Below are 71,640 nucleotides of genomic sequence, written 5' to 3'. Positions count from 1 at the left end.
CTACAGCCTCTCAGGGTGAACTAGATGAGGCGAGTTCAAGCAGCTAAGAGTGTTTATGGCTTTATAGACTCCTAATGGAGTACTATAGTGCTGGGTGGACCCTAGTGGTAAGGAGACGAGAGAACAATCTCTGACCCTGCGTGGACTACAGTGCCAGTGCTGCAGATAGCTACGCAGCATCAACTCAAAGGCCCTCTGGTCAATCATTAACCACCCTGTCATAATTATGCATAAAGGATAAATAAAATAAGACGATTTCAGATGCAATGCAATTTTGAATATATAATTCAATAAGACCTCTTGAAAAAAATGTACATTCCATGCCAAAGATTTTGACCATGGTCACATTTCAACATGTTACATTGTAAATGATCGCGCTGTAATCTCAGTTTTAATCCATCCAAATATATTTTTGATTAGAGTGTGGGTGGAGGACCAATCCAAGCAGGGTAAAGGTTGTGCCACAGAATGTGGGATTCCTTAAGTCATATGGAAAAAATGAATTGTATCAGTATCCATGGTTAATAAATGACTGGATGAATTGTAAAACAAAGTCACATAAAAACGATTCTGTAGTATTTGAGGTTACATGTTCGTCATGAACCCTGTGTAAAGTGACGTGTATTATAGGGTAGCAGACACTCAACCTCCCCTCCCTTCACCTTTAACACACTTATCTCCATTGTGGGTGTATTTGTAGGTCATTGAAGTTGAAATAATGTGTGCACTCAGAATAGGTCAAGGACATCTATCATGGGACCGTATACAGACATTTGTATACATTGTCTGGAGGAATGAAAATGAGAGGGCACAAAAATAATCCCTCCCTAGATATACACATTGCCACTTGATTTTAAAGATTTAATTGTACTATAATCCAACTAAGAGGCTAATCCTTGACACGGTGTGTAATCAAAAACATTTGCATACCCCTTTTTCGTGATATCCAATTGGTAGTTACAGTCTTGTCCCATCGCTGCAACTCCCCTATGGACTCAGGAGAGGCGAAGGTTGAGAGCCATGCGTCCTCCGAAACACGACCCTGCCAAGCCGCACTGCTCGCTTAACCTTGAAGCCAGTAGCACCAATGTGGCGGAGGAAACACTGTCCAGCTGGCAACCGATGTCAGCTTGCAGGTGCCCGGCCTGCCACAAGGAGTCGCTAAAGCACAATGGGACAAGGAAATCCCGGCCGGCCAAACCCTCTCCTAACCTGGACAACGCTGGGCTAATTGTGCACCGCCTCATGGGTCTCCCAGTCACGGCCAGCTGTGTCACAGCCTGGGATCAAACCCGGGTCTGTAGTGACGCCTCAAGCACTGCGGTGCAGTGCCTTAGACCGCTGTGCCACTCGGGAGGCCGAACACTAGCTTTTGAGACAACATAATCTGGCATTGGATAAGTCTGACGGTACCAGCCCTGAAAATAAAAAGGTGCCTTTAAAAAAGATACTGACAAAGTTAAAGTCTTTTTTTATTATTATTATTATTATTATTATTATTATTAATTTTAAAAAAAAAATGGGGGGGGGGGGTGGATCAGCTTAATATTGCAGATAGATTGTATCTTCTATCAATGTAATTGTCTGCATCACTTCCAATCCCCCATGTTTTTTATATATATACTCCTTTCCCTACTTGGAGTAAATTAGTGAACAACAATGCCCAGGCCTCTAATTCCGGTCTATACTTACTATCGACACCTTATGGACACAGTTAATTTTACAATAATTCTATTATATATTTATACATATATTTTTTTTTGCTCCTGAACTTCTTCTACTCTCAACCTCTCCGATCATTTTCATGATGTCCATCCGGTTTGCTTCTATATGCCATATCTTTCTAACTGTGCTCTTTCCCAAAAGCTCCCAACATACAACCTATATACTTATTATGGACACAGTATACTTACATTATTAGCTATCTTTGTTATTATTTGCTGTTATTTGTTATTAGTCCCATCCTTCAACTCTATTCAATACCTCCCATCTATCTCTTAACACCATCCATATAGGATTTCTATTTGCCATATATATTTCAACCGTACTGTGATGTTTTACAAAAGTTCTGAACCTTTCTATTCTCATTGCTTCTACAGATTGTGAATTAAAAATAAACATTTTTGCTAAAAGTATTATTATATTATTTATCGATTGACTATGACTTTTCAGATCACCCAGTAATGCTATCTGCAAGGTTAGCTCCAGGTAAATATTGCAATCCTTTAGCCATTCCTGGACCTGTGTCCAAAAACAAGCTACAAATGGACAGAACCAAAACAAATGATCTAATGATTCTGTCTCTTCACAGCAAAATCTGCAGAGCTGGGAAGATTGTATCCCCCATATAAATAACATTCTATTGGTAGCAAGAATTTTATATAATAATTTAAATTGAAAGATTCTAATTTTTTGAATCCGGTGTCGTTTTGCGTGTCAGTTCATAAACACTATGCCATGGGATCGGTACGTCAAAGATCTCTTCCCAACTATTTTGCAATCTATATGGGACGGCTGTCAATCCTTTGGTCCTTAAGTGAAACTGATATACTTTTTTATTTATCACAGTTTTCCTTAACCAATTATGTTCTTTAATGCAAGGCCGACAGACAAGTTCCTTACTTTCTCCCCCTTCCACTTTCCTCTTCCACTTTTGCGGTAAGGCTGCAATTATTTGGTTGTAATTTTGGGTAGAGCAGACATTTCCATATGTTTTTGTTAGCTGCATGTGCGACATAACTCCACCAATCCTACCGATGATATCATTTACGAAGATTATACCTTTTTTAAACATTCTGTCTAAAAAAAATGTCTCATATAATTTAAAAAACGGTTCGCTAGGCGTAGGCAAGACCATAAGCAAATAGGTAAACTGGGATAATACTAAAGAGTTAATCAGGGTGATTTTTCCACAAATTGACAGGTATTTTCCTTTCCATGGTAGTAAGATCTCATCTATTTTTGCTAACTTTCTATTAAAATTAATTGAAGTGAGATCATTTATTTCCTTTGGGATATGTATTCCGAGTATATCCACATCACCATCAGACCATTTTATTGGTAAACTACATGGTAATGTAAAAATTGTATTTTTTAGTGATCCAATACGTAATATAGTACATTTGTCATAATTTGGTTGTAATCCAGAGAGGTTAGAAAATGTATCTAGATCCTCTATGAGGCTGTGGAGTTAAGTTAAAGTCTTACTGATTGAGACATTTGAAACTTCATTCTAATCAAGTTCAAAGATAACTGTCACACTTATTAGGCCTATCTGGTTATTATTCCACACACTGGAGCAAACATATGAGATGAATGCCCCATAACTAGGGCCATGCGTTTTGGTTGGTTTTTGTGGGGGTTTTCTTTGACCGGTATTTCCAGCATTATCCACTGGGTTTGCTGCAGGCAGAAAATCCTAGGAAATGCTCTTTAATTGACGCAAGCTGTCTCCAATCAATCATTCAATGTTTGGTTGTGTGTGAGTGTTTGGTGGGGGGGATCGCCTAAGCCAGGGGAGGCATAGCTCTACAAACTGTAATTGTACAAAGCCTATTATTTGGCAGGGAATACTATTTGTAGCTCAGTGTTTCTACACTTTGCTCAAGCTGATCCTTTCCAACAGACACAATCCCTGATCATCAGAGGTTATAAAAATATGGTCATTAGGACAGTTAAAGGGGAGAGACCATGAATCCAGACAGAATCAGATTATCACTTGACAAAAGAGTGTGCCAATACCCCGTTCTTTGCAGATGAAAACAATATATTCTGTAAAACCTGCAATTTAGCATTAGATTATAAATGGAAATGCAGACTACACAGCAAAGGAGGCTGGTGGGAGGAGCTATAGGAGGACGGGCTCATTGCAATGGCTGGAAGGGAATCAATGGAACAGTGTCAAACATATGGATACCACATATTTGACTCCGTTCCATTTATTCCATTCCAGCCATTAAAGTTAGCCCCTCCTCATATAGCTCCTCCCACCAGCCTCCTCTGATACACATCCATCTGAAATAAAAGAAACACATTATACTGTCTAGGAAGAATGCTAGACAGTTTAGATAGCTGGCAGGTCATGCCGTGGAGGATATAGCGAAATAGTCTCATCCTTACATAAGACAACATCAATCAACAAAAATATTTGTCTGTTCTTAACATATGGGTATGATAGGCATTTTTATATCAGAAAATGTAGAGGGGGGAATGTAGACTATTTTCAGAACATATAAATGGCTAGCCTATTTTCATTTGCTATAGAAATAACAATCCAACGACTTCTCCAACGCTGTTACAGTTTTTCTCAATTGCTAAAACACTAAAACCCATTGGCTGAACAAAGTTCTCAGTTGCCTGGACTCATTTAGCTAATTATGCAGTCTGTTGTCAATACCTTAAACCATTAAACCATTTCACATGGTAAAACACAATTTGCAGATCTCACTTAGACTTTTCAGCAAAACTCTAAACACATTCTCATTCTCAAAACACATTCTGCACTCTAATGCACAATGTCATCCATACTGGTAAACACAAGTGGCAACAATCAAATACAAATAGAGAACACATGTCATTGATTGAACACAACCACTCAAAATTGATTTAACCTGTTTCAAATGATGTGACACAACCAATATAAGCCAGTTCAGAGAGCAAACAGGTTGTTGAAGGTGGGAAGGAGAAAGTCTGAGAATGGATAGAAGAAACAATGTGAGAGGACGAGTGCGTATGCGAGGTGGGCGATGAGGAGGGCAAGAAAGAGGAAGAGGAGGACGAAGAGGAAGAAGAAGAGGAAGACAAAGAGTGGAAATATCTGATGAAATTCGAACAACAGTCATAGACCATGTTCTTGTCCATGGACTGACAATGAGGGAAGCAGGACTTAGAGTGCAAGCCAATTTGAGCCGATTTTCTGTGTCCACCATAGTAAGGACATTCAGTGAAGAGAACAGGTACAGTATACTACTGTATTTTTGTAATTGCAAATTTACTGTACTACACTATATGCAGCTGTTTCAATAGACATTTGTAAAGTTAATCACTATGTATTGTACTGCATGAATATGTTTTGTAACTGCACAACTACTTTTTGTAGAATTGCAAGGCTGCCACATGCAGGTGGAAGGACAGCTATATTCACTCGGGAGCAAGAGGCCGTTATAGTTGGCATGGTCCTTCAAGATAATGCAATACGACTCAGAGAAATCCAGGAACGAGTGATACAAGACAACACACACTTCCAGGGAATCAACAGTGTGAGCATTTCCACAATTGACCGTGTCCTCCATCGTAACAGGATGCGAATGAAACAAGTATACAGAGTACCTTTTGAGCGCAACTCACCAAGGGTGAAAGAACTGCGAGCTCAGTACGTGCAAGTAAGTGTACATTCAGAAACATCAATGGGAAGTTTATTAACTTGTTCCTCCCTCCATACTCGCCTTTCCTGAATCCGATTGAGGAGTTTTTCTCCTTTTGGAGATGGAAAGTGTATGATAGACAACCCTACACCAGAGTAAATCTGCTGCAAACCATGGATTTAGCCTGTGGTGATATACAGTGAGGGAAAAAAGTATTTGATCCCCTGCTGATTTTGTACGTTTGCCCACTGACAAAGAAATGATCAGTATATAATTTTAATGGTAGGTTTATTTGAACAGTGAGAGACAGAATAACAACAAATAAATCCAGAAAAACGCATGTCAAAAATGTTATAAATTGATTTGCATTTTAATGAGGGAAATAAGTATTTTACCCCCTCTCAATCAGAAAGATTTCTGGCTCCCAGGTGTCTTTTATACAGGTAACGAGCTGAGATTAGGAGCACACTCTTAAAGGGAGTGCTCCTAATCTCAGCTTGTTACCTGTATAAAAGACACCTGTCCACAGAAGCAATCAATCAATCAGATTCCAAACTCTCCACCATGGCCAAGACCAAAGAGCTTTCCAAGGATGTCAGGGACAAGATTGTAGACCTACACAAGGCTGGAATGGGCTACAAGACCATCGGAAGAAACACAGAAGAACTGTCAATCTCCCTCAGCCTGGGGCTCCATGCAAGATCTCACCTCGTGGAGTTGCAATTATCATGAGAACGGTGAGGAATCAGCCCAGAACTACACGGGAGGATCTTGACAACGATCTCAAGGCAGCTGGGACCATAGTCACCAAGAAAGCAATTGGTAACACACTACGCCGTGAAGGACTGAAATCCTGCAGCGCCCACAAGGTCCCCCTGCTCAAGAAAGCACAAATACAGGCCCATCTGAAGTTTGCCAATGAACATCTGAATGATTCAGAGGAGAACTGGGTGAAAGTGTTGTGGTCAGATGAGACCAAAATAGAGCTCTTTGGCATCAACTCAACTCGCCGTGTTTGGAGGAGGAGGAATGCTGCCTATGACCCCAAGAACACCATCCCCACCGTCAAACATGGAGGTGGAAACATTATTCTTTGGGGGTGTTTTTCTGCTAAGGGGACAGGACAACTTCACCATATCAAAGGGACGATGGACGGGGCCATGTACCGTCATCTTGGGTGAGATCCTCCTTCCCTCAGCCAGGGCATTGCAAATGGGTCGTGGATGGGTATTCCAGCATGACAATGACCCAAAACACACGGCCAAGGCAACAAAGGAGTGGCTCAAGAAGAAGCACATTAAGGTCCTGGAGTGGCCTAGCCAGTCTCCAGACCTTAATCCCATAGAAAATCTGTGGAGGGAGCTGAAGGTTCGAGTTGCCAAACGTCATCCTCGAAACCTTAATGACTTGGAGAAGATCTGCAAAGAGGAGTGGGACAAAATCCCTCCTGAGATGTGTGCAAACCTGGTGGCCAACTACAAGAAACGTCTGACCTCTGTGATTGCCAACAAGGGTTTTTGCCACCAAGAACTAAGTCATGTTTTGCAGAGGGGTCAAATACTTATTTCCCTCATTAAAATGCAAATCAATTCATAACATTTTTTACATGCGTTTTTCTGGATTTTTGTTGTTATTCTGTCGCTCACTGTTCAAATAAACCTACCATTAAAATTATAGACTGATCATGTCTTTGTCAGTGGGCAAACGTACAAAATCAGCAGGGGATCAAATACTTTTTTCCCTCACTGTAGGTGAGGAATCATGTCAGGGCTGGATACAGCTTCTTCCCCCGTTGCCTCAGGAGGGACAATATTGCTTGTGATGTCGACAAAGTGCTCTGGCCTGACCCAGCCCAAAGACAAGAAGAAGCACATTGATCACATTTTACTCCTTTGATTTTTGTCCCTTTTAGTATTGTATACTGTAGTACAGTGCATTGTAGGCTGTATACTGTACAATGTACACATTGTATGGCTCTGAACATTGTGCTTTCCATTTGTTAACAGTACTGACTGCTCAATAGATTTTGACTGGTTGCAGGTTCATATCAACAAAGAACAATAATTACAGTATCACAGAGACAAAGAACAAGTTTGTGAGATGCAGGGTACAGTACTGTAAAAATAGGGGTACAAGGAGGAGGAAGAACAAAAAACAAAAGAGCAAAGCAGAGTAGTAATTTCTGATCAATTTTGAGCTACTATGATAGAACATGTTTTCGTTCATCAAAAGACAATTACGGAAAAATCTGAAATTTGTTTTGAGATTTAAAATGTACTACTCCCTGAGAACTGTATGTTTTGAACAATGTGTTTTCTATTTTTCAGTGTATTGTTTACTGACTGCTTGAGAGTGTATATCATTTTAATCACTTTGTTTATGATTTGAGAGCAGTGTTTGATTTTGAACACAGGCAAAACTGTTTTGAGGCGAATGTTTCATTTTGCGAGAGGAGTCAGAGGTTTTGTAAATAGTGCTTGAAGATGAGGTTTTGTGTTTAATGTTTTCAGGAAATGGAGCAAGGTTTCAGAAATTGCGTTTTAGCAATTGATGTCTTACAATTAACTGTAAGACCTCAGTATTTGGAGAGATAGCTTCTCAGCCTTCACAAAGTGCGCGTAAAAGCGCAGGTACTCGGGAATTATATGCTGGCGTTGTTGAATTGTTCACTGCCTGTAAATACACTGTATTAGCCAAAAAAAATAACAGCTCTCCTACAAAATATGAAGAACATATTGGTCTTGCGTGTCAGTGGATTTGTCCTTCATTATGGAGATGCTTTCAGTTTTTTTAACCAGATTGTGACTACATTCTTTACGTGTGTGTGCGCGGATTTTGGGATGGTCAACTTTATCGAGAGGGATGTTGGCGCTTGCAAAAGCCATATCCTCAACATTTACGTTTTTACATGGATTTCTATAGCAAATTAAAATGGCTACTTTGTTCGGAAATAGGCTAGCTACATTTTCTTAGATCAAATGCCCATTATTCCCATATAATGTTGATAACAGACAATAAATTAAATATTTATGTTGATAATGTCTTTAAGATAGGCTAATGATTTGGTTTATTAGCTCAAGTTAGGCTGCTGATGAGAATAATTGTCTGCAAACATTTCATTTGAAGTCAATCCACATTGTTGGGAATTTATTTTGGACTAATTGGATTATTATGTTAGATGATCATGGTATGCAAACGTGACAATTAATTCACACTTGCTGTGAGAAGGTGCTATATAGGCCTCTTGAGGTCGGATGATCGAAATGAGGGGTCGAAAAAAACAACCAAAACGCCTAGTCCTACCCATAACACTAATCACCTGTAATCGAAGATTAACTACAGTGGGGAAAAAAAGTATTTAGTCAGCCACCAATTGTGCAAGTTCTCCCACTTAAAAAGATGAGAGAGGCCTGTAATTTTCATCAAAGGTACACGTCAACTATGACAGGCAAAATGAGATTTTTTTTCTCCAGAAAATCACATTGTAGGATTGTTAATGAATTTCTTTGCAAATTATGGTGGAAAATAAGTATTTGGTCAATAACAAAAGTTTCTCAATACTTTGTTATATACCCTTTGTTGGCAATGACACAGGTCAAATGTTTTCTGTAAGTCTTCACAAGGTTTTCACACACTGTTGCTGGTATTTTGGCCCATTCCTCCATGCTGATCTCCTCTAGAGCAGTGATGTTTTGGGGCTGTCGCTGGGCAACACGGACTTTCAACTCCCTCCAAAGATTTTCTATGGGGTTGAGATCTGGAGACTGGCTAGGCCACTCCAGGACCTTGAAATGCGTCTTACGAAGCCACTCCTTCGTTGCCCGGGCGGTGTGTTTGGGATCATTGTCATGCTGAAAGACCCAGCCACGTTTCATCTTCAATGCCCTTGCTGATGGAAGGAGGTTTTCACTCAAAATCTCACGATACATGGCCCCATTCATTCTTTCTTTTACACGGATCAGTCGTCCTGGTCCCTTTGCAGAAAAACAGCCCCAAAGCATGATGTTTCCACCCCCATGCTTCACAGTAGGTATGGTGTTCTTTGTATGCAACTCAGCATTCTTTGTCCTCCAAACACGACGAGTTGAGTTTTTACCAAAAAAGTTATATTTTGGTTTCATCTGACCATATGACATTCTCCCAATCCTCTTCTGCACTCTAGCAAACTTCAGACGGGCCTGGACATGTACTGGCTTAAGCATGGGGACACGTCTGGCACTGCAGGATTTGAGTCCCTGGCGGCGTAGTGTGTTACTGATGGTAGGCTTTGTTACTTTGGTCCCAGCTCTCTGCAGGTCATTCACTAGCTCCCCCCGTGTGGTTCTGGGATTTTTGCTCACCGTTCTTGTGATCATTTTGACCCCACGGGGTGAGATCTTGCGTGGAGCCCCAGATCGAGGGAGATTATCAGTGGTCTTGTATGTCTTCCATTTACTAATAATTGCTCCCACAGTTGATTTCTTCAAACCAAGCTGCTTACCTATTGCAGATTCAGTCTTCCCAGCCTGGTGCAGGTCTACAATTTTGTTTCTGGTGTCCTTTGACAGCTCTTTGGTCTTGGCCATAGTGGAGTTTGGAGTGTGACTGTTTGAGGATGTGGACAGGTGTCTTTTATACTGATAACAAGTTCAAACAGGTGCCATTAATACAGGTAACAAGTGGAGGACAGAGGAGCCTCTTAAAGAAGAAGTTACAGGTCTGTGAGAGCCAGAAATCTTGCTTGTTTGTAGGTGACCAAATACTTATTTTCCACCATAATTTGCAAATAAATTCATTAAAAATCCTACAATGTGATTTTCTGGGAAAAAAAATCTCAATTTGTCTGTCATAGTTGACGTGTACCTATGATGAAAATTACAGGCCTCTCATCTTTTTAAGTGGGAGAACTTGCACAATTGGTGGCTGACTAAATACTTTTTTTCCCCACTGTATATAGCCCACCAGGGGCAATAATCAATCACACCCGTATCTGTATCTTTATTATTGTATTGCAGTAGTAATAGTAATCATCTGTTAGTCAGTGATTTTGTTCTTGTGCTAAACTTATTTATGCCGTTCTTACCAGTGGGCAATGTGTCACGGTTTCGGCCGAGGCGGCTCCTTCTCCTTGTTCGGGCAGGCTTCGGCGGTCGTCGTCTCCGGAGTACTAGCTGCCACCGTTCGATGTTTCATGTTAGATTGGTTTTGTCTGTTTGTTACACCTGTTCATTGTTAAGTGTTCATTAGGCACCCTATTTAGTTCTCTTGTGTTTGGTCAGGTGTTGTGTGTAATTGTTCGATGTCACGTGTTGTTGTTGGTCCGCTGTTCTGTGCTCTCTGTATTTCGTTTCTGTAAGAGAGTCCTGCACGTTGTGCGCATTTACTTTGGACATTCCAGTGTGCGTATGTTTCGCCTGTGGCCTGTTGCCGTGTTGGCTTGTACTGTCGGACTTCACTAAAGACATCTGGTTTTTGAATCTCTGTGTCCTGCGTGTGATTCCACGTTCCCTCTACACTCAACCCTGACAGAATTACACACCATCTATATGGAATCAGCAGGAGCACCCGCACCCACCGAGATCATGGAGGAGCGCCTTCGTGGTCAGGAGGACAGAATCAACCAAATCGGGCACGCCCTGGACCGAGTGATGAACACCCTCCATCGATGGGAGACCAGCGGGGTACCCACACCCCCACCTACCGCACCATCACCATCGGTCAGCCCGCCCGTCCAACTCCCGGAACCCAGTGGGATTCGGCTCTCGCTCCCGAGGGCGTACGACGGCACCGCTGCCGGGTGTCAGGGGTTCCTGTTACAAGTTGAACTCTACCTCGCCACCGTACACCCGGCGCCCTCGGGACACGAGAGCGTTTCCGCCCTCATCTCCTGTCTCACCGGCAAGGCGTTGGAGTGGGCCAACGCCGAATGGAGGAGAATAGACGCCGCTACTATCACCTATGCGGAGTTCTCCCGCCGCTTCCGTGCAGTGTTCGACCATCCACCAGAGGGGAAGGCGGCGGGGGAGCGTCTATTCTACCTCCGGCAGGGGATGAGGAGCGCTCAGGAGTTTGCACTGGAGTTCCGGACTCTAGCGGCAGATGCAGGGTGGAATGAGCGGGCACTCATAGACCACTTCCGCTGCAGCCTCCGGGAGGACATCCGCAGAGAGTTGGCGTGCAGGGATACTACGCTCTCATTTGACCAGTTGGTTGACATGGCCATTCGGCTGGACACCCTGCTCGCTACCCGCGAACGTCCCAGGTGGGGGTCGCCCATTCCACCCTCCAGCACCTCCGAGCCGAGCCCGATGGAGCTCGGAGGTGCCTGCACCAACTGTGGCCGTGGAGGGCACACCGCGGCTAGGTGCTGGGGAGGGTCCCCTGGTGGAGGAGAAGGCAGGTCACACATTGGGGAGTCCTCCCAGGTGAGTAGGCGCCCCACTTATCCAGAGCTTTCTGTCGTACACATAACCATACCTGTTTGTTTTCCACAGGTTGCACCTCGTTCCCAGCATAAGGCGCTAGTAGATTCAGGCGCAGCTGGGAATTTTGTAGATCGCAAATTCTGTGTAGAGTTAGGGGATTCCCCTCCTTCCGGTTAATAATCCTTTCCCTGTACATGCCCTAGATAGTCGTCCGTTAGGATCCGGGTTGATTAGGGAGGTCACAGCGCCACTTAGGATGGAGACGCAGGGGGGTCATGAGGAGACTATTCAGCTCTATCTGATCGACTCTCCTGCGTATCCGGTGGTACTGGGGCTTCCTGGTTGATTACCCATGATCCTACTATTTCGTGGCGAGAGAAGGCTCTTAAAGGGTGGTCTGCTCAGTGTGAGGGGCTATGTCTGGGTGTTTCCGTAGGGGGCGACCTCGGTGGAGAGTCCGAACCAGATGCCCGCATTGCACATTCCCCGAGTATGAGGATTTGGCACTCGTGTTTAGCAAGACAAGAGCGGCACGGTTGCCGCCTCATAGACAGGGGGATTGTGCGATAGACCTCCAGGCAGGAGCTGCGCCTCCGCGGGAGCCATGTGTATCCGTTGTCACAGGAAGAGAAGAGGGCAATGGAGACATACATTGCCGAGTCTCTGAGACAGGGATACATACGGCCCTCCACTTCACCCCGCGTCCTCGAGCTTCTTTTTGTGAAGAAAAAGGATGGAGGTTTGCGCCCGTGTATTGATTACCGCGGTCTAAATCAGGTTACTGTGAAATATAGTTATCCACTTCCGCTGATTGCGACTATGACGGAGTCATTACACGGGGCACGGTTCTTCACAAAATTGGACCTCAGGAGCGCATATAACTTGGTGCGCATTAGAGAGGGCGATGAATGGAAGACAGCATTTAGTACTACCTCTGGTCATTACGAGTATCTCGTCATGCCATATGGGTTAATGAATGCTCCATCAGTCTTCCAATCCTTTGTAGATGAGATTTTCCGGGACATGCAGGCGCAGGGAGTAGTGGTGTACATAGACAATATTCTGGTGTACAGTTCTACCCGGGCCGAACATGTAGCCCTGGTGCGCAGAGTATTGAGGAGATTGTTGGAGCATGACCTGTATGTCAAAGCCGAGAAATGTCTGTTCTTCCAGGAGTCGGTCTCCTTTTTGGGTTATCAGTTGTCTGCGTCAGGGGTGAGGATGGAGGTTGACCGTGTGTCAGCCGTGCGTAATTGGCAAACCCCAACCACGGTTAAAGAGGTGCAGCAGTTCTTGGGTTTTGCGAATTACTACCGGAGGTTTATCCGGGGTTTTTGGACAGGTTGCAGCTCCCATAACGTCCCTTCTGAAGGGGGGTCCGGTGCGCTTGCGGTGGTCAGCTGAGGCGGACAGGGCTTTTGGGAAACTGAAGGACCTGTTTACCTCGGCTCCAGTGCTGGCGCACCCGGATCCCACTTTACCATTCCAAGTGGAGGTGGACGCGTCTGAAGCCGGTATCGGGGCTGTTCTCTCACAACGGTCCGGCACACCACCTAAACTCCGCCCCTGTGCCTTTTATTCGAAAAAGCTCAGTCCGGCGGAGCGTAATTATGACGTAGGGGACAGGGAGCTGTTAGCCGTGGTACAGGCCCTAAAGGTGTGGAGGCATTGGCTTGAGGGGGCTCAACACCCTTTTCTCATTCTGACTGACCACCGTAACCTGGAATACATTCGGGCAGCTAGGAGACTGAATCCTCGCCAGGCTCGGTGGACTATGTTTCTAGCCCGGTTCGTGTTTAAGATCACTTACATCCCTGGGTCCCAGAACGGGAAGGCAGATGCCCTGTCTCGGCGGTATGACACGGAGGAGAGGTGCGTGGAGCCCACTCCCATACTACCTAAGTCTTGTCTGGTTGCACCGGTGGTATGGGAGGTCGATGCGGAGATCGAGCGGGCATTACGCACCGACCCCTAGCCCTCCACAGTGTCCGGTGGGTCGGACGTACGTCCCGCTCGAGGTCCGGGGATCGGCTTATTTATTGGGCTCACACGTCACCCTCCTCTGGGCATCCAGGTATTGGCCGGACGGTGCACTGCCTTAGTATAAAGTACTGGTGGCCAACGTTAGCCAGGGATGTGAGGATTTATGTCTCCTCCTGCTCAGTGTGTGCCCAGTGTAAGGCGCCCAGACACTTGCCCAGGGGTAAGTTACAACCCCTGCCCGTTCCACAACGACCCTGGTCTCACCTCTCGGTGGATTTTGTTACCGACCTTCCCTCCTCACAGGGGAATACCACCATCCTGGTCGTTGTGGATCGGTTCTCGAAGGCCTGTCGTCTCCTTCCCATGCCGGGTCTTCCTACTGCCCTACAGACCGCTGAGGCTCTATTTACTCACGTCTTCCGGCATTACGGGGTACCCGAGGATATAGTGTCTGATCGAGGCCCCCCAGTTTACCTCCAGAGTCTGGAGAGCGTTTATGGAACGGTTGGGGGTTTCGGTGAGCCTTACCTCGGGTTACCACCCGGAGAGTAATGGGCAGGTCGAACGTGTCAACCAGGATGTGGGTAGGTTTCTGAGGTCATATTGCCAGGGCCGGCCGGAGGAGTGGGCGAGATATGTGCCCTGGGCCGAGATGGCAAAGAACTCTCTCCGCCACTCCTCCACTAAACTAACCCCTTTCCAGTGTGTGTTAGGGTACCAGCCGGTTCTGGCACCGTGGCATGAGAGCCAGATTGAGGCCCCTGCGGTGGATGAGTGGGTGCGGCGCTCGGAGGAGACGTGGAACGCTGCACACGTCCATCTGCAGCGAGCCATCCGTCGACAGAAGACGAGCGCCGACCTCCACCGCAGTGAGGGGCCAGTGTACGCACCTGGAGATAGAGTCTGGCTCTCAACCAGAAACCTGCCCCTCCGCCTGCCCTGCCGGAAGCTGGGTCGGCGGTTTGTGGGGCCTTTTAAAGTCCTGAGGAGATTGAACGAGGTGTGTTACAGGTTACAACTGCCCATTGATTACAAAAATATTAACCCCTCGTTCCATGTGTCTCTCCTCAGGCCGGTGGTAGCTGGTCCACTCCAGGACTTTGAGATAGAAGAGACTCCCTCCGCCCCGTTGGACATCGAGGGGGCTCCGCGCACATTGTTCGGACCATCCTAGATTCGAGACGCCGGATGGGGGGTCTCCAATATCTCGTGGAGTGGGAGGGGTACGGCCCGGAGGAGCGGTGCTGGGTGCCGAGGAGGGACATCCTAGACCCGTCTCTTCTGACCGAGTTCCATCGTGGTCATCCTACGCGCCCTGCTCCGCGTCCTCCTGGTCGTCCCCGAGGCCGGCGCACGGCTGGAGCCGCGCGTCAAGGGGGGGGTACTGTCACGGTTTCGGCCGAGGCGGCTCCTTCTCCTTGTTCGGGCAGGCTTCGGCGGTGGTCTTCTCCGGAGTACTAGCTGCCACCGTTTCGATGTTTCATGTTAGATTGGTTTTGTCTGTTTGTTACACCTGTTCATTGTTAAGTGTTCATTAGGCACCCTATTTAGTTCTCTTGTGTTTGGTCAGGTGTTGTGTGTAATTTTTCGATGTCACGTGTTGTTGTTGGTCCGCTGTTCTGTGCTCTCTGTATTTCGTTTCTGTAAGAGAGTCCTGCACGTTGTGCGCATTTACTTTGGACATTCCAGTGTGCGTATGTTTCGCCTGTGGCCTGTTGCCGTGTTGGCTTGTACTGTCGGACTTCACTAAAGACATCTGGTTTTTGAATCTCTGTGTCCTGCGTGTGATTCCACGTTCCCTCTACACTCAACCCTGACACAATGGGCATCTCTCTATGCCATCATGATGTCAACATTAGTTACTGTCATAGCCACTGTTTGATGTCATGGGACTGCAGATGAGACAAATTTAATGCAATGTTTGTTGTATATGATCCCTGTCAAAAAATAAAAGATGTAGAGGTAAATGTTGCAGTTACTGATATGGCCAAGCATTAAATGTTGAAGTTACTTTTGAAGCCAGGGCACACATGGAGGCCTACATCAAATCAAAGTGTATTGTTTAGATTGCAGATGTGATCGCTGGTGCAGCAAAATGCTTGTGTTTCAAGCTCCAACAGTGCCGTAATAATATCTAGCAATACAATACACTACGCACATAATTCAAAAAGTAAAAAGAAAGAAATTTAGAAATATCAGAACGAGCAATGTCAGAGTCCGGATTATATATATAAATATATATACAGTATATACTGTAGCTACACGGCGCATTCGGAAATTATTCAGACCCTTTCCCCACATTTTGTTAAGTTACAGCCTTATTCTAAAATTGATTAATTATTTGTTTTTCCTCATCAATCTACACATAATACCTCATAATGACCAAGCGAAAACAGGTTTTTAGAAATGTTCGCAAACATACCTTATTTACATACAGTGGGGAAAAAAAGTATTTAGTCAGCCACCAATTGTGCAAGTTCTCCCACTTAAAAAGATGAGAGAGGCCTGTAATTTTCATCATAGGTACACGTCAACTATGACAGACAAAATGAGGAAAAAAAATCCAGAAAATCACATTGTAGGATTTTTTATGAATTTATTTGCAAATTATGGTGGAAAATAAGTATTTGGTCAATAACAAAAGTTTCTCAATACTTTGTTATATACCCTTTGTTGGCAATAACACAGGTCAAACGTTTTCTGTAAGTCTTCACAAGGTTTTCACACACTGCTGCTGGTATTTTGGCCCATTCCTCCATGCAGATCTCCTCTAGAGCAGTGATGTTTTGGGGCTGTCGCTGGGCAACACGGACTTTCAACTCCCTCCAAAGATTTTCTATGGGGTTGAGATCTGGAGACTCCAGGACCTTGAAATGCTTCTTACGAAGCCACTCCTTCGTTGCCCGGGCGGTGTGTTTGGGATCATTGTCATGCTGAAAGACCCAGCCACGTTTCATCTTCAATGCCCTTGCTGATGGAAGGAGGTTTTCAATCAAAATCTCACGATACATGGCCCCATTCATTCTTTCCTTTACACGGATCAGTCGTCCTGGTCCCTTTGCAGAAAAACAGCCCCAAAGTATGATGTTTTCACTCCCATGCTTCACAGTAGGTATGGTGTTCTTTGGATGCAACTCAGCATTCTTTGTCCTCCAAACACGACGAGTTGAGTTTTTACCAAAAAGTTATATTTTGGTTTCATCTGACCATATGACATTCTCCCAATCCTCTTCTGGATGCACTCTAGCAAACTTCAGACGGGCCTGGACATGTACTGGCTTAAGCAGGGGGACACGTCTAGCACTGCAGGATTTGAGTCCCTGGCGGCGTAGTGTGTTACTGATGTTAGGCTTTGTTACTTTGGTCCCAGCTCTCTGCAGGTCATTCACTAGGTCCCCCCGTGTGGTTCTGGGATTTTTGCTCACCGTTCTTGTGATCATTTTGACCCCACGGGGTGAGATCTTGCGTGGAGCCCCAGATCGAGGGAGATTATCAGTGGTCTTGAATGTCTTCCATTTCCTAATAATTGCTCCCACAGTTGATTTCTTCAAACCAAGCTGCTTACCTATTGCAGAGTCAGTCTTCCCAGCCTGGTGCAGGTCTACAATTTTGTTTCTGGTGTCATTTGACAGCTCTTTGGTCTTGGCCATAGTGGAGTTTGGAGTGTGACTGTTTGAGGTTGTGGACAGGTGTCTTTTATACTGAAAACAAGTTCAAACAGGTGCCATTAATACAGGTAACGAGTGGAGGACAGAGGAGCCTCTTAAAGAAGAAGTTACAGGTCTGTGAGATCCAGAAATCTTGCTTGTTTGTAGGTGACCAAATACTTATTTTCCACCATAATTTGCAAATAAATTCATTAAAAATCCTACAATGTGATTTTCTGGATTTTCTTTTCTCAATTTGTCTGTCATAGTTGACGTGTACCTATGATGAAAATTACAGGCCTCTCTCATCTTTTTAAGTGGGAGAACTTGCACAATTGGTGGCTGACTAAATACTTTTTTTCCCCACTCTAGGTATTCAGACCCTTTGCTATGAGACTCGAAATTGAGCTCAGGTGCATCCTGTTTCCATTTGTCATCCTTGATGTTTCTACAACTTGATTGGAGTCCACCTGTGGTAAATTCAATTGATTGGACATGATTTGGAAAGGCACACACCTGTCTATAGAAGGTCCCACACTTGACAGTGCATGTCAGAGCAAAAACCAAGCCATGAGGTAGAAGGAATTGTCCGTAGTGTTCAGAGACAGGATTGTCTCGAGGCACAGATCTGAAGAAGGGTATCAAAACATTTCTGCAGCAATGAAGGTCCCCAAGAACACAGTGGCCTCCATTCTTAAATTGGAAAAGTTTGGAACCACCAAGACTCTTCCTAGAGCTGGCCGCCCGGCCAAACTGAGCAATCGGGGGAGAAGGGCCTTGGTCAGGAGGTGACCAAGAACCCGATGGTCACTCTGACAGAGCTCCAGAGTTCCTCTGTGGAGATGGGAGAACCTTCCAGAAGGAGAACCATCTCTGCAGCACTCCACCAATCAGGCCTTCATGGTAAAGTGGCCAGACGGAAGCCACTCCTCAGTAAAAGGCACATGACAGCCCGCTTGGAGTTTGCCAAAAGGCACCTAAAGGACTTTCAGATCATGAGAAACAAGATTATCTGGTCTGATGAAACCAAGATTGAACTCTTTGGCCTGAATGCCAAGCGTCACGTCTGAAGGAAACCTGGCACCATTCCTACGGTGAAGGATGGTGGTGGCAGCATCATGCTGTGGGGAAGTTTTTCAGTGGCAGGGACTGGGAGACCAGTCAGGTTTGAGGGAAATATGAATAGAGCAAAGTACAGAGAGATCCTTGATGAAAACCTGCTCCAGAGCGCTCAGGACCTCAGACTCGAGCAAAGGTTCACCTTCCAACAGGACACCGACCCTAAGCACACAGCCTCCCCTCAGCAGCCTCCACTGATGTAAACATTATTAAAGTGGTACATTGGGCAAAGCAGTCTCTAAGGTGTAGTGTACAGGGTGGTAGCTGGCTAGTAACAGTGGCTAAGGTTCAGGGCAGGGTACTGGGAGGAGGCCGGCTAGTGGTTACTATTTAACAGTCTGATGGTCTGGAGATAGAAGCTGTTCATCAGTCTTCGTTCCCAGCTTTGATGCACCTATACTGTCTCCTCCTTCTAGATGGTAGCGGGTGAACAGGCCGTGGCTCGGGTGGCTGAGTTCTTTGATGATCTTCTTGGCCTTCCTATGACACCGGGTGCTGTATGTCCTGGAGGGCAGGCAGTGTGCCCCCGGTGATGCGTTGGGCTGACCGCACCAGGCGGTGATGCAGCCCGACAGGATGCTCTCAATGGTGCATCTGTAGAAGTTTGTGAAGGTCTTAGGGGGCAAGCTGAATTTCTTCAGCCTCCTGAGGTTGAAGAGGCGCTGTTGCGCTTTCTTCACCACACTGTCTGTGTGAAGGGACAATGTCAGGTTTTGACTCTCTCTCCTGCTCAGCTCCTTCGTTTTGTTGAGGTAGAGGTTATTTTCCTGGCACCACTCCGCCACTCCGCCGTTATGTATCTTTTGGTCAAGAGCATCAGCAAGAGCCTCAGCAGATGAGTTGTGTTTTGCAAATAACACAGTTGGCTATTTGTTATTAGAGAAGTCAAAATAGTTATTAATACCATCTCTTTACTATTTAATACTATATCAAATATGCATATATATATATATATATATATATATATATATATATATATAGTAGAAAAACATGTAAGCGCAAAACTGTAAAGGGAATATTCTTGATCAAGCATTTTCCATTGAATGGGAGTTGGTTGGTTGCGTGGTTATAAACTTCAATCGTTATTCATCACAAATCAGTCACCAATTATTTGTGTGGCATGTAGGCTTGAACTGAAGTACACTTGGATTTATGATGGCACAAACAAGGTCCTAAACCTGATTCTAAATAAATTATACCTCTGCAACATGCTGTAATACTCAAGTGTTTTAACCAAAAATCAGCTATTGACGCAAGTGACCCTGTCACCCAATGGTTTCAGGGGTTGATTTATATGAATTCAACCAAAACTGAATGTTGATCTGATATATACTGAGTGTTCAAAACATTAGGAACACCTGGTCTTTCCATTACATAGACTGACCAGGTGAATCCAGGGGAAAGCTATGATCCCTTTTTGATGTCACCAGTTAAATCCAATTCAATCAGTGTAGATGAAGGGGAGTAGACCGATTTAAAGAAGGATGTTTAAGCCTTGAGACATGGATTGTGTGTGTGCCATTCAGAGGGTGAATGGGCAAGTTTTAAGTGTCTTTGAAAGGGGTATGGTAGTAGGTGCCAGGCGCACTGGTTTGAGTTGTCAAGAACTGCAACACTGCTGGGTTTTCACGCTCAACAGTTTCCTGTGTGTATCAAAAATGGTCCACCATCCAAAGAACATCCAGCCAACTTGACACAAGCATTGGAGTCAACATGGGCCAGCATCCCTGTGGAATGCTTTTTCGACACCTTGTAGAGTCCATGTTTGTTTGTTTATTGGCTGGTTGCTTGGTTTGTTATTGCTGTACAACATGTGGGAAAACTTAAAGTACTTTCAAACCTGATATGCTGTGTTATCTGTATCATAAAGATACAGTAGATTGATAGGAGTGTGTATGGGTGAGAGAGAGAGAGAGACTAAATTTAGTAGGCCTATATAGATCTTATAAATACCTTTACCCACAACCCATTATACTGTTGTTGTTGTTCTGTAGAATTTGGCTTAACCCACAAAGGCTACCAAAAGCCACCACCAGAGAGCATTACACACAAATGCAAACTTACCCGGCCAGGACAACCTAAAAACACACCACTTTGATACAGCTCAAAACGAAAGGGACTTTTTCGTAGCAGGTTCTGAGAATTTACGCAGCAGGTTAAGAGAGTTAACGTAGCAGGTCAGGATAATTAGGTTAAGGTTAGGAAAAGGGTTAGCGATATTGTCACGATCGTCAAAAGGAGTAGACCAATGCGCAGCGTGGAATGCGAACATACTTTATTTTATTCACCACACGAACAAAAACAACAAAACGATACATGAAGTCCTTGGTAACAAACACGGAACAAGATCCCACAATACACTGTGCCAAACAGGCTGCCTAAGTATGGTTCCCAATCAGAGACAACAAGCAACAGCTGATTCTCGTTGCCTCTGATTGAGAACCACCCCGGCCAACATAGATACACATGAACTAGATCCTAAACACAGAACACAAACACATAGAATCTACACACCCTGGCTCAACATATAAGAGTCCCAGAGCCAGGGCGTGACAGATATTCTAGATGGCCTAAACCTGTATAAAGTCTTAATTAATTTGGAAGGCATATTAGTGAAAACTGCTATAATTTTCGTTATTTGAATACCCTGTTCTCAATCAAAGTGTGATAAATATTCACAGACCGGCCTTTAGATGTTTGAAGATGTGGCTATACAGTAAATCCATGTTGAAATCATCAAGGTTATTTGGTTAGGCCTAGTTAATTTGCAGCTTTTCTTTCCGGCCTATTCCGACATTGTCTGCTACTATCATCCCGCAAAAAAAAAATAAGTTTATGACAGGCATTAGCCTACATTTTACCTAGTGTCAACAAAGTTGTAAAAACCCATGGCAGAGTAGTAATATTCCATCATACACTAATCATTTGATGTTGCCTGGCCTACATTCACTGTGGATGCTCAGGTAAGGTCACTCACTCACTGTCAGAGCGCCCCTTTTGCCACGGACTTTGAACAGTCAGGGTCCAGCGGGTTTTCCCTCCCCAGCGCTTTATAAGCAGTACGCGGTATCGAGGTAGCTCAGGTGAAGGACTCCTGCAAAAGCCTCCACTGCAGGTGCGTATTACCACCCTTCATACTGCAATACACTACACATTAGAAACAAGACTCATTTAGGTAATATCACAACAAAATAAAACCACAACAAACCAAACAAAGATATGTTAGGAATTGTTACCTATAGCTGTATGCGCTTATAACCTCGAAATTATTATTATTATTGTTGTTGTTGTTGGCACGCAGCTACACACAGTTTGGGGCCAATGACTGGTCGAGCTTGTTCTCAGGAGTGCTATTTTCTGCTGTTTTTACCTTGCATTTTTTTGGGGGTCAAATGTTGCAAAGATAATGAGGATATAACTATTATTGTTATTATTAGATTAATAGGCATTAATTGTATTAGTTTTAGCCTAGTAATAGGCATAGCATGCCTCTGTTGTACCCTATTGTTGTTTGAGATAACTCATTTTGATCCTTGGAAAATTAGCTTAGAGAGCTTTACTGATTCAACTTTTCGTATGGTTTTCTTGAGGATAGTAGGTCCCTAGCATACAGTCATATTTGTATTTCTCTGTGGACTTTTATCAATGTGGATGTGAAAAAGCAACATCACCATGAGTTATTCCCGTGGAATAAGTTTCCATAATTTAAAGCAGAAATTGTCATATTTTGTAACATCTTGTGACAGGCATAAGATTTCTTGGTTATGCGCAAAAATAAATAAGAAATCAGGAACTATCAAATAGAGGTGTCACAATATAAAAGGACTGTGTATTTGTTTCCTCTGAGAGAAAAAAAATACTTAAAAAGTGAACAGGTACTGGCTTTTCACATTTAAATGTCTTTCTTTCCAAATTGATTTATTAAAGTCTAAACTGTTTAGCCTTACTCCAATATACCTTGAAGTTTGCTACATGTTCTTCATGGTTTACCGCAAAGTAATGTAAGTTATTTTTTCCTGTAGGGCAATGCCTCTTCATCCAGAATTCAGAGATACTCCATCTCCCACTCTTGGTATGTACAGTAGGCTACGCTTTACTATCTATGAAATCCATACCTCACCACCAGGCAGCAGCACCACACACAGAGGCAACCTCCACTCACAATTGTCCTAATCCCACAGATGATGCTGGTAAGGCACCTAAAGACTCAGTCATCCTGCCGGCATACTCTACCATGGACCTGGTGGACAAGGACCCAGATGAGGATGACCCCTGGAACCTCCCTGAACTGCAGGACACTGGACTCAAGTGGTCAGGTGAGATAGAGAATGGTTGCGTCTGAAATTGTGTCCGAAATTGCACCTTATTCCCAACAAAGTGCACGACTTTTGACCTATGGGCGCTTGTCAAAAGTTGTGCACTATGTAGGGAATAGGGTGCCATTTCGGACACAGCCTAGCTCACCTTCTTCACCCTTCACTGTGATGAAAATCAAGGCTGTTGAAGTGAGAACCTGTGTGACTACACCAACAAAAATCCAGTCTCTCTTTGGAAACAGAGTTGGATGCCAAAGGGAAGGTTATGCGGGTTCTGACTTCCATCGTCAAGTTTATTCTGCTAGTTGGACTTCTCTACATGTTCGTCTGCTCTCTGGACGTCCTGAGCTCTGCTTTCCAGCTAGTTGGAGGTAACTTTAAACCCGCTCTCTCTCTCTGTCAGAGTTGACAAAATGAATGTTATGGTTTTATACTGAATCTTTGTTGATGCACATAATTCAACCCAATCATATAATATACAGTCACAATCAAATTAACGTCTATGGGATCGGTGTCCCGAATACGGGACGGTTGTGCTAACGTGCGCTAATGTGATTAGCATGACTGTTGTAAGTAACAGCAAACTTTCCAGGACATAGACATGTTTTATATGGGCAGAAAGCTTAAATTATTGTTAATCTAACTGCACTGGCCAATTTACAGTAGCTATTACAGTGACAAAATACCATGCTATTGTTGAGGAGAGTGCACAACAACAAAAAACGTATCAAGGCAACTGGTTTGATACGTTCACCTCTGAAGGTAAATAATGTACTTACATTCAGTAAACTTGCTCTGACTTGTCATCCTAAGGGTCCCAGAGATAAAATGTATCATAGTTTCGTTTGATAAAATCAATTTTATATTCAAATGTAGGAACTGGGTTCTACAGTTTGAACCCCTGCTGTCTCTGGCGCCACACCCACCACGCCCGGCCATCTAGATGTGTGAAAGTTAGTGTATAAGCTAATAATCCATCATGTATGACATTCCTGGGAGTGTGTAAACTGACATTTTGTATTACCATTTCATTTTTGTGTGTTCTCTTTAGTTATGTACTTGAAAATGTATCAATTGACCAATTCGGCACATTTGGACAGACTTGATACAAAAGAGTCCAGTATTGCAATGCTTCACTGGCTCAATCTGAAACTTTGCACACACACTGCTACCATCTAGTGGCCAAAATCTAAATTGTGCCTAAACTGCAATATTATATTGTGGCCTTACTCTTGCATTTCAAAAAAATAGAAAATGCATGTTTTTTTGTTTGTATTATCTTTTATCAGATCTAATGTGTTATATTCTCCTACATTAATTTCACATTTCCACAAATTTCAAACTGTTTCCTTTCAAATGGTATCAAGAATATGCACATCCTTGCTTCAGGTCCTGAGCTACAGGCAGTTAGATTTGGGTATGTCATTTTAGGCAAAAATTGAAACAAAGGGTCCGATCCTTAAGAGGTTAAAGTAATAAAAAGTTATGTTTATTGTCAACCAGGTCCTGATAAGGGACCTATTGTCCCTACTTATGTTTTAGCTCTGCTCATTTGATGATACTCTCATACTTTCATGTTGATGACATTACACAATATTTTCTATCCTCTCATTCTGTTTATGAATATCATAAAATAGACGGTTTATGGATATCAAAGCACTTATGGGACGTTTTCATGGTGAATTTGGCTGTGTGTCACTGTGTATCCGTAGGTAAGGCAGCCGGGGACATCTTCCAGGACAATGCGGTGCTGTCCAACCCTGTGGCTGGCCTGGTGATTGGAGTGCTGGTCACAGTGTTAGTCCAGAGCTCCAGCACATCCTCCTCTATTGTGGTCAGCATGGTGTCTTCTGGATGTGAGTATACACACACATACAAGTACACATGGGACACATACACACACAAACAGATAGCCTAGCAGTTAAGAGCATTGGGCCAGTAACCAAAAGTCTGCTGGTTTGAATCCCCGAGCCGACTAGGTGAAAAATCTACCTGTGCCCTTGAGCAAGGCACTTAACTCTAATTGCTCCTGTAAGTTGCTCTGGATAAAAGCGTCGGCTAAATGACTAAAATGTAAACAAACACATTTGCACACACTCATACATACACATCTATATACAGTACCAGTCAAAAGTTTGGACACACCTACTCATTCAAGGGTATTTCTTTATCTTTACAATTTTCTACATTGTAGAATAATAGTGAAGACATCAAAACTATGAAATAACACATATGGAATCATGTAGTAAACAAAAAAGTGTTAAACAAATCAAAATATATTTTATATTTGAGATTCTTCAAATAGCCACCCTTTGCCTTGATGACATCTTTGCACACTCTCGGCATTCTCTCAACCAGCTTCACCTGGAATGCTTTTCCAACAGTCTTGAAGGAGTTCCCACATATGCTGAGCACTTGTTGGCTGCTTTTCCTTCACTCTGCAGTCCGACTCATCCCAAACCATCTCAATTGGGTTGAGGTCCGGGGATTGTGGAGGCCAGGTCATCTGATGCAGCATTCCATCACTCTCCTTCTTGGTCAAATAGCCCTTACACAGCCTGGAGGTGTGTTGGGTCATTGTCCTGTTGAAAAACAAATGATAGTCCCACTAAGCCCAAACCAGATGGGATGGCGTATCGCTGCAGAATGCTGTGGTAGCCATGCTGGTTAAGTGGAATTCTAAATAAATCACAGACAGTGTCACCAACAAAGCACCCCCACACCATAACACCTCCTCCTCCATGCTTTATGTTGGGAAATACACATGCGAAGATAATCCGTTCACCAACACCGCGTCTCACAAAGACACGGCGGTTGGAACCAAAAATCTCCAATTTGGACTCCATACCAAAGGACAGATTTCCACCAGTCTAATGTCCATTGCTCGTGTTTCTTGGCCCAAGCAAGTCTCTTCTTCTTATTGGTGTCCTTTAGTAGTGGTTTCTTTGCAGCAATTCGACCATGAAGGCCTCATTCACACAGTCTCCTCTGAACAGTTGATTTTGAGATGTGTCTGTTACTTGAACTCTGTGAAGCATTTATTTGGGCTGCAATTTATGAGGCTGGTAAGTCTAATTAACTTATCCTCTGCAGCAGAGGTAACTCTGGGTCTTCCATTCCTGTGGCGGTCCTCATGAGAGCCAGTTTCATCATAGTGCTTGATGGTTTTTGCGACTGCACTTGAAGAAACTTCCAAAGTTCTTGAAATGTTCCATATTGACTGATCTTCATGTCTTAAAGTAATGATGGACTGTCGTTTCTCTTTGCGCTGTACTTGCCATAATATGGACTTGGTCTTTTACCAAATCTTCTGTATACCGCCCCTACCTTGTCATAACACAACTGATTGGCTCAAATGCATTAAGAAGGAAAGAAATTCCACAAATTAACTTTCAACAAGACACACCTGTTAATTGAAATGTATTCCAGGTGACTACCTCATGAAGCTGGTTGAGAAAATGCCAAGAGTATGCAAAGCTGTCATCAAGGCAAAGGGTGGCTACTTTGAAGAATCTCAAATATAAAATATATTTTGATTTGTTTAACACTTTTTTGGTTACTACATGATTCCATATGTGTTATTTCATAGTTTTGATGTCTTCACTAATATTGTACAATGTAGAAAATAGTGAAAATAAAGAAAAACCCTTGAATGAGTAGGTGTGTCCAAACTTTTGACTGGTAGCGTACATACCTACATGATCAAAGCCAAGTGATTATTGTCTCATATAAACCTAAAGTGATTGTATCTTCATTGTAGTGCTGGAGGTCCAGTCTGCAGTGCCCGTCATTATGGGAGCCAACATTGGAACCTCAGTCACCAACACCATCGTGGCCATGATGCAGGCAGGTGACAGAAATGAGTTCCGCAGGTACATCTGACTGGATAACTTTCTAAGCAGCCTCAATCGATAGAAGTTTACATCACCATTTTGGACTATAAAAAAGCATTCTAATTTGTTGCTTGGTAACAAGCAGATTTTTTTGGGAAGAAAAAAGAGAGATAATGATATCATGCTGGATAAATAGTGAGATGTAGATCCTGGTGTTATTTCTTCCAGGGCGTTTGCTGGTGCCACGGTTCATGACTTCTTTAACTGGCTGTCTGTGCTGATCCTGCTGCCGCTGGAGGCGGCCACTGGTGTCCTGTATAAACTCACCAAGATCGTCATCGACTCCTTTAACATCCAGGGGGGTGACAATGCCCCTGACTTGCTCAACGTCATCACTAACCCCCTCACCAGCACCATCATAGCGGTAGGAGCAGCGATTTCACCATCGTGAAACATCTTATTAATCACTATATAAAATGTTATTCTGGATGATGTCATATGGTGTGCATCATGTGATTTCAACCAACTATGAGCAAGCAAAGGTTAGTACTTCTGAAAAGATAATGCTCCTGCCCAGACGTTGCATGCATCAACCAATGGTTGCGTGCCATGTCATTGACTGTGTCATCGACTGACAGATTGCTATAGCATACAGTGAGGGAAAAAAGTATTTGATCCCCTGCTGATTTTGTATGTTTGCCCACTGACAAAGAACTTATCAGTCTATAATTTTAATGGCAGGTTTATTTGAACAGTGAGAGACAGAATAACAACAAAAAAATCCAGAAAAACGCATGTCAAAAATTTTATGAATTGATTTGCATTTTAATGAGGGAAATAAGTATTTGACCCCTCTGCAAAACATGACTTAGTACTTGGTGGCAAAACCCTTGTTGGCAATCACAGAGGTCAGACGTTTCTTGTAGTTGGCCACCAGGTTTGCACACATCTCAGGAGGGATTTTGTCCCACTCCTCTTTGCAGATCTTCTCCAAGTCATTAAGGTTTCAAGGATGACGTTTGGCAACTCGAACCTTCAGCTCCCTCCACAGATATTCTATGGGATTAAGGTCTGGAGACTGGCTAGGCCACTCCAGGACCTTAATGTACTTCTTCTTGAGCAACTCCTTTGTTGCCTTGGCCGTGTGTTTTGGGTCATTGTCATGCTGGAATACCCAGCCACGACCCATTTTCAATGCCCTGGCTGAGGGAAGGAGGATCTCACCCAAGATGACGGTACATGGCCCCGTCCATCGTCCCTTTGATCCGGTGAAGTTGTCCTGTCCCCTTAGCAGAAAAACACCCCCAAAGCATAATGTTTCCACCTCCATGTTTGACGGTGGGGATGGTGTTCTTGGGGTCATAGGCAGCATTCCTCCTCCTCCAAACATGGCGAGTTGAGTTGATGCCAAAGAGCTCGACTTTGGTCTCATCTGACCACAACACTTTCACCCAGTTCTCCTCTGAATCATTCAGATGTTCATTGGCAAACTTCAGACGGGCCTGTATATGTGCTTTCTTGAGCAGGGGGACCTTGCGGGCGCTGCAGGATTTCAGTCCTTCACGGCGTAGTGTGTTACCAATTGTTTTCTTGGTGACTATGGTCCCAGCTGCCTTAAGATCATTGACAAGATCCTCCCGTGTAGTTCTGGGCTGATTCCTCACCGTTCTCATTATCATTGCAATTCCACGAGGTGAGATCTTGCATGGAGCCCCAGGCCGAGGGAGATTGACAGTTATTTTGTGTTTCTTCCATTTGCGAATAATCGCACCAACTGTTGTCACCTTCTCACCAAGCTGCTTGGCGATGGTCTTGTAGCCCATTGTAGGTCTACAATCTTGTCCCTGACATCCTTGGAGAGCTCTTTGATCTGATTGATTGATTGATTGATTGCTTCTGTGGACAGGTGTCTTTTATACAGGTAACAAACTGAGATTAGGAGCACTCCCTTTAAGAGTGTGCTCCTAATCTCAGCTCGTTACCTGCATAAAAGACACCTGGGAGCCAGAAATCTTTCTGATTGAGAGGGGGTCAAATACTTATTTCCCTCATTAAAATGCAAATCAATTTATAACATTTTTGACATGCGTTTTTCTGGATTTATTTGTTGTTATTCTGTCTCTCACTGTTCAAATAAACCTACCATTAAAATTATAGACTGATCATTTCTTTGCCAGTGGGCAAACGTACAAAATCAGCAGGGGATCAAATACTTGTTTCCCTCACTGTAGGTGGTCCTGTGTGTCTCAATCTGTAGAGCATGGAGCTTACAACAGCAAATATTGGGGGTTCGATTCCCGCTGGGGCCACCCATACGTAAAATATATGCATGATTGTAAGTCGTTTTGGATAAAAGTGTCTTCTAAATGGCGTATATTATTATCGCATGAGCGTCACTAATGCACCTAATAAAGCATTAACTACAATATGAGAAGTGAAACGTATTAGAATGTATTTAACAAGATACATATACAACCCTGAAACATATTTGAAATATCAGCTTAATTTTACATTTGAGTTGATAGAGAACTTTAGTAGGCTATAATAAAATTATATACAACTGAACAGAAACCTTTCTTTTCCTCTAGCTGGATAAAACTGTCATCAGTGACATTGCCACGGGTGACCCAGCGGCCAGAAACAAGAGTCTGATCAAAATCTGGTGCAAAACAGAGAAATTCACGGTAAGACCCTGTCATAATAACCCTGTCACACCAGGAATTATTCATCAGATAGTCAAACAATGAGTTATTTTTGACCAAGTTTGTGATGATTGAGGATTAAGAGTTTTCCGACAGTAAAAAACAAGATAACGCTGTAGTATAGCTGGGAGTGCTATCTCTTAAGCCCTCTGTCGCAGGGTTAATGTCTGACAGCTTTTAGCTTGGCCAGAGTTATTCTACTTATAAGGACCAGTGCTTTATTGCAACTACACCATGAGTCAAAAACGCGATTTTCCTGTGTTTACATATATATATATTTTTTCACACTATGAGTTTGGAATAATCCTGTGAAATTGTGAAAATTATTATAATGCCCTTTTAGTGTAAGAGCTGTTTGAAAAGACCGCCTGAAATGTCAGCCTGTTGTTTTGGTGGGATAAAGTTTTTGCCTGCCTGGTGACATCACCAGGTGGTAAATCAGTTAATAGACCTCTCTGCTAATAACAGCTAGTTTTCAGTTTTCCACTCCCCACTCAGACCACTCCCAGACAGTCCTAGCAAAACTCTAGCTTGAAAAATTGCTCTTTGCTATTTTTGTTTCTTTTTGACCATTATAATTGAAAACAATCACAGAAAGGTACTTAACTGTTACCCAGAAATGATTTGATATTGAGATAAAAACGGCTGTATTGCACCTTTAATAAAATGCCCTGTCTTTACTAGTCAAAGTGGATAAGGTTATTGTTTCCATAGGGTTTGATTACAATGATTATGAACTGTGCATTTTATCTGTATTGGCTAAAAAACTATTATTATTCTTTTTTAGACTCTTTTAAATATAACAGTTCCCTCAGCTGCCAACTGCACGACCGGCATCCCCTGTTGGGTGGAAGGCAACAGGACATGGACCCAGATAAATGTGACTGAGACGATCAATCTAGAGAGATGTAAGTACAGCACAATCACTGTGCCCATGATCCCACAAAGGCCTATACAGAGCAATTTGGATTACCTGATATGCTCAGCCAAACGTCTGTGAACCCCCCCCAGACAAGGACAATGACTTCCATTCAGCCAGACAAGGACAATGACTTCCATTCAGTCTATTAAGTGACTCATCACATACCCTCCCTTCACCTCTTCTACCTGCTCCAAAACCCTCCCCTCACCTCCTCTCCCTGCTCAAATACCCTCCCCTCACCCCCCTCTGCCTGCTCAAATACCCTCCCCACACCCCCTCAACCCACTCAAAAGGCCCATTCATTCTGGCCAGCTGAAGCACCTGAGTGGCCCAAGGCCGAACGACGGCCAGCACTCCCAAGTCTGACACAGCCAATCAAAATGAATACCTGTACGCTTGGATTTAAAAATCAGCCAATCAAAACAAGGGAAAGGGTCATCGCTCTCATTTTGGCTTGGATCAGATCCTGTTGTAATGTAACCCCTTACTTTGGGTCACCAGACATGTCAGGGATTAGTGTAGAAGATATGGGGGAAAAAACATGTTGACTATTGAAGTAACATTCTTCCTATCCTTTCCATCAAATCGGTGGAAGTCATGTCAGGACAGAAAAATTACCTTATCACTAATCTCACTAAACTAATGACCTTCTCTCTAATCTTTCAGTGTTATCCCACCTTTGTCCCAGGTATATCTTTAATAACATTTGGGATCTTCCCATGCAGGCAACCATATCTTTGCCTATGCTAACCTGCCTGACCTGGCTGTGGGCCTCATCCTGCTGGCCCTGTCCCTGCTCATCCTCTGTACCTGCCTCATCCTCATCGTCAAGCTGCTCAACTCCATGCTCAAGGGACAGGTGGCCGTGGTCATCAAGAAGGTGCTCAACACAGGTGAGAAGACATTGGCTATCTTCCCAATCTACTCAGAACACTAGTAGAACATGCGTCCTGTTTGATAACACAGGTAAAGCCACTCTGCAGCTTGAAGGTCACATCAGGTACTCTGGTCCTGTTACATGACAGTCCAAGCTCAGGTACAACTATCCTGTGATTCTCACGGTCAGTTTGATGTTGATGCCGAAGGTAATCCTACAATTCACTTTGATATTGAAGGTGTCATAATAGGGTCAGAGTGATCTTACGGTTATGGTCTCCAAGCTAATGCTTAACCTGCTCTGTCTTGTCTGTTCAGACTTCCCCTTCCCCTTCGGCTGGGTCACTGGTTACATCGCCATCCTGGTCGGAGCAGGAATGACCTTCATCGTTCAGAGCAGCTCTGTCTTCACCTCTGCAATCACGCCCCTTGTTGGTGAGTAGTTAGGCCTATTTGTTTAGCGTCTATCTATCCATTTACCTTTAGCTGTCTCCTATTGCATCCAAACCTACTGGTACACTCAAGTATTCTTTCAGTATCATGTAACCCGGCATGTATTATTTTTCTCTGCCCCATGTCTTATTCCTTCTCTCTAAATTCTAACAGGTATTGGTGTTATTAGCCTTGAGAGAGCCTATCCCCTGACATTGGGCTCTAATATCGGCACAACTACCACTGCTATTCTTGCTGCTATGGCTGCTCCCGGAGAAACACTGGCCAACTCATTGCAGGTTTGTTGTAGTAATCATTTATTTGTATGGCGGTGTCATATTGCTCTCTGTCCACTCTCTCTCTGTATACATCAGTATTTTTTAAGTTTCACTCACCCTGTTTGCATCTCCTCTCCAGATTGCACTGTGCCATTTCTTCTTCAACATAGCAGGGATCTTGCTGTGGTACCCTATCCCATTCACTCGGATCCCCATCCGCTTGGCCAGAGCCCTGGGGAACCGCACAGCCAAGTATCGCTGGTTCGCAGTGATCTACCTCCTGCTCTGCTTCTTCCTCATGCCCCTGACCATCCTGGGGCTCTCTCTGGCCAGCTGGCAGGCCCTGGTGGGGGTGGCCGTGCCCATCGTTGTACTGGCCATCTTCATCATCATCGTCAACCTGATGCAGGTGCGTTGTCCTCGGTACCTGCCCAGCGGGCTACGGAACTGGGACTTCCTGCCCCGCCCCCTGCACTCCATGGCCCCCTGGGATCAAGTGGTGATGTCTGGCATGGCCTTCTGTGGCACCCGCTGCTGCTGCTGCTTTAAGTGCTGCCAGAAGACTGAGGATGAAGACAAGGGTGGTAAGGAGAGGAAGAAGAGTCAAGAGATGTATGATAACCCAGCCCTAACCAGAGACAATGAGCCACAAGAGACCCCCAAGGAAACTGTGAAAGCTACACAGCTCTGACACAGTTATGAATTCACTGTAACATATCTGTAAGACATATATAACCTATTTGTAACATATTTGTAATCCCCCATGTTTGCTCAGGCTTTATGGAGTTAACCAGTCTCTGTTTCGGTGATACTGTGTCACGAAGTGGTGTAGGCCCGAACAGGGCAACTGTACTTCTTGTAGGAGAACATCACCAAAAAGTGTTGAGTATCCACTGTATATATTTATTGGGGCGAAATACATATATTGCTAAAACCACTCCATGGAATCATACAACAGACTCAAATAAAATAAAATAAAATAGTATTTGTCACATGCGCCGAATACAACAGGTGTAGACCTTACCGTGAAATGCTTACTTAGGGGCCCTTAAAACTAACAACACAGTTTTAAGACAAACAGGAGTTAAGAAAATATTTAGTAAATAAACTCAAGTTAAAAAAAATATTAACACAATAAAATAACAATAACAAGGCTATATACAGGGGGTACCGGTACTGAGTCAATGTGCGGGGGTACAGGTTAGTCAAGGTAATTGAGGTAATATGTAGAGGTAAAGTGACTATGCATAGATAATAAACAGCGAGTAGCAGCAGCGTAAAAAAAAGGGGGGTCAATGCAAATAGTCCGGGTAGCCATTGGATTAACTGTTCAGCAGTCTTATGGCTTGGGGGTAGAAGCTGTTAAGGAGACTTTTGGACCTACAGTTGAAGTCGGAAGTTTACATACACTTAGGTTTGAGTCATTAAAACTTGTTTTTCAACCACTCCACACATTTCTTGTTAACAATCTATAGTTTTGGCAAGTCGGTTAGGACATGTACTTTGTGCATGACACAAGTAATTTTTCCAACAATTGTTTACAGACAGATTATTTCACGTATAATTCACTGTATCACAATTCCAGTGGGTCAGAAGTTTACATACACTAAGTTGACTGTGCCTTTAAACAGCTTGGAAAATTCCAGAAAATGATTATGGCTTTAGAAGCTTCTGATAGGCTAATTGACATCATTTGAGTCAATTGGAGGTGTACCTTTGGATGTATTTCAAGGCCTACCTTCAAACTCAGTGCCTCTTTGCTTGACATCATGGGAAAATCAAAAGAAATCAACCAAGACCTCAGAAGAAAAATTGTAGACCTCCACAAGTCTGGTTCATCCTTGGGAGCAATTTCCAAACGCCTGAAGGTACCACATTCATCTGTACAAACAATAGTATGCAAGTATAAACACCATGGGACCACGCAGCCATAATACCGCTCAGGAAGGAGACGCGTTCTGTCTCCTAGAGATGAACGTACTTTGGTGCGAAAATTGCAAATCAATCCCAGAACAACAGCAAAGGACCTTGTGAAGATGCTGGAGAAAACAGGTACAAAGGTATCTATATCCACAGTAGAACTAGTCCGATATCGACATAACCTGAAAGGCCGCTCAGCAAGGAAGAAGCCACTGCTCTAAAACTGCCATAAAAACGCCAGACTACGGTTTGCAACTGCACATGGGGACAAAGATCGTACTTTTTTGAGAAATGTCCACTGGTCTGATGAAACAGAAATAGAACTGTTTTGCCATAATGACCATCGTTATGTTTGGAGGAAAAAGGGGGGTGCTTGCAAGCCGAAGAACACCATCCCAACCGTGAAGCACGGGGGTGGCAGCATCATGCTGTGGGGGTGCCTTGCTGCAGGAGGGACTGGTGCACTTCACAAAATAGATGCCATCATGAGGAAGGAAAATTATGTGGATATATTGAAGCAACATCTCAAGACATCAGTCAGGAAGTTCAAGCTTAGTCGCAAATGGATCTTCCAAATGGACAATGACCCCAAGCATACTTCCAAAGTTGTGGCAAAATGGCTTAAGGACAATAAAGTCAAGGTATTGGAGTGGCCATCACAAAGCCCTGACCTCAATCCTATAGAAAATGTGTGGGCAGAACTGAAAAAGTGTGTGAGAGCAAGGAGGCCTACAAACCTGACTCAGTTACACCAGCTCTGTCAGGAGGAATGGGCCAAAATTCACCCAACTTATTGTGGGAAGCTTGTGGAAGGCTACCCGAAACGTTTGACCCAAGTTAAACAATTTAAAGGCAATGCTACCAAATACTAATTGAGTGTATGTAAACTTCTGACCCACTGGGAATGTGATGAAAGAAATAAAAGCTGAAAGAAATAATTCTCTCTACTATTATTCTGACATTTTACATTCTTTAAATAAAGTGGTGATCCTAACTGACCTAAAACAGGGAATTTTTACTAGGATTAAATGTCAGGAATTGTGAAAAACTGAGTTTAAATGTATTTGGCTAAGGTGTATGTAAACTTCCGACTTCAACTGTAGACATCCCTGTTATATATTTTTGATAATGTGTATTAAATGTATCAGTTCAACTTTCATGATAAATAGAATGGGATAAACATGTACTGTTTATTGAATCACTGAAATATTTTCTGTTATTACTATTTTTAAATGTTTTATCTTTTGATATGTGTAAATAATACAAATTGTTAGTTGTAAACTGAATGTCGTGTCATATTTCCGATTAGTGTAATATTCCTATTTGATATTTTATATATTGTATATTGTTTCATTACTGAGTCCACAATACTGTAATTTTACATTCTGTAGGACTGAATACATGTTGGTATCTGTTTTATATGGAGTTTCACAGTATTGTCTCTCATCAATAAATATTGGAAACCAATGCATCAGTTTGTCATGCTTATAGGAAAAAAACGGAAATGTTATTTTTAGTATTATGATATATTTTGTGTTGTGGAATATATATTTTATATTTCAACATATATGGTCATGTGATTGATAATTCATACTGTAAATGTAATCTAATGTCACGACTTCCACCGAGGCTGCCTCCCCTCCTTGTTCGGGCAGATTTCGGCGTTCGGCGTCACCGGCTTACTAGCTACTGCCGATCAATTTATCATCACTCCATTTGTCTTGTCTTCAATCACACACACCTGGTCCTTATTCCCTCATTAGTCATGGTATAAGTGTTCCCTCTGCTTCCTTGTCTGTGTGGGTGATTGTTTATTGTGGAGGTTAGTGAAGCTCGGTGGAGCTCGTGTATTTTGTATCGACGGGAGTATTTCCCATGTGCCTTGTATTTTCCAGTGCGCCTGTTTTGTGCCCTGGAGTGTGTTTGACGTATTTCTGCGTAAACCTGTATTTTGCGGATTAAAGCCTGTTATTCTGTGATTTACCCTCCTGTGCCTGACTCCTTCAACACCACTTCATCACAGCTAATGGGTACAGTAGACTGGTTACCTTGGGTGAGTTGTGCTCCAATGCTGTAGCTGGTTTTTGGGAGGTTGTATCAGTATGTACTACTGATAGTAGTAAGTGAAATGTATCAGATGTGCCTTTAGACAGTACTCATCGTGGCAGAACTTTGCCCTGATCAGGCGTGAAGGCCAACATCCTCTGGACCATTGAGACCTACAGGTACACTGTACGGACGCTGTATCACCTCCTACCACCCAAATGCCTGTCCTGCCCTATAGTTCACCTGGGAGACCACCCCTGCTTATGGTGCTCAAGCCAAGGTGCACTTCATGAGTAGAACTCTGAATATGGTGATAGCACTTTATAGTTAACTAGTGTCTAAATCAATTGGCACAAATTGCAGCAGATCAGAAAACCAAATACAAGGTTATCATTGCTATGATTTCTCAAATATTGATTAACACATTACCAATTCAATCTATAATTTCAGACTGAGTAGTGTTATAGTAATGAAAGAAAATATGCAGGTAGGGAAAGTTCTGGCTTAGACCACGCATCAACTCAATCTCTGTATGTCCTGGATATTGACAAAGTTTCCATGAAAAAAAGAGAACCATAAATAATTACAATGGTTGCCTGTGGGAATCATATCTATTATATGAGTTTGACCAAACAGAATATTATTACAAAGCATAACGTGATAGCAGTTAAACTGTCACATTTATTACATTTTGTCACAGTGTTTGTTGGCAATTAATCTTGTTCATCTGTGTTTGTTGTTGCCAAGATTCAAGGTAATATCAATCGTCATGTAATGATTAAATAATGATCTGCATATTAAAGAGAGAAAGAGAAAGAGAGCCCTCCAACAGTTGCAGTTTATGCTGTAAATAACAGCTGATCAAGCAAATACTAGAAAGGATTCTGCTGTTTAGCTCATAGAAGTTCCCCAACCTATTATGAAATACATAACACAGATCCATAGTACCAGTTCTACCATCCCCATAATACGAAGTTCTTATCTGAAGTACTGTATCAACATGATGATGGGGCTTAGTGTGTTTCACAGAATACAATCATATCTCACTCACTGACCCACATACGGAGAACTGACAGTTAATTACATGAAAAATCTGACTTAAACCCTGGCCCTGGGTCTAGGAATGCTGCACACACTCATACTCTTGCAGACCCACCATATTTACTCTGGGTAACCCATCATAGTTATGTATGATTCATAACCCTTACTAATAAATCAAGCAGAATCTGGACAGCTGCTCAGACAAAAACTGTAATAAGTTAACCAGCAGAAGCCAGTCCATCTGATCGGCCTTGGACTAACCTAACGTAGCGGACGTAAACAGACAAGACGTTTAAGAGCCCCACGTGCTGTTGTTCCCTGTCCAGTGCCATGCTGCTAGGGACACTTATCATCAGAAAGTCACTGATAGGACCAGGAAAACGCTGGCTTTAATAGCTGATGTATTAGTATTAGAACAGAGCTCTCACTCTCTGACCAACCCACTAAGGCTTTCACTTCTGGTCCTGAGGTTGTATCCACCAAGCCAATTGATTAACTATTGATTACAGCATTTGCACTGATATAAGAGCTCTACTGAATTGTTGCAGAACGGAACATTCAAACCAATAAAATTAATAAAAATTATCTTAACATCATAATTGCTTTTCAAGCATATTTTTTTTAACACAAGTGTAGCACATTTCTCTGAGATAACCTAAGCTCCAATTCCCTGTCTAGAAATACTCCACAGAGCATAACAAATCTGACAACATTCAAGCCAGTTGGAAACATTTGAATGCAAGGCATTTTCAAGGTATGCCAATAGCATATGCCCATAGCATACAGGTTGTTTGCATGTGAGTTGGAGGTATGCAACCATAGTTTCAACTCCCACACTAAACTTGCAAATTATTACTTTTTTATCATGCTAACAATACGGGCTTCCGGTTGGGCCCCTTCATCAAGAGTATTTTTTAGATTTTTCACAATAAGTACTCCAGCAATTTCTGTCAACTGCGCTTTTTGTCAATCATTCTATCAGATTGACAATGAGGGTGGGATATGAAATCATTTATACTCATTCCTATGCAAATAAAAATCTTTAAAACAACTATCAGAGCAGATGATGGAGGATCAATGTGCAGAGGACACAGAGACACACCCCAGACACAGTAACAGCCAGGTCAGCTATACGCTGCACTCTCTGTCCATCCCTCAGTAGAATGGACCATAGACCCTGGGCCATTCTAACAGTTCTGGACATTCTGTCTTCTCTCATGATGGGGTCATTCTGATCCTGCTGTCCATTCCCATTGACTTCTGCTTGATTGACAGGGGATGTCCCTGTCCTGTCTTCTACTGCACGGTCAGTGGTATGCCTACGTTGTCTAGGTGGGATGTCCACTTCGAGACACTCTGGGGACAAAGAAACCGTTTACCAGTCAAGCATTGATGTAATAAATCACAAGAGTTTGGTATGAAAAAACAATGGGTCGGTTTTACAATTTAACATAGGCTTTCTATATGTACAATGAAGGGGACAAAAATAAATATGAAACATGCAGAAGGGCACAGCATTCCAGTGGTGGCTGGTGTCGCTTTAAATCGGAGGACGTGCTCATTGTAATGGCTGGAATGGAATAAATGGGACAGTATCAAACACATGGTTTCCAAGTTTTTGATACCATTCCATTCCAGACATTATTATGAGCTGTCCTCCCTTCACCAGCCTCCTCTGATGTATTTAACATTAGGCTGTAGCTGTAACACAACTAGTCTGTGACAGATATCCAACTGAGGCAACAGTACATGGTCATAAGATATGGAGATGTGATCATGACAGGTGGACATTCAGACTATTCACTATTACATTGATACAATTATTAAGTAAATGTAACAGTATTTTAGCAGGGAGGTATTCAGAAAACTGACTTACCCAGAGCACTTTGGATTAGCACAGTAATCAGAGCAATGATGAGAGTAACAACAGATGTATAAACCTGGAAGACAGGATTTACAGGATCACATTTTCAGTTCCATTAGACAACTTTGAAATTGTCTTGCATTTTATTTTGTTAAAAACCATGAGCTATCCCACTGGGCAAAAACAGGTTTAATGTTGAATCAACGTGGAAAACTGATTGGATTTGCAAAAAGTAATCAATGCATTTCGTGTTTTTTTCACCCAAATCTTTACCTAAATCCAATGACATGGTGACATTTGTTGATGATTTCACATTGAATTTAAAGTTAGTTGACAACTCAAAACTAGACGTTGAACTGACGTCTGTGCTCAGTGGGATGTGACTGATAAAGACATTGTCATATTGGTCTGACTAGTCATGGTCAGATCACATGATGAGCAGGGGAAACCCCCTGATCCTTGTCATACTTATCATAAAGATAATGGCCTACCAGTGACAGCTGTATGGGGTCTTCAGTAACTTTTCTCCAGGCTTTTCCAATGTGGACTCTGAGTAGAGCTAAAGTACATGGTGTCAGATCCTCATCTTCATCCAACTCTACACATCTATGGGGGAAGAACAGAACAAAACAGAAACAAAGCATTGGCATACACAGTCTATTATTAATTAGTCTTGATGAGTCATATATGATGCTGCTAAGCAGAAGGGGAAGTACCTTTGTAAGAGTCTCTCCACCACAATGTCCAGCCCATCATGAACTGATATGTTTAATCTGTCTCTGATGATCAATGGGACATCATGTCCCTCTTCTGCCAAAACCACCAACTTATATATTCCCTGATGGTTCATAAGGAAAAAATAATTATAAGAACAGTAATCCAAAACATGCAAACTGACATGTATGAATGTATTATAATTCTGATTCCGGTTACTTTGACAGAAGGCTTAAGGATTCTGGAGGCTTTATTGTAGCATGTAAATGACAGTGATAATAAATGGAAAGACACCTGAGAACTGCCTGCCAGGGCTGCTCTGCTGTACAGTGATATAGCCTGATCAACAGCTCCTTCCCTGCTGCTTGAGTAGTAGTAGTCTCCCATCTTCACCAAACCTGGAAACAGAGCGATAGCCTGAGTGACAGTCTGTGCAATCATGCCAACTCATTGTCACTCTTTGTCATGCCAAATGTTTGGCTTGACAATGAAAGCAATGGAGTTGGGACCAGGCTAACAGAGACAGGTGCTTTTTGTAAACTAGCTTTTCCACTACTGACTAGAGGCTGTGATGACACTGTAGGACAGGAACTCACCAGAGTCATGTGGAGCATAGTTCATTGTGGAATGGTTGTAATACCTCCATTGACAATCATAGCTCTGCTTCAACTCCTGCAATTAAAAACGAGTGGTAACTCAGGTGTATCATATGGCTTATGGTAATGAATGTCTCTCTGTCAAGGCTCTGGGTGTCCTTGTGTGTCTCTCAAATGAATCCGTCACTAAACCCGAACTAATTGATTTCAGAATAATATGAGATATGCAGTATCTTTCCATGAGAAAATAAGAATTCAAATGCCAGACTCCTTACCTCACATAGGTAGGCAACATTATTCTGGGCGACTCCCAAACCTGTTTCAGCAGCCAGGGCATACCTCACCAGAGCCTCGCCCCTTTAGGAACAATACAGAATAAATGCAACAACAATACAACAAGCTAATCCCCATGCACGCGCGCACACACACACACACACACACACACACACACACACACACTCACAAACATCAGTAACTATATTTGACTAATCAAATGAATGTGAGGGAAATTGGACTGATGAACTAGTCTATTTTGCTTCTCTCACCAGGAGCCCTGGAGGTAGGCTTGGAGAGCCTCTCTTACGATGTATCCCAGGTAACCATTCTGCTCACAGATCTGTTTCAGCATGCTGGAGGGCAGGACAACAAATACATAAAACATAAAACAAGTACTGAATCAGAGGAGGTTCATCACATAATGAAATCAGCAAAATATTATTACTATCATGACATCATTATTACCGTAAAACAACATAAAGTACACATTTGGCACAGAACACCAAGGACTACAATAAGCTCAGTGACTAAAGGTTTACTCTTACTCTGATGCATCAGCCCAGATCTAAGATATTTTTGTGGCACTAACCGTTTCTTCTGGGGATTCATAAGACATGAGTACCTCAGCACTACGCAGGGTCTCTCGCTCTATGCCATGCTGTGACAGTGGTACTTATTTTTAGACATGCAAATAACCATGTCCTGTCCTTGAATTAGTCCATCATTGAGTCAGATTACACTTTTCTGCAGGCTACCCTCCGGTGCAGTGGACCATACAGGAACTTTCTTCACTCCCTGAGCTGAGCGGATAACAGACTTACATCACAGCCCTCTCTGTGTCCCGGGAGACCCCCTCCAGGTTTCCTATGGACAGGTACCAGGCCGCCTCCACCGCCCCGTCCACGTGACCATAGAGGGAGGAGTTTAGGAAGAGATGGAACGCAGCAGTCTGGGAGTACAGGAAACACAATGAGTATTAGACCCTTCATAAACTCAAGTTGATTTTAAAAAGGATGGGTGGGGTTGATCCTACCTCATTCTTTTCTGGGTTGTGTGGGTTCTTCCCATTTAAGTGATACACTCCCAGGTTAAACATGCCATCATGACTACCGTTGTGGGCAGCCTGTTCAAAGTACTTGAAGGCAGTCTTGTAGTCTTTCAGTATGGTGCTGTAATACCATCCCAGCCCATTCAAGGCTTGGACTGAACCCTGGGGGTCAGAGATGCACACAAGACACATTAAAGGCAAGCACATGTAAAGGCACACATAAACACACACCACAAGGTAGAGTATTACAGCACACATACCTTGGCTGCAGCTTTCTCCATTATCTGAAGACCCAGAGTCATGTTCCTCTTCACCCCCTGTCCCTGGAGAGACCATTAGCAGTCCTCTAATCAGTCTACACACACACACACACAACACATATCTGGCAATATTTAAGTATTTTATCCCCTACTTCCACAAGACATCATGCTTACCTTAAATAATAAAATAGAGTACTCATACATAGCTGCAGGATCCTCCAGCTCCATGGCACTCTTAGCGTACCACTTAACTGCACTCCCAACGTTCTTAGAGACACCATTTTGACCCCAGAATAGAAGCTTTGCTAGAAGTTTCTGCATAAATGAAGAGTTGTGTCATTTTCAGATTCATTCCCTTGGATCATTCCTAACTTGACATAGAAGACACTTCTAAGTACTTTAGTCTAGACTAAAAGCTCAATGATTTCTAAGTATTTTGATATATACTGTACCTGTGATTCAACGTCTCCTCTGTCAGCTTTAAGTTTGATAAACTGAAAGGCGTCACCTGTCTCATGAGTTAGGCTGTTCAGGTGGTCCTCGTTGCTTATAAGAATGTGCTCAGTTATAGATTGCTTGGGGTGAGAGGAAATGTATGGTTAACAGTTATACTAATGTAACAGTACAACTAAAGTCCCTCAAGTAGTTTTTTTTATAAATTCACCTGATTCTCCAGTACCCTCCCTTGGTCAATACTGGTCTGTGCCCCAACATTGGAGTAGTAACTGTACGCCATGTCAAAGTCTTTGGGGAACCCGTCAATTCCTTGTGTGTGTTTGTAGCCCAAATGCATGAGGGCTAAACGGTTGTCTCCCAGTGCACCAATCAGACTGTAGATATGACCCTGGAATACACAGAGGTCATAACAAGGTCACTCATCATGGGTCCGATCACATACAGCTCATGACAGACGTGGCATTACCAGCGATGAGGTCAGGTGACTGGTCGCTACCTGCTGTTGGTCCACAGGGCCACCCAGGCCAGCCAGGTGGATGGTGGAGAGCAACAGGGAGGCGTGGTGGTAGCCATAGCAGGAGGACGTCTGCAGCAGGGCTATCAGGGAGAAGGTGGTGGTGGGGTCCATCTGGGTGCTCCCTCTATTGGACAGTCTATTCACTACATGCTCAAACAATCTGCTTCCAAGGTGAAGGGGTGTTCTCCTGTTCTTAGTTCCTACATGTATCAATGGAGTAGATACTGTAAATGTAACCAAGAATATGTGAGGTGCAGTCAAACACTACCTGCAGGTGATGTAGGTTTGAGTACATAAGGCACCTGTATGAGATGCGTAGCCTATAGATAATATACCTGTGGTGAAGTCCTCTTGCTGGGTCTCTAAGAAGGTGAAAAGTGCACGATGCTTCTTCTGTGCTTCCCAGGTCCATGTCTGTCTACATGTATTCTGTCCAAACCTTCTCCATAAACTGATGTAGTGAGAGTGACACAAACCTGAAAAATCTAACTCAGTCAGATCTGGTTTCCCCATAATAATGTGACATAAAACTCCCCCAGTCTCCATATTCACAGTGCAAGGGTTTGCCTTCAAGACACAGATCCATTTGGAAGTGTTGGCACACCACTCACACAGATGACTGAACAGAATAGAGCTCACCTGTCATAAAGACTTCCTGGTTGTGTGTCACAGCCTGAAGAAAGGCTGCAGTGACTTCTCTGATCTCATCACACTCTCTGTGTGTCTTATCCAGGCCCTCTAATGTCTTGGCAGGGGAAAGGGAGTTGATCACCTGTAATATATTTACCTGTCATAATACTGTAACAACATGAACATATACCTCTTAATACAGTAGTACAGAAAGGCCTATATAGTACATTTCAGTACATTTTTGTTTCTCATATTGAACAATTGTTTTAAAAAAAGTTTAAAGGCATCTGGACACATACCTTTTCTGTGCCCAAACGATAGTATTTGATTGGTCCAAAATAGCCATGGAAACCTGGCATGAACCTGCCCCCTCCAATCACAAAGTATCCACCAGTGTCATTGTAATGGATGTCACTCTGAAAGCTGCAAAATATTCAACACTCAACATTCAAAATAAATATTGACAGCAAATTATGCAAAGCCCTCATCAAGGCTTTTGGTGCAGTTTGAAGTGTGCTAGTCTTAAAAACACCAAAGTTCACTCCAATCCCTTTTCTGTGTTCCCATATCAACATATTTATGGCTAACAAAAGTTAGTATTATCCAAAAAGCTTTGATGGCTTACTCAAATGTGTGTGTGTGCTCCACCATTCCTCCCGATGTCACTTCAGGTTTAACTTGCAGTGTCACCTGAAAGACACACAAGACATAAATTCATAATCATAGCCCCAAAACTCCGAACTCCAATATATAAAGTATGTAAAAAATATAATGATGTGAAAAGATGGTATTCCTAACTGTAGCTCCCTAAGCTACCAATTGTGTCTCTAATGTACTGTATGCATATGTTGTTGTTGTATGTACACTGAACAAAAATATAAATGCAACATGTAAAGTGTTGGTCCCATGTTTCATGAGCTGAAATAAAAAATCCCAGACATTTTCTATACACATAAAATGCTTATTTCTCTCAAATGTTGTGCACAAATTTGTTTACATCCCTGTTAGTAAGAATTTCTCCTTTGCCAAGATTATCCATCCACCTGACAAGTGTGGCATATCAAGAAGCTGATTAAACAGCATGATCATTACACAGTTGCACCTTGTACTGGGGACAATAAAAGGCCACTTATGTCACAAGTTTTGAGGGAGCGTGCAATTGGCATGCTGACTGCAGGAATGTCCACCAGAGCTGTTGCCAGATAATTTAATGTTAATTTCTCTACTATAAGCTGCCTCCAATGTTGTTTTAGAGAATTTGACAGTACATCCAACCGCCCGCAAACCACGTGTAACCACGCCAGCCCAGGACATCCACATCCGGCTTCTTCACCTGTGGGATCGTCTGAGGGGGGGTGGGTGCTGAGGAGTATTTCGGTCTGTAATAAAGGACGTTTGTGGGGAAAAACTAATTCTGATTGGCTGGGCCTGGCTCCCTAGCGCCAATGCCCAGTCATGTGAAATCCATAGATTAAGGCCTAATGAATTTATTTCAATTGACTGATTTCTTTATATGAAATGTAAACTTAGTAAACTCTTTGAAATTGATGCAAGTTACGTTTATATTTTTGTTCAGTATATCTTGCTGGTGACAAATCCAATTTCCCATCATTGGAATAATAGTTTATTCAATTCAATTGTATGGTACCTTAGAGCCTTGTATGAAGCAGTCTAGTCTGATCCAGGTCCAGAGAGGCAGAGCTGTGTGGGCTCTGAACGCCTGATCTCCCCCAGACACCACACGAACCTGAATGATGATATCTCCTAAACAGTAGACAGTACTTTATTAAATCATAAGACAGACATCTACCATAATGCATGCTGATATCCAATCATAACACTACCTACCGCTCAAGGACACAGCAGCTTGATCACATTCACAGCCCAACATTACATCATAAGTATCAAGTGAGACCGAAACAGAACTCTGACAAATACACACTGACATCCTATCAGGTGAATCCACAACAAGCTGCCATGCTATGCCTCACCTGTGTTAGTGAGCTGTATCAGAGGAGTGTCGTATTTGCTGTTCTGATCAACATGATGGATGATTCCACACAGTTTCATGTCACACCACTGCACCAGATAGACCCATATAGACACTGTGATACTGGGGAATGGGAGATTAATGAGATCTTTCACATTCCATTTTCTGTATCACTGTTCCATATCTGCCTCAGGGAGGAGGTTTTATGAATGTGTAGTTGTAATCTGTGATTACATCTTGATTTGATTTTAGATTATGCATCCATCCTTAAGCATCCATAAAGAACACCCACTGGTATCATCTTCTACATAGGTTTTTAACTGATCTTTCAAAGCATTGTTTAAAGCATGTCGACAATAAAGAACTGTAGCATACGGAAATGTATATGCTAAGTGAAGTAAAAATGGAAGTGAAATGAGCTGTCAGCATTGAAAAGACACAGATCTTTCTGTAACTGACCTAAGGGGGTGGGTGCATGGAGTCAGAAACATCAGATGACTGAAACTATCATTTTCAAAATGCTAAATCATGGACCCTTTTAGTTGAACTTTAAATGAACTCACTTTGTAAGAGAGGTCACAATATATTGTATAATAATTTGGCATTATACTGGTTATAACTATTCATGTTTATGTGAGTCATTCCAGGTGACATTGTCAGTGCACTTGCTGAGAGAGGATCAGCTGTCATGATAATGTAGGGAAATTTGTAATGAATGCAAATAAATGATACTATTTAGAGAGAAGTTACATCCAAACCTGGGCTGCTCCACAGTGAGGACACGAGCTCTCTCAAGATCTCTGTTGATGAAAGGGTGGATCTTGCGGATCACTCCAAAACTCTCTCCAGTGCTAACAATTGGAAATGTCAACATATCCACAGTGTCTACAAATCAATTCAAGAAAATATTAGTATACACTACAACTATAACAAGGACTGAGAATACCTTCTTTAACAAAATAAATAATATGTCAGTGTTTTTCTTTCTATGTCTCAATTCACTGGCACCAAACTGTTTATCATAAAGTCTACGTGACAGCAATGTGAGTCTAATTGTAACACACACCTATTGTACAAAAACATGATTAGTTGATTGAGACCAGACCTGACTCATGTGGGCACTGGCGGATTCTATCTCTGGTCAGCTGCCACCTAAGATCAGCCATCCAGGAGGGGCACCCAGGGTAAGGTCTAGCTGGACGCTCAGAGGGAAGTACTGCCTGAAGCACTTTGAACGTCCTCACCAGGGACCCATTGTATGTGCTGGTCCTATTCACATGCCCTTTGTCTCCATTGCCTTGCTCAAGGTGGTCCAACCAGGCTCGAACCATCACATTATGGACGTCCAATGTGCGCATCATGAAGAGGTCCTCTCTGTAGGCCATGTCTGGAGGGAACCTGAGCTTCACCGGATGTGTCCTGGGGACATGGAGGCGTCTGTGGTTGGTCCATCTCCTCCTGAAGACCGCCGCTCCTGTCTTGGTCTGTGTGGAGACCACCACCTCCACTCCCACCTCACAGGCCCTGGAGCACTGGTAACTAACTCGGACCACTGAGCCATCCATCACTATGTCTGGGACCAAGTCAAACTGTATGGAATCATCATGCAGCACTGAGCTCTCTCCAGCTGGGGATGAGGAGGTAGGCATGGTTTGGGATGAAGACTCACATAGTGCCTGGTCGAGATGGAGAAAATATAGGTGGAAATTAGCTGGATTCATTAGTAACGTTATGTCCATCGCATAGCGTACTTGCTTGAGGTGTTCAGAAGACCTCTCCTTTAATGGTTTATTATAATAAACTATAATAAATTGGTAATGTCTCTAGTGTATTATCCCTTTATAAAACCAAGAAAACTGAAATAGTGAGTAAAGCCTGGGGGCATTTTCCTCACTCTAACTTGTTTGTAAGATTAATTCTGAGATGCCTCCAGGTAGCACTGGTGACTACCAGTGTGTTATGGCTGGAATATAATCTATTTTGTTGTAATTTAAAACACTGGTCAAATGCATATTCATACAGATTTAAATTGCTGAAAAGTATTTAAAGCATAGTGGGGCTTGTCTGGTATGTACATATTAAACATCATTTGTTGAAAACTAAAATTTGAAACGAGGTCAGCTAATGACCAGGCGCTAAATGTGACATTTGTGGATATTAGTTGTGAGAACAATAAAGTGGTGTGCAGTGGCGGCTGGCCGATAGAGGGCGCTAGGGCGCCGCCCCCTTAAATAAAATTATTTTAAAAAATAAAAAAATAAAAAATAATAATAATAATAATAATAAAAACATCAGTATGTCAATATTTGTGTGTTTGAAATATGGAATGCACACAGTAATATGTGTAAGATATGATAGAAAATCATATTCGCAACCTTTCCTCTGCCTGTCAAACGCCTCGTCAGCTCTGGGCGATACAGAAAGTGCCCCGAGGAGGCGGGTCTACGTAGCAGTTAAGCCAATTGCTAATTTAAGATATGAATGTATGACATAAAATGTAGTCAATAAGCGATCTTAAATCGAATCCAAGGAGGGCGATTATTTTACCGCTCCCAAGCTCGCCCCTGATAAAATAAGGACCGGGGTCCAGTGACGCCATTTTTACTAGACAACAATGGCGAACGCAAACGTTACTCCTCCAAGACCCAACCCTAACTCGGTGAAATCTCTCCTCCAAGATCCGTTTGAGAGGAGAACTTTGTCAGAGAAAGTTCGGGTGAAAGAGCTGGGCCCAGATCAACCTGACCTCTCAATCAGACAGCAGGCTAGCGAGAAAGGGAAGCAGTATATGCGCGGCTTCTCCCGTAGCTGGTACACCAGGAAGGCTTGGCTAGCTGGGTGCACTGATGCTAATGCTTTATTTTGCTTTCCGTGCTTGCTTTTTAAAACGACGGGGTCAGATTCAGCATGGACAGGTACCGGAGTGAGGGATATGAAGCACCTGTCAGAGAAGGTAAAGAAACATGAGAACACCAGGGCACACATGGACAACTCTGTAAAGCTAGCTGTATTAGGAAGGGTGAACATTGCTACGCAGCTGGATGACGGCCACAGGATTGCGGTGAGGAAACACAATGAGGAGGTGGATAAAAACAGGCACATTCTATCCAAAATTATCGATTGTGTGAAGTTCTGTGGGGCTTTTGAGTTGGCCTTGCGTGGGCACGAGGAGACTGACTCTCAGACAACCCCGGCATTTTCCGGGGCTTAGTGGATTTTGTTGCCTCCCTCGACAGTGTGCTGGAGGAGCACCTGAAGACAGCTACCGTTTTTAAGGGCACGTCAAAGACGATACAGAACGAGCTGTTGGACTGTATGCTGTCAATGCTTAAGGATTACATCCTGGAGGAAGTAAAGAGTGCTGATTTTATCGCCATTCAAGCTGACGAGACGACTGACGTTTCCACCCACTGCCAGTTGGTGCTTGTGTGAGTGATTATCATAGAGCCGTCACAATTATATTTGTTTTAGTATTTTAAAAGGAAAGAGAAGACACAATCAGACGTTGATAATAATGCAGGAAAGTACTACACAGTTTGTAATAATTATTCAGGTGTCCACCAGGTCAATTTCTAGAAGAGGCCTAGTTGTTATTGAATATTAACTTTATTGCTAAGTGAACAGCAGAACAAAATTATGTTGCATCCCTCTCACAAATGTAATAGAAAAAGGCTTTAAAACGTAATAACATCAGTTAATTATGTACATCACAGGTTAAAAGCAGTTACTAGACATAGTTTGTGTGTATATACACACTGTCTGTCTGTCTGTCTGTCTGTCTGTCTGTCTGTCTATATATATATATATATAAGTCACTGGTTGTGTGTTGAGGGGGAATTACAGTGAGTTAAGAAGTCTGATTGCAAGTTATCAAATTAAACTTTATTTTTTGGACCCAGGGCCTCAATTCCCTCTTTGTGTGGGGACAGCGCATCTGACGAGCAGCAACAGCCCATCAAGCGACGGAGGATGCTGGGACCAGGAGAACAACAGAGGTTGGCTATAGAGGTAAGTTGTGATGTAATTGTCAGTGTTTCCCACCTAGAACTTTTTTCAGGCCTGGTAGTATGTAGCCAAAACCCTGAACAATCAGCACCTTGGTAATCATATACTTGAGTTGGACATAGGCATGTGTCAGTCAGGATCACTTGCATCAAAATAGCTTAATTGCAAATTAAAGCTGATGATGTATCTTTTACAGGTATGTGATACCATCCTGAGTCATGCCAAAGAGAGGTTCTCCTTCACCCAGCACCTCATCAGCGCAACACTATTGCACGGAGAGTTGTTCCCACAACACAGTGTGAAGTTCCCCGATACAGCGCTTGAAACAACCGTGGAGGCGTACCCCATGTTGAACAAGGCCAAGCTCAAAACCAAACTGTCCCTCATCTATGAGAACAGTGAGTTCAAGGCTTGTAGTGGTGCAGTGCCCCTGTACCAGTTCTTCATGGAGAACAACCTTCAGAGCACTTTCACAGAGACTGCCAGCCTCCTCAAGATCCTCATCACCACACCCATGACAACTGCTGAGTCAGAAAGGTGCTTCTCTACACTGAAAAGGATCAAGACCTTCCTGAGAAACAGCATGACACAGGATCGCCTGAACGCTCTGGCCATGCTCTCCATGGAGAAGAAACTTGTCAGGGACATTCCTGACTTTAATCAAAGGGTCATTGAGAGGTTTGCCACTCAGAAGGACAGACGGGCAAAATTCCTGTACAAATAAGATGACAGACACACACACACAGAGCAGCTCTGGCCGCATGTTTCTTTGTATATAGTTGACCTTAGCATAAAAAATCCAGTTATATATGGTACTCTAGAAAGTCTTAATAGTGTCTTTGCTAATATTACTGTATATATGTTGTTTTGTATCAATTAATTGTTGCAGTTCTGGAGCACATTAACAATTAGTCACATTTAGTATGATCATAAAATACTGTATGCTATTCTTCCAGTCAAAGGTTTGAGTTCATCCACTTGATATCCATTTCTATATTATACATCCTTTCATACAGTGTAAGATTTCCTATAAACTTTATAATAATTTCATGTTATTGTCCACTTTCCACTCTGTTCTGACAGCATGCCTGTTGCGTTGCCTGTTTACTACCAATGGTGAAAAGTTCACTTTAAATGCAAATGAAAGGCTTGGGTTTGTGTAATATGTTTTTGTGTAAGAATGCCTCAACTTTTTAATATTGGCATTAAATAATTACTGAATGTTTCACTGAGCACTGCTGTCCTGCAGTTTGTGTTAAAATATATCGCGATGGTTACAGGAAAAAAAAGTATGGCACAGCCCCACCGAGAATATTTTTCACCAGCCGCCACTGGTGGTGTGTGGTGGTACTCGGAAAGCATAGAGCGCTGATAAGAATAATTGCACTAGCCTATAAACTACACACAAATATTTACACAAGTTTGCAATTTATTCAAATAGACTACTCGGAAATATCGTTTGCATTCTTCATGTTTACATAGCTATACTCATTCTCCTTGTATTAGATATTCAATTATTTATTTTTCTTACCAGCGACAAAACAATTACAACGGTGATAGCATATCCACAAAGGTTAAAACTTTCAAAAACGTTCATTTTCAAGTGTGCATTTCATACAATCCTTGAATTCTGTCTTCCCGAATTTTTTTTAGGACTGAATCGAATGTTATTCAATGTTCAATTCGTGGTTACAATTTAATTAATGTGATAATTTCCATGTTATTAATCCAAATACAGCTTTCTGTTGCGTTGCCTCGTCAATCCTCACTTCCGTGATACAGATGGAGCTATGTGGTAACACCTGTTCTGTAGTAGGTGTAGCCTACTACACCGTGCAAAATTACCCTGAAGATTCACACTAAATCCTTCCGCTACTCTGTCGTTCGCTACAGACTTTATAGTTAACCTGTCTAACACAGCCCCGGACAGAGCCAGTGACCCTGAAGCGAGGTTGTGCAGTGGCAAAAATTATTATTTATTAAACATCTCATAAACATCATCATTGTCATTGGATACATTTCTAGGCAGTATTTCAGCTACACGTTTCTTCTCATTCATTCTAATCTCACAGCACCAATGTTCTATAAACACCAGGAAATTAGTTTATCACACGATAAAGCCAAAGACAGTACAGTATGAAGATAAGCAGAAACTGCTTGTCTTGGCTAGCTAAACTCATGTGCAGAAACACGTCAACTGCGCACGTGCAAGTCTTCAAATCATAGGCACTCCTTCGATATAAAGTTGTTTTCGACGAAAATGAAAACGTGTCAGTTTGTCACTTTCACGATGTTGGAGTAATAATATGTTGAACTATGTAAAACATTGTCTCGAATCTAGGTTGTGCCTTTAGATTATGAGAAAATGTACAACGAAGGAAGAATTGTTCACTTCTCTCATTGACTTCTCAAACCCCAACCCCGGCTTGGTCTGTTTGGTCTGTTTCGCAATTGTTCCCGGAAGTCTCGCAATGTTGCGCCTCTGAGTTTAGAAACTCTGTGATAAAACGGCAACACTTCCTGTGTCCTTCGTGGCGCTTACCTTCAGTAGCCTGGCGTCAATATTATCAACAGATATGAACTACCATTCGAATTGAAGACCCAATTTAGCACAGACAGACACTGGCAGAACATACACTTATTGGGGAAAATACTTATAGGGGAAAATACAGTCCCTAGTGAAAGTCTACACACCCCTTGCACAGTCTTCACATTTTGCTGCCTTAAAATTAAATCTAAAAAGGGAATAAATTAGATTTTTTCCCCTAACGATCTACACAATTTGCTCCACATTTTCTAAGTTAAAGAAAAAATATAGAACATTTTCCAAAAAATAAAATGTCTTGATTGCTTATCAAATCAAATCAAATGTTATTTGTCACATGCGCCGAATACAACAGGTGCAGACCTTACCGTGAAATGCTTACTTACAAGCCCTTAACCAACAATGCAGTTTTAATAAAATAGAGTTAAGATAACATTTACTTAATAAACTACAGCAAAAAATATATATATAAAAAAAAAAAGTCACAATAAAATAACAATTATGAGGCTATATACAGGGGGTACCGGTACCGAGTCATTGTGTGGGGGTACAGGTTAGTCAAGGTAATTTGTACATGTAGGTAGGGGTAAAGTGACTATGCATAGATAATAAACACGAGTAGCAGCAGAGTAATAGTCCGGGTGGCCATTTGATTCAGCAGTCTTATGGCTTGGAGGTAGAAGCTGTTAAGGAGCCTTTTGGACCTAGACTTGGCGCTCCGGTACCGCTTGCCGTGCGGTAGCAGAGAGAACAGTCTATGACTTGGGTGACTGGAGTCTTTGACAATTTTTTGGGTCTTCCTCTGACACCGCCTACCTAGTATATAGGTCCTGGATGGCAGGAAGCTTGACGCCAGTGATGTACTGGGCTGGACGCACTACCCTATATAGCGCCTTACAGTCTGATGCCGAGCAGTTGCCATACCAGGCGGTGATGCAACTGTTCAGCATGCTCTCGATGGTGCAGCTGTATAACTTTTTGAGGATCTGGGGTCCCATGCAAAATCTTTTCAGGGGGGGAAAAGGCGTTGTCGTGCCCTCTTCACAACTTTCTTGGTGTGTTTGGACCATGATAGTTTGTTGGTGATGTGGACACCAAGGAACTTGAAACTCTCAACCCGCTCCACTACAGCCCCGTCGATGTGAATGGGGTCGTGTTGTGTCGTCAGCAAACGTAATGATGGTCTTGGAGTCGTGCTTGGCCACGCAGTCGTGGGTGAACAGGGAGTAGAGGAGGGGACTAAGCACGCACCCCTGAGGGGCCCCCGTGTTAAGGATCAGCGTGGCAGATGTGTTGTTGCCTACCCTTACCACCTGGAGGCGGCCCGTCAGGAAGTCCAGGAACCAGTTGCAGAGGGAGGTGTTTAGTCCCAGGGTCCTTAGCTTAGAGATGAGCTTTATGGGCACTATGGTGTTGAATGCTGAGCTGTAGTCAATGAACAGCATTCTCACATAGGTGTTCCTTTTGTCCAGGTGGGAAAGGGCAGTGTGGAGTGCGATTGAGATTGCGTCATCTGTGGATCTGTTGGGGCGGTATGCAACTTGGAGTGGGTCTAAGGTTTCCAGGATCATGGTGTTGATGTGAGCCATGACCAGCCTTTCAAAGCACTTCATGGCTACGGGGCGGTAGTTATTTAGGCAGGTTACCTTCGCTTTCTTGGGCATATGGACTATGGTGGTCTGCTTGAAACATGTAGGTATTACAGACTCAATCAGGGAGAGGTTGAAAATGTCAGTGAAGACACTTACCAGTTGGTCTGCGCATGCTCTGAGTACACGTCCTGGTAATCCGTCTTACCCCGTGAAGGTCTTGCTCCCATCAGCTACGGAGAGCGTGATCACACAGCCGTCCGGAACAGCTGGTGCTGTCATGCATGCTTCAGTGCTGCTTGCCTCAAAGCGTGCATAAAAGGCATTTAGCCCATCTGGTAGGCTCGCGTCACTGGGCATCTCGCGGCTGGGTGTTTAATATGTCTTCACATCCCAGAGTTAATACACCTTTTGCAGCCATTACAGCTATGAAACATTTTGAATAAGATTCTACCAACTTTGTACAACTCTTAGGTCTTAGTAAATTTGGTTGGGAGACATTGATGGTCTCTGAGTTTAAACCAAATTTAAGTCAGGAGTGAGGCTGGACCACTCAGGAACACTCAACACTTTTTGGAAAGCCATTCTGGTGTGTCTTTGGCATACATTTTTTTGTAATTGTCCCGCTGAAAAATAAAACTCTATCACAGGGTTAGATTTTAAGAAGACTGAGGCAGGTTATTCTCCAACTTTTACCTCAGCTTTGCTCCTTTCATATTTATTTTGATCCTAACAAACTCCCCAGTCCCTTCTGGTGACTAGCATACCCATAACATGATGCTGTCACCATTTCCTGGTTGCAAAAATTCTAATAGTTTGCCTAATTTCAGTTTATGTGACAAAACAAGCAAGTATAGTGTACAGAATCATTGTACCATCTAAACCGCTGTGAAATAATTTTGTCCATAACCAAAAATATTGTAGTTTCAACAGTTTGAAACTGAAAAAAGACGCAAAAACTAAACTTAAGAACAGGAAGCATAGAAATAGAGCACATGAACAGATCTATCGCTTTTTAGACTTGCTTTCAATGAGAATGACAGATCTATAACTCACATTTCCAAAAGGTTACATATTGCAGCTTTAAAATGTGCTTAAAAATCAGAGACAAGGTTTGAATATTGCTGTCCATCAATGACTCCCAAACAAATTTACTGAGCTCGAGCAATGTTGACCAAAACACTTTCCTTCTTAATGCGTTTGAGCCAATCAGTTGTGTTGTGACAAGGTAGGGGGGGTATACAGAAGATAGCACTATTTGGTAAAAGTCCAAGTCCATATTATGGCAAGAACAGCTCAAATAAGCAAAGAGAAATGACAGTCCATCATTACTTTAAGACATGAAGGTCAGTCAATATGGAACATTTCAAGAACATTGAAAGTTTCTTCAAGTGCAGTCGCAAAAACCATCAAGCGCTATGATGAAACTGGCTCTCATGAGGACCGCCACAGGAATGGAAGACCCAGAGTTACCTCTGCTGCAGGGGATAAGTTCATTAGAGTTACCAGCCTCAGAAATTGCAGCCCAAATAAATGCTTCACAGAGTTGAAATCACAGACACATCTCAACATCAACTGTTCAGAGGGGACTGTGCGAATCAGGCCTTCATGGTCGAATTGCTGCAAAGAAACCACTACTAAAGGGCACCAATAAGAAGAAGAGACCTGCTTGGGCCAAGAAACACGAGCAATGGACATTAGACTGTCTGTGATTCATTTAGAATTCAAGGCACACTTAACCAGCATGGCTACCACAGCATTCTGCAGTGATACGCCATCCCATCTGGTTTGGGCTTAGTGGGACTATCATTTGTTTCCAATAGGACAATGACCCAACACACCTCCAAGCTGTGTAAGGGCTATTTTACTAAGAAGGAGAGTGATGGAGTGCTGCATCAGATGACCTGGCCTTCACAATCCCCCAACCTCAACCCAGTTGAGATGGTTTGGGATGAGTCAGACCGCAGAGTGAAGGAAAAGCAGCCAACAAGTGCTCAGCATATGTGGGAACTCCTTCAAGACTGTTGGAAAAGTATTCCAGGTGAAGCTGGTTGACAGACTGCCAAGAGTGTGCAAAGCTGTTATCAAGGCAAAGGGCGGCTATTTGAAGAATCTCAAATATAAAATATATTTTGATTTGTTTAACACTTTTTTGTTTACTACATGATTCCATATGTGTTATTTCATAGTTTTGATGTCTTCACTATTATTCTACAATGTAGAAAATAGTAAAAATAAATAAAAACCCTGGAATGAGTAGGTGTGTCCAAACTTTGACTTGTACTGTATACAGGTTGCTGGCTCGGACTCAGGTCTCAGATAGTAGTGGTGAGGGACAGGGCCGTAGAAGATGCCATTATTTCAGCTGGTTAGAGGGGGTGGGGCTCACACTGATCTCTGTCAAATTATTCCTTCCATGCATCTAAATAACATCCAGGGTCACTATCACCATAACCTTGAGAGAAGACAGACCAGAAGAACAGTTTAGGACATTGCTGATACAGGAATTCAAGACTAATTATTCACAGTATGACTAATTATTACATTTTACAATATTCTTAATACAAATGTCTAAAACAAATGCCTAAAAGAATAACAAAACACTTTATTTAACCATTTTGCAAGTTGATTTATACTTCCCTATCATATCCTGCTCGCCTGTGCTGTAGCAGCCATTCGAACTGCTCCCGGTCTTACCTATTGCTGTTCACTGGACCTTATGATCACTCAGCTGCACAGCTGATGCCTGCTGGACTGTTCCTTTACACGCTACCCCCATACTGTTTATCTGTCCTGTTTATCTGTTTAGCCTCAGCCCAAACATTCGTCGCCATTACCAGTTGTTGTCTTAGCTCTCTCAAATAACACCTGTGATTGCTTTATGCCTCTCTCCCATGTCAATATGCCTTGCCTATTGCTGTTCCGGTTAGTTCTTATTATTCAATTTCACTGTAGAGCCCCCAGTCCCGCTCAACCAGTCTCAGAGAGCTCCTTTGTCCCACCCCACAAACACGCGGAGACCGGCTCAATCGGTGCCTCCAGTGATGCTATCTCTTTCATCATTACTCAACGCTTAGGTTTACCTCCACTGTACTCATATCCTTCCATATCCTTGTCTGTACATAATTCCCTGAATCTATTCTACAACGCCCGGAAATCTGCCCCTTTTATTCTCTGTACCCAACGCACTAGAAGATCAGTTCTTAAAGCCTTTAGCCGTATCCTTATTCTACTCCTCCTCTGTTCCTCTGGTGATGTAGAGGTTAACCTAAACTGGGATATGCTTAACACCCCGGCCGTCCTACAATCTAAACTAGATGCCCTCAATCTCACACAAATTATCAAGGAACCTACCAGGTACAACCCTAAATCTGTAAACATGGGCACCCTCATAGATATCATGCTGACTAATTTACCCTCTAAATACACCTCCGCTGTCTTCAACCAGGATCTCAGCGATTACTGCCTCATTGCCTGCGTCCGTAATGGGTCCGCGGTCAAACGACCACCCCTCATCACTGTCAAACGCTCCCGAAAACACTTCAGCGAGCAGGCCTTTCTACTTGACCTGGCCCGGGTATCCTGGATGGATATTGACCTCATTCTGTCAGTAGAGGATGCCTGGTTGTTCTTTAAAAGTGCTTTCCTCTCCATCTTAAATAAGCATGCCCCATTCAAGAAATCCAGAACTAAGAACAGATATAGCCCCTGGTTCACCCCAGACTTGACAGCCCTTGACCAGCACAAAAACATCCTGTGGCGTACTGCATTAGCATCAAACAGCCACCGCGATATGCAACTTTTCAAGGAAGTCAGGAACTAATATACACAATCAGTTAGGAAAGCAAAGGCTAGCTTTTTCAAACAGAAATTTGCATCCTGTAGCACTAACTCCAAAAAGTTTTGGGACACTGTAAAGTCCATTGAGAATAAGAGCACCTCCTCCCAGCTGCCCACTGCACTGAGGCTAGGAAACACTGTCACCCCCGATAAATCTACGATAATCGAGAATTTCAATAAGCATTTTGCTACGGCTGGCCATGCTTTCCACCTGGCTACCCCTACCCCGGCCACCAGCTCTGCCCCCCCCGCTGCAACTTGCCCATGTCCCCCCCCCGCTGCAACTTGCCCATCTGGCCCTTCATTGGACACTCTGTTAACAAACCTCCTAACGAGCTTCAATGTCATACAACACTCCTTCCGTAGCCTCCAACTGCTCTTAAACACTAGTAAAACTAAATGCATGCTCTTCAATCGAACGCTGCTTGCACACGCCTGCCCGACTAGAATCACTACTCTCGGCGGGTCTGACTTAGAATATGTGGACAACTACAAATACCTAGGTGTCTGGTTAGACCGTAAACTCTCCTTCCAGACTCACATTAAGCATCTCCAATCCAAAGTTACATCTAGAATCAGCTTCCTATTTCGCAACAAAGCCTCCTTCACTCATGCTGCCAAACATGCCCTCGTGAAACTGACTATCCTACCGATCCTTGACATTGGCGATGTCATTTACAAAATAGCCTCCAACACTCTACTCAGCAAATTGGATGTAGTCTATCACAGTGCCATCCGTTTTGTCACCAAAGCCCCATATACTACCCACCATTGTGACCTGTACGCTCTCGTTGGCTGGCCCTCACTACATATTCGTCGCCAAACCCACTGGCTCCGGGTCATCTATAAATCACTGCTAGGCAAATCCCCGCCTTATCTTAGCTCATTGGTCACCATAGCAACACCCACCCGTAGTATGCGCTCCAGCAGGTATATCTCACTGGTCATCCCCAAAGCCAACACCTCCTTTGGCCGCCATTCCTTCCAGTTCTCTGGTGCTAATGACTGGAACGAACTGCACAAATCTCTGAAGCTGGAGACTCTTATCTCCCTCACTAACTTTAAGCATCAGTTGTCAGAGCAGCTTACTGATCACTGCACCTGTACACAGCCATTCTGAAATTAGCCCACCCAACTACCTCATCCCCATATTGTTATTTATTTTGCTCATTTGCACCCCAGTATCTCTATTTGCACATCTTCTTCTGCACATCTATCACTCCAGTGTTAATACTAAATTGTAATTATTTTGCACTATGGCCTATTTATCGCCTTACCTCCATAACTTACTACATTTGCACACACTGTATATAGATTTATATTGTGTTATTGACTGTATGTTTTGTTTTATCCCATGTGTAACTCTGTGTTGTTGTTGTTTTTATCGCACTGCTTTGCTCTATCTTGGCCAGGTCGCAGTTGTGAATGAGAACTTGTTCTCAACTGGCTTACCTGGTTAAATAAAGGTTAAATAAATAAAAATAAAAGTATTGAAACAAAAACAAAACAACAGCAATACACTCCTTCAGAAATATCTGCATTGCATATTACATAAAAATGTTACCCAATGTCTCGGATCTTTCTAGTGAGTGTGATCAGGACTCACCAGAAAGTCAGGACTAAGGTCAACACGGAGATTATAGGTGACAGGAAATAGAACAAGGGGAAGAACACCGCTTTGGTTCTTCTCCTGGGAAGGTGAGCAGTTAGGTGAATCTCTGTTCTTTCCCTTTACTCAGACTTATTATTTCTAAACATTTCAAACATCCTCTGTTCGAGGTCACATTGTTTTCCAGTACATTTCTCATCAGGAGAACTTGCATGTGTGAAACCAAAATTCAGACAATAGATACTTCAGAAAATGTAGTGGTAAAAACAAACAAATGGCCAGGCCTTACTTAATTGGGAGCTCCCTTAACAGACGGTTTCGGGTACCTTTATAGAGCTGCAGAATTCCACTGCTCTCTCAAGGCAGCGGGCCTCAGGAAGCATTTCAAAGGTAGTGATACAGAATCATTGTTAAACTCATCAGAACACTGGGTAGGGAACACCCCATCCTCTCCTGGAAGATAAATTAAATTAAATGTAAAATGTCATTCGTTTTCACTATGCTAAATCTTAAATCAGTCCTAAAAAGTATATAATCGCTACTACTAGGCCTATGTACCTCCCTCTCTTTTCTAATCGAGCTTACTGCATTTTGTCAGGAAGCCTAGATAAAACCATACATATACTCATACTGGAGACACATCAGACAATACAGGGTCCCATTAAGCAAATAGGCACCTACTAAAGTAAACAGTCCCAGAGCTCCTTTCACTTGTAATCTTATCGTCTAGACCTGTTGCATTGACGTATGGCTTGAGTTCTGTACTTTCTGTCCCTGGGAGATCAAATAGTCAAAATATGAAACCTGTTGTTTAACAATTCTGCTAGGGCCTGAAAAAGCTGGTGCCAGTTTATCAGCTCTTTTTGGTTCACAACCCTTGTACTAAAAACATTTCATTTCTTTCAAATCAAATGTTATTGGTCACATACACATATATTGCAGACGTTATCGCAGGTGGAGTAAAATGCTTATATTTCTAGCTCCAAAAGTGCAGTAATACCTAACAATACAAAGCAATACACACAAATCCAAAATGTGTTCCACGTAATGGAAACAGATCATTTTTTATATGAAATTACCGTCTTACTTAAATCACTGGTGTTATTCAAACTCTATTGAATTGAGAAATAATAATTAGAAATCATTATGTCAGACTGACAAAAACGTATCCTGTTAAATTATTCATATACCCTTCATTGTTAAACATTTTCGACTGTTTCACTTACAGCCTGTTTGAGTTCACAATGCCAAGGGCACATCTTATCTTTAACCCAAACACCAGATGTGCTGGGGAGAGAGAGGAATGGCGACCTCAGATTTAATATCAGTCCTCTGTTCGCCCTCTGTTCGCTTATGAGCGTAATCAAATCAAACAATAGAAGGCAAATGCTGTCAACACTTGATATTTTCAAATTACTAAGATATTGCATTATTAGTGTTTGCTGAAAGCTACTAATAACATATTACTATGAACCATACTGTTAACACTCAATACACTTGACTTCAACTGATAGACCATGAGTACCATGATGCATGAGATGTTTAATAAATAATAATTTATGTGATGTTGATTTTTGCCCCTCTGCACAACCTCACTTAATAATAATAAATATAATATGCCATTTAGCAGACGCTTTTATCCAAAGCGACTTACAGTCATGCGTGCATACATTTTTTTTTTGTGTATGGGTGGTCCCGGGGATCGAACCCACTACCTTGGCGTTACAAGCGCCGTGCTCTACCAGCTGAGCTACAGAGGACCACTTCAGGGTCATTGGCTTTTTTTTCCTGTACAGTACAATTATTAAATAGAGTAGGTTAGTTCCATGAAGTCTGTTAACCTTCCTTATATCATTCTTCATTTTCTGGAAGGATTTTTGGTTTAATGGAAGCTGATTTCGTTCTGCCACTGTTTGAAATGTCCTGATAGAAAGGAGAAAAAGAGAGTCACTTTCCTCCAAAGAAAAAGTGTGGAATGGTAAGATTTTTTTTTAAATTATGTTTATTCCCAATTGGAACTTAGCCTCTGGGTAACCTCTCTAGGGTCAGAGGTCACCATAAAGCAGAACCTGCTTGGTATCCGGGCCCTTAGCTGTAATACAGTCAGGGTTACTCCCAAGCAATTAAGATGTTCAAATGTATAGCCTACTGTGACCAGAATGGTCTCAGCTCTGATTTAATGTTTTGACCAGAGGCCCGGAACACTTGGAGGATGAACGTGTCTGTCTCCCCATATGAATATGTCTGTCTATTGTTTGTCTAATACATCTTTATAGAACATGTAGCCTACTTTTTTTAACACAGGTTTGCAAGTTTTTGGCTCACCAATAGGGGGAAAGACTGAACTACAGACACATAATCTCATTTCATCAATCTAAATCAACCCCAGTACAATCAGCATACCAATATGATTTATGAGACAGGTATCGTGTTCCAAAGCACAGTTTTTGATGACTGGTTTGGCTTACTCCACACTTTTAATGCGTCCCAGTTATGAGGTAATGTAATGCTATTGATGTCATGCTACTTGTTTGGACAATACAACTGAGGGATCATTTACTGTATAAAAAGGATGCTTTTTATTACATTTAGGTCAGTGCATCCCCACTCACAGAGACAAACAGACCCCGACCTGGACTCTCAAAGAAAAAACATAAGAATCAATCATTAACATTGGAGGGGAAATAAATATGGATAAATAGGTTACTTTACATATTGAGGGACACATTTTTCAATGGCATTACAGGATCTGTGCGGTTTCAAGGACTCTTTTCTCGACTCTAGATGGAATTTTCCAGCTTTACATCGCATTGCCCAGGAAGACACCTCCATGCTTTTTGGGAAGAGAACCAGAGATAAATCAAGTAGTGGATTGTCGTGGAGCAAAAGTGAGAGCCCACTGCATCTTTATATACCAGCTGCGGAATACCTCAGTGAAAGCCCGATACAGTTTGGCCAAATCAACCCCAACACTGCACCAAACCATATCACCACGCTTCACCAGGATTCAATCCTACCTTCCCTCTCTTTTCCTCCTGGCTTTCCTCCCTCCTCCTCTCCCTCTGTCCCTCTGCCTTTCCCCATGTCTCATGGCACCACCACCCTGGCCTTCATGTTCCAGGGGGGAGTGATAGCTGCAGCAGACACACGGTCCAGCTGCAACGGGCTGGTGGCCTGCCCAGCCTCCCAGAAGATCCTGCCTGTCCACTCCCACTTGGTGGGCACCACCTCAGGCACGTCCGCCGACTGTGCCCTATGGAAGAGGATACTGGCTCGGGAGCTCCGGCTTTACCAGCTCCGCCATGGCAGAAGGCTGTCCACAGCTGGCGCTGCCAAGCTACTAGCCCACATGCTACACCCGTTTAAGGGCACTGAGCTCTGTGTGGCAGCCACTCTGTGTGGTTGGGATGGAGGTGAGGTGGTGACATGTCCTCTTGAGCATGGCAGCAAAGGGGCGGATCAGCAAGAGAACAGATCAATGATGGGGAGTGAAACAGATGATCTGGCAAAGACAGCAGAAAGTGACTCAATCTCTCAAGCAGAGGCACGGGGAAAGAATCAGTGCCTCTCACCAGCCATGAATGGGCAGCACTGTACTGCTGGAGGTAAACAGCTGGTGCTCTCTGGCCCCAGCCTGTACTACGTCTGCAGTGACGGGACTCGCCTGCAGGGAGCGCTGTTCTCTGTGGGCTCTGGCTCGCCCTATGCCTACTCTGTGCTGGACGGAGGGGTACGGTGGGGGCTGACGGTGGAGGAGGCCATCTCACTGGCCAGAGAGGCTGTGTACAGGGCCACACACAGAGATGCATACTCTGGGAACTGTGTGGATGTGTACCATATCACCTCACATGGGTGGACTCGCAGGGACAGAGAGGAACTAAGAGAGGAGTATTACAGAGAGAAGGAGAGAGAAAGAGTGAAGGTGAAGGAAAGGAGGGAGAAACAGGAAGGGGTGGAAGATGGACAGAGCAGTGGTGGAAATAAGTTAAACTAAAGAAGGCAAAGGAGAGGAGGAAAGAAAGGCTTAGAAGAAGAAAGAAAATAAGACATTTGTATGGGACCCATAACTGTACCCTTCAGGGTTTTACTGAGATTGTTTGACCTATTCATATTGATCCTTTTTGTAAACATCAGAGGTCATGTGTTAATTTGCATTCAAAACCAGTGGACTAGATTGAAAACCTGACAATCCACATTATTCACATTATAAAAGCTAGGAAATCATATTTTATTCTTGATAGAAGTGTAGTGCTTGATTTAGAATTTAGTCCTGAACCACAATGATGTTGAATTAAACAAATATTTATTTCTGAGAATTCATCAGATAAATAATTTCTGGGAATTGCTAAGATGTCTCTGGAGGCTTTAATGCAAGATGTCCTTGGACTGCAGGAAGGTGGGTCACAACCTGGTCCTCAGCCTGCGTCTGCCTTGTTCCCTGTGAATGAGACAAACACGGGGAGTCTGCGGTAAGGCTCATAGAGATTGTGAAGGAAGCTCCTCCTCTCCTCTGGGGTCGGCCCAGGCTGCAGGGCTGGATGAGGATGTGCGGGCCTTGTCCATATCGCTCCACATGCTGGAGGCTCTGCGCCTCTCAGGGGGTAAAAGGGGCACGATCTGCCTGGGGAAGTAAGGCCAAGAGGTCACTGCTGGGTACGCCTGCATCTTATCAAAGGACATCCATGGTTCCTTGGGGTAGTATGGTTGAGACTTCCAAGACTTAACAGAGTCAGCAGCAGACAGGTAATCTCTGAAATCTCTAAAAAAGGAGGACATTGACACCCTCAAGTTCGCCAGTCCAGGAAGGTTGTGTGTCGATCCATAACCAGCAGATCTCTTGTCCATAGCAGGTATTGTCCTGATATTTTGTCTTTGACAAAGTCTGGGTTTGCTTTGACAGTTCTCCATCTTTTACTGTAAATGTGGGTGGACTCCACCTTGTCTGTATAGCCATAAGAAACACCTTTCCTCTTAATTTTGAAAATTGGAAATTAAGCTCTTGGAAAGTTTCTTGTCTTTAGAAAATAAAATTAGAACTTAGAAGCATAATTGCCATGGAAACAGAACACAATACAGCTTTTATTACATTATAAGAACAGTGATGTCATTCATTGTTTAGGTATGTTGAGGGGAGGAGGGGAGAATGGGGAGGCGCGCTAGGTTAATAATAATAATAATATGAATGTATTACATTTCTACAGCCCTTTTCATAGAATCTCAAAGTGCTTCAAGAGCAAAAAAACAAACAAGCAATATATCATGACAGGTCAACCAAGGTTGAAGATGACAATCTTATATTTTCGACCTAGAAGGTGGGGCCGTAAAATTTCATACTGTGTATTCAGAGATCTCCAGCACAGTAAAACTCCATGTAATTTCTCTAAACAAATAAGAAATATGTATCATGTAGCCTAATATTGCATTTTCATAATTGTGAACCATCATATTTTCATAAAGATTTTTCTTTATCATGTGTAAACAAACTTCTACCAAATAATAACCCATAATGAACTTCTATAATATCGAAATACCCTCTTCCTCTCTGCCTATAGACAGGTTGGTTGTTCAGATACAAAACCGTCGCGTGCACAACTATGGGGAAAAACAGAGGGGGTTGGCTTAGATTGTTGACAACATATAAACTATATTTCGTCTCCAATGTTTATTGAAAAATGTAAAATAAATGTGCACAATGAGCACTTGTTGTCTCTCAAATACATTGTTACAGTTGTTGGTTAGCTAGCCGGCTAATTTTTGCCATATTAGCATAGACCTGACATCAGTCAAAACATCTCAAAACAAGACATGGTATCAAGAACAAGATAAAACTAGCTGAAACGAGCCACCTACGATTCCACACATGGCAGCTTCTTGCCAATGTTGCTAGCTATTTGACCGTCCAGAATCACAACACCACACAGACTTCTGCCCCATTGAAGCGTGTGCATCGTTTTCCTAACCCATCTATAGCTGACAATGAAATATAGGGGACATTTACATTTTAGTCATTTAGCAGACGCTCTTATCCAGAGCGACTTACAGTTAGTGAATACATATTGTTTTATACTGGCCCCCCGTGGGAATCAAACCCACAACCCTGGCGTTGCAAACGCCATGCTCTATCAACTGAGCTACATCCCTGCCGGCCATTCCCTCCCCTACCCTGGACGACGCTGGGCCAATTGTGCGCCGCCCATGAGTCTCTCGGTCGCCCGGACCATCCCCAAACCTCAGTGGGGCCATCTACAGTCACTGGGTCATCTCATAGAGATGGAGTACTCTAGTGCCCAAAAGCCCGTTTTAGCATGGGCAGGCCCATTGAGGACTTTCACAATTTTTAAGTAGTCAGCTGGGTGCTATTTCCTATGCGTTAAGGAAGGGTCACATAATTCCATGCAGGTCATCAGGAGGGATCAGCCAATTAATTATACTTGTGAGCAAACATTCCATAACTGTAGGTGGCAGTAAATCGCCAACCTTGGCTTTAAACCGGTTCAAACAACACACTCCAAGTGGCAGTATGCACCCTTTCAGTTTGTTTACCAATTTATAGAATGGGTCTAGAAAGAGGCCCAAGTTCCCGAATTGAAATTCCGAGTGGGATGACCGTTCAAAACGATTTTTCCCAGTTGTTATGAACGCACGGAAGTCGGAAAGTTCCCAGTCCTTTTGAACGCGGCATTAGTTATAAAAAATTATTGGCTACAATGTTGCGTCCTCTGGCCATCTTGAGAAAACCTGAACGATGTTCAAATCAGTGACGTATTTCCTTTACCGGCAACATTTTTTATAACAACAGAAGCCTTACCCTATCATCATCCCTAGTTCAAAGATGGCTCTTGCTAGTGTGTTGCAGAGTGAGTCAGTAGATTTTTCCAACTATGGTCGCCAGCGTCGTGGCTTCGCCAGTGGTTTGTATGAAACAGAGTTGGGTTTGGAGTCTGTTGGGGGAGATAGCCTCTCTTTCGCTGTGAGAACCGCGTGCTCTGACGGAGATGGACCAGATAGAAAGATTGAATTCCTTCATGGCACAACCACTTTAGCCTTCAAAGTAAGTATGCTAGCTAGCTAACTACATCGCTAACGTTAGTTAGCTAAGAATCGTTCGCCAACAGTTTGCTCGATAGCTAGCTAGCTTGTATCATCAAGTAATTAACGGTAACACTAGCTAGCAAACAGCCACAGCGAACGTTAGCTAGTTACAAAAAGTAATCGTTTTCCATATTTCAATTTTAGTCATTTAGTAAGACGCTCTTATCCAGAGCGACTTACAGTTAGTGAGTGCATACATTTTCATACTGGCCCCCCGTGGGAAATGAACCCACAACCCTGGCGTTGCAAGCGCCATGCTCTACCAACGGAGCTACTCGGGGCCCTATATGAAACGCCATTGTCACAGGTTGAGAGAAGTTCATCACGCGTCCACATACAATTTCCTTCTAGACCTAGTTAGCTAAGTTAGATCTTTAGTTGGGCCATATATATTACTGAATATGAAATAGCTAACTAACAGTACAGCGTTCCAATACAAAAACATTAACTTACTGTACCAACGTGATGTGCATCCCATAGTAATTATCACCTGTGATAGCTAACACTTCCAGGTCACATGTGTACCTACATCAAGTGACCAATAACCTCATGTGAAAGTGCCCCTAGTAACATCCCTAAACAGACAACATAAAAAAACATATTGAATGAGCACATAAACAGACTAAAATGGCTCCTCATGGCCATTTTAGCTATCTAGATAGGCTACTTCTTAGTTAAACTTAGTTAGCTAACATTAAAGGGTTTATAGTAATTCTGAAAACACTGTTTTAACAATTAAATCTGAAATAATGAAGTGTCTAGTGTTATATAGGACTAGCTACAACCTCCCTCCCCCCTGGCTAAACATTGTCTTCCATTGTCTTCTGCCTCCATGTCCATTCTCCCTAGTTCCAGCATGGTGTCATTGTGGCGGTGGACTCCAGAGCCACAGCCGGCTCCTACATCGCCTCCCAGACAGTGAAGAAGGTGATAGAGATCAACCCCTACCTGCTGGGCACCATGGCTGGAGGTGCAGCTGACTGCAGTTTCTGGGAGCGCTTGCTGGCCCGCCAGTGCCGCGTCTACGAGCTCCGCAACAAGGAACGCATCTCAGTGGCAGCCGCCTCCAAACTGCTGGCCAACATGGTGTACCAGTACAAAGGCATGGGCCTTAGCATGGGAACCATGGTGTGTGGCTGGGACAAGACTGGACCAGGTATGGATATGATATGAACTGTGTGCAACAGGCATCACTGTTCTAGCTTAATAGCAGTATAGCATCCCTCACTATCCATGTCCCCTTACTGGGCTCAAACTAGTGAACCTCTGCTTCGCAAACACACAGGACCAACAACTTGCTAGCCAGTTGCGCCACCAAAAAGTAAGCAATTCGGCAACACGAGTGGAGACATTTGACGCTGTGGAGTGTGTTTACGGTACGATCTTATCTCCGTTACACGTGCGCCAACCGACATCATGGTCTAAGCTGGATAGGGACAGTATATAGGCTAACCCATTCTATCACACATAGGATCAGCCCTGATAGATCTAGGGCTAGATTCAAAATGGGGTGGAAGATCTGTGTTATAGCGCGATTGAAATGTAAAGGTAATTTCCAATTGAGCCGACATGTGCAATTTTTACCAGGAACATCTCCTTTACATTTCAATCGCACTATAATACGGATATTCCGTGGTCCGGATTGAATCTAGACCCTAATCTCTATCAGATCTTGCTGTCTTAGGCTGCATGATTGGACAACTAGGGATCTGAATTTTGAATTACACACATCATGTGAGCCACATACATATTGCAGTAGCGTAAATGTCATATCTACCATGATTTATAAATGTATGGCACATCCTTCCCCTTAGGGAGGGAAAGCACCTCCTTGTTTTCACACTGCATATTAAAGTGCACTATAGACTAAATCCTAAAAAGGGTAACACCGTCCTATCGCCTCTGACCACAGTACAGCAGCCGTCATTTATTTGTATTACCCCAACGATTCTACATGTTCAATCTCCACCATTCATCGACACCCAACAGGTGATCTACTGCACACGGCTGACGTTTGCTATGGTGTGTCCCGTCTCTAACTTGTCATGGCTCTTCATAACCACTGATTTAATATTAACATTTCACTTTCTCCCCCTTCCAGGCCTCTACTACGTGGACTCTGAGGGGAACCGTGTGTGTGGGGACCTGTTTGCGGTGGGCTCTGGCTCCATGTACGCGTATGGCATCGTGGACAGCGGTCTGAAGCAGAAGGACCTGACCGTGGAGGAGGCCTGTGATCTGGGTCGCAGGGCCATCTACCAGGCCACGTACCGCGATGCCTACAGTGGAGGACAGGTCAACCTGTACCACGTCCACAGTGAGGGCTGGACCAGAGTGTCCCAGTCAGATGTCCTAATGCTGCACCAACAGTACCAGGCAGAGAAGGCATAGAGAGATGGTTAATGTATGGAGAGAGAAGGGCAGGGGTTAATAGAATGTAGGGGAGGGTAGATGTTATGTGACAGCCATGGGGAGACCATTCAATCAACAACAAAAAAGTGTTTACACACATCCAAGCTTGGCACAGGATCTGGACTATTGAAAATGACCTTTAAAGATATTTGTAACCTGGTTGTCACTACATTTTCCTTGTTCTGCCAGGGATAAAGGGGTGTGCCTAGTGGCGTTGCTGACTTTGATTCTTTTCTTTTGACTGCTCTGTGAAATTTTCAATAAATGTTCTCATTCATCTTTCTAGCGTGTGCTTTTTTTATTGGTAGCAGTGAATTGAACAGACCGTAATCATTTAAGATTCCATTATTGTCATGAAGGATTAGGGCAAAGGAAATATGAGCTGTTTTCAGTGAAAACAGCTATAGCGCAACTGTCTCACTTAAAAGGCTAAAGGAATTTACCAGGTACGCAGACCAACCATATAACAATAACAGCCACCGGGAGTTCCATGCACTTGAGAAATTGTGCAGACTTGGTAAAACATTATTTATTTCCTGTGTCATGTTTCCACATGTAAAAATGGAAATGATTCATGTTCTTACCTCACTAGTATAGGCCTTCTATATGTATTCACCACAGGAGGCTGCTGAGGGGAAGGCGGCTCATAATAATGGCCGGAACGCAGCAAATGGAATGGCATTAAACATATAGAAACCATGTGTTTGCTGTATTTTATACAATTCCGCTCCAGCCATTACCACAAGCCCGTCCTCCCCAATTAAAGTGCCACCAACCTCTCAACAGCCACCACCTTGAAGACAGAGAACATTGAAGAGTTACTGATGGGGAGATGACTACTGCAGAGCATTCTTATCTATGAGTGCAAGGGTGCAAGCTGACACACTATTTTCAGACTCTCAAACTATTTCACTTTACCATAACAAAAATACCATATTGTATACAATTGGCTGATGCATGCACCCACTGACTACAGTGATCATGTGTACTGGGTCACAGGAGCTAGGATGAGCGTACAAGAGTAGGCTATATCGGTGAGTCGCGTCCCTGATATGAAAATGTGGTCGCGGGAGAATTTTCAGAACCCTGAAAAAATATATATATGCAGTGCATTCGGAAAGTATTCAGACCCCTTGACTTTTTCCGCATTTTGTTACGTTACAGCCTTATTCTAAAATTGATTATATTGCTTTTTTTCTCATCAATCTACACACAATACCCCATAATGACAAAGCAAAAATATTTTTTAGATTTTTTTTGCAAAATAATTAAAAATACAAAACTGAAATATTACATTTACATAAGTATTCAGACCCTTTACTCAATACTTTGTTGAAGCACCTTTGGCAGCGATTACAGCCTCGAGTCTTCTCGGGTATGACGCTACAAGCTTGGCACACCTGTATTTGGGGAGTTTCTCCCATTCTTCTCTGCAGATCCTCTCAAGCTCTGTCAGGTTGGATGGGGAGTGTCGCTGCACAGCTATTTTCAGGTCTCCAGAAATGTTTGATTCGGTTTAAGTCCTGGCTCTGGCTGGACTACTCAAGGATATTCAGAGACTTGTCCCGAAGCCACTCCTGCGTTGTCTTAGCTGTGTGCTTAGGGTCGTTGTTCTGTTGGAAGGTGAACCTTTGCCCCAGTCTGAGGTCCTGAGCGCTCTGGAGCAGGTTTTCATCAAGCATCTCTCTGTACTTTGCTCCGTTCATCTTTCCCTCGATCCTGACTAGTCTCCCAGTCCCTGCTACTGAAAAACATCCCCACAGCATGATGCTGCCACCACCATGCTTCACCGTAGGGATGGTGCCAGGTTTCCTCCAGACGTGACGCTTGGCACTCAGGCCAAAGAGTTCAATCTTGGTTTCATCAGACCAGAGAATCTTGTTTCTCATGGTCTGAGAGTCTTTAGGTGCCTTTTGGCAAACTCCAAGCGAGCTGTCATGTGCCTTTTACTGACGAGTGGCTTCCGTCTGGCCACTCTACCATAAAGGCCTGATTGGTGGAGTGCTGCAGAGATGGTTGTCCTTCTGGAAGGTTCCTTCATCTCCACAGAGAAACTCTGGAGCTCTGTCATAGTGACCGTCGGGTTCTTGGTCACCTTCCTGACCAAGGCCCTTCTCCCCCGATTGCTCAGTTTGGCCGGGCGGCCAGCTCTAGGAAGAGTCTTGGTGGTTCCAAACTTCTTCCATTTAAGAATGATGGAGGTAACTGTGTTCTTGGGGACCTTCAATGCTGCAGAAATGTTTTGGTACCCTTCCTCAGATCTGTACCTCGAGACAGACCTGTCTTGGAGCTCTACGGACAATTCCTTCGACCTCATAGCTTGGTCTTTGTATTTTAAAGTAATTGTAATGTGGTTAACCTTAAAAATCTAAATGAAAATCATTCAAATATAAAATTCAACCAGAGAGCGCCCTTAGATCATGAGAAAAGTCTGCACTTGACCGTTGCACTTGTATCATTCCCACGGTGAATGGCTAGGCCCGCTACGCTATGAAACCACACACTATTGCAGAGACTTTGATATTACTGGCCACAATTGATATAGTGAAAACAATGTGTGGGCAGATAATAATACTGTTAAAATAAGAATTTATGCCATTGCTAGCAATCAAGAGGAAACTGACTGAACGACTCAAACTCCCTAGCTTATGCTCTCCAAATGGACATTATCTGTGAGGGCTTAGATGCCCATGTATTGACTTTTGTTCGTTATACATGTCAGGGATGCTATTCACAAGGACATATTGTTCTGTCTCACGATTCCCAAGCATGAAAGGGCACAGGGAATGTACATTGTGCTGCGTGGCTATATTGATGAAAAACAGATTCCATGGGATCGAATCGTGGGCTTTTGCACAGATGGGGCTCCATATTTTTGGGGGGTGGGGTAAGGGGGGGTAGAAGGATTACTTTATCCTATCCCAGGTATTCCTTAAAGAGGTGGGGTTTCAAGTGTCTCCGGAAGGTGGTGAGTGACTCCGCCGTCCTGGCGTCGTGAGGGAGCTTGTTCCACCATTGGGGTGTCAGAGCAGCGAACAGTTTTGACTGGGCTGAGCGGGAACTGTGCTTCCGCAGAGGTAGGGGGGCCAGCAGGCCAGAGGTGGATGAACGCAATGCCCTTGTTTGGGTGTAGGGACTGATCAGAGCCTGAAGGTACGGAGGTGCCGTTCCCCTCACAGCTCCGTAGGCAAGCACCATGGTCTTGTAGCAGATGCGAGCTTCAACTGGAAGCCAGTGGAGTGTGCGGAGGAGCGGGGTGACGTGAGAGAACTTGGGAAGGTTGAACACCAGACGGGCTGCGGCATTCTGGATGAG

The 71,640-nt window shown here is 43.2% G+C and overlaps 4 protein-coding genes across 4 annotated transcripts; 3 read left to right on the top strand and 1 right to left on the bottom strand.

The window, feature by feature from the left end:
- Positions 1-21,600: 21,600 nt before the first annotated feature.
- Positions 21,601-32,858, top strand: LOC121532673 (sodium-dependent phosphate transport protein 2B-like). Its single transcript, XM_041838455.1, has 13 exons — positions 21,601-21,631; positions 22,539-22,588; positions 22,698-22,832; positions 23,075-23,203; positions 24,545-24,688; positions 26,593-26,704; positions 26,894-27,089; positions 29,254-29,349; positions 30,155-30,275; positions 31,015-31,182; positions 31,484-31,600; positions 31,772-31,896; positions 32,015-32,858. The coding sequence occupies exons 2-13, from the start codon at positions 22,543-22,545 to the stop codon at positions 32,564-32,566; spliced, it is 1,941 nt and encodes a 646-aa protein (XP_041694389.1). The 5' UTR covers positions 21,601-21,631; positions 22,539-22,542; the 3' UTR covers positions 32,567-32,858.
- Positions 32,859-36,502: 3,644 nt separating this feature from the next.
- Positions 36,503-51,000, bottom strand: LOC121533324 (protein sel-1 homolog 3). Its single transcript, XM_041839155.2, has 24 exons — positions 50,770-51,000; positions 46,339-46,909; positions 45,992-46,118; positions 45,235-45,356; positions 44,892-45,007; positions 43,869-43,933; positions 43,543-43,666; positions 43,253-43,385; positions 42,949-43,089; positions 42,593-42,813; positions 42,305-42,484; positions 42,093-42,215; positions 41,815-41,955; positions 41,641-41,703; positions 41,366-41,542; positions 41,154-41,281; positions 40,602-40,685; positions 40,332-40,413; positions 40,057-40,132; positions 39,755-39,858; positions 39,463-39,584; positions 39,238-39,352; positions 38,759-38,822; positions 36,503-38,238 (listed from the first exon to the last, which is right to left on the bottom strand). Exons 1-24 carry the CDS (start codon positions 50,833-50,835, stop codon positions 37,937-37,939), a joined length of 3,447 nt encoding a protein of 1,148 aa, XP_041695089.2. The 5' UTR covers positions 50,836-51,000; the 3' UTR covers positions 36,503-37,936.
- Positions 51,001-61,897: 10,897 nt separating this feature from the next.
- On the top strand, positions 61,898-62,815 carry LOC121532893 (proteasome subunit beta type-11-like; the record flags this gene model as incomplete). Its single annotated transcript, XM_041838691.1, has 1 exon — positions 61,898-62,815. A coding segment is annotated over one exon (918 nt), but the record flags the coding sequence as incomplete, so codon positions are not given.
- Positions 62,816-65,586: 2,771 nt separating this feature from the next.
- LOC121533325 (proteasome subunit beta type-5-like) lies at positions 65,587-68,607 on the top strand. The gene is made up of 3 exons (XM_041839156.2): positions 65,587-65,872; positions 66,763-67,069; positions 68,015-68,607. The coding sequence occupies exons 1-3, from the start codon at positions 65,654-65,656 to the stop codon at positions 68,302-68,304; spliced, it is 816 nt and encodes a 271-aa protein (XP_041695090.1). The 5' UTR covers positions 65,587-65,653; the 3' UTR covers positions 68,305-68,607.
- The last annotated feature ends 3,033 nt before the right edge of the window (positions 68,608-71,640 follow it).

The sequence above is a fragment of the Coregonus clupeaformis genome, chromosome 20 (assembly GCF_020615455.1).
Source record: "Coregonus clupeaformis isolate EN_2021a chromosome 20, ASM2061545v1, whole genome shotgun sequence".
NCBI classification, from domain to species: domain Eukaryota; kingdom Metazoa; phylum Chordata; class Actinopteri; order Salmoniformes; family Salmonidae; genus Coregonus; species Coregonus clupeaformis.
The sequence above is the reverse complement of the archived record's forward strand: the minus strand, read 5'-3'. Positions and strand labels throughout refer to the sequence as shown.

Bases quoted from the DNA above. Each gene is read 5' to 3' on its own strand.
- LOC121532673 (XM_041838455.1), top strand. From the start codon at position 22,543: ATGCCTCTTCATCCAGAATTCAGAGATACTCCATCTCCCACTCTTG. The intron at 22,589-22,697 runs GTATGTACAGTA...CTAATCCCACAG, and splicing joins TACTCCATCTCCCACTCTTG to ATGATGCTGGTAAGGCACCT. The intron at 31,601-31,771 runs GTGAGTAGTTAG...AAATTCTAACAG, and splicing joins TGCAATCACGCCCCTTGTTG to GTATTGGTGTTATTAGCCTT.
- LOC121533324 (XM_041839155.2), bottom strand. From the start codon at position 50,835: ATGAACGTTTTTGAAAGTTTTAACCTTTGTGGATATGCTATCACCGTT. The intron at 42,485-42,592 runs GTAGCGACCAGT...TGTGTATTCCAG, and splicing joins GCCCTGTGGACCAACAGCAG to GGTCATATCTACAGTCTGAT. The intron at 38,239-38,758 runs GTAAGTCAGTTT...CTTTGTCCCCAG, and splicing joins GCTAATCCAAAGTGCTCTGG to AGTGTCTCGAAGTGGACATC.
- LOC121533325 (XM_041839156.2), top strand. From the start codon at position 65,654: ATGGCTCTTGCTAGTGTGTTGCAGAGTGAGTCAGTAGATTTTTCCAAC. The intron at 65,873-66,762 runs GTAAGTATGCTA...CATTCTCCCTAG, and splicing joins CAACCACTTTAGCCTTCAAA to TTCCAGCATGGTGTCATTGT. The intron at 67,070-68,014 runs GTATGGATATGA...TCCCCCTTCCAG, and splicing joins CTGGGACAAGACTGGACCAG to GCCTCTACTACGTGGACTCT.